At 39.5% G+C, this 72089-nt stretch overlaps 1 protein-coding gene across 1 annotated transcript; it reads left to right on the top strand.

Annotated features, from left to right (window-relative positions):
• Window positions 1-12799: 12799 nt before the first annotated feature.
• On the top strand, window positions 12800-66823 carry rlf (RLF zinc finger). The gene is made up of 8 exons (XM_052036433.1): window positions 12800-13004; window positions 46016-46170; window positions 46671-46752; window positions 52559-52694; window positions 54315-54517; window positions 55632-55768; window positions 56920-57061; window positions 57948-66823. Exons 1-8 carry the CDS (start codon window positions 12876-12878, stop codon window positions 63570-63572), a joined length of 6609 nt encoding a protein of 2202 aa, XP_051892393.1. The 5' UTR covers window positions 12800-12875; the 3' UTR covers window positions 63573-66823.
• The last annotated feature ends 5266 nt before the right edge of the window (window positions 66824-72089 follow it).

The raw sequence follows: 72089 nt of genomic DNA, 5'->3' as shown, positions 1-72089 counted from the left end.
TGGCAGATATGCTGGACCATTGGATGTTGTTTCCATTAATAACCCAACACTTTTAATTAACTTTTTTAAAATATGTTACACAATATTATAATAAACTTTCCAGTGAATGTGGTGAGTTTCAAGGGAGGGGCAGAAACCGGGGCCCTGGTGAGTTTCAAGGGAGCATAAGATGCATCACCTGATGAGCCAGTTGCTGAATAGTAGGATAGCAAATTATCAGAGTGTTACTGTATCCAACTAGCTTGTCTACATCCCCTGAAGCCCGTGCGCCTCCTCCTCACAATCCACACTTGTACCCAGTTTTATATCAATAACTTGGAGATATATTACACTTGGTCTCCTTGTCCAAATAACTGGTACAGATTGTGAGCAAATCTCTGTAACACTCGACTAGTCACAACCTCCCTATCCAAAAATGGCCTGTTTATTCCTCTTCCGTAACTTAACAAATCCTCAATGCACAGCAGTATGTTATCCCTAATTCTGTATAGGTTTGTCTAATAACTTCTTGTTGGACCTGTTCAATAATTTCTGATAGTCTGCTAGTTTCAAGCTCAAAATACTTGTCAAAAATAATTTTCAATTTTGAAAATGTATTGTGTTTCAGTCTCATTACTTTCTCCAGTATTTTTTTTATTGTTGATCTCTTTCAGCTCTTCATTCACTCTAGACCTGGTATCCTCTGCTACTTCCAGAAGGTTTTCTGCACCTTCTTCTTTAAAGACAGACACAAAACATTTGTTTAGTTTCTCTGCCATTTCATCATTCTTTTCTCAACAAGTCTTTTCCTTTTTTGCAAATCTGTGGAAGATTTTACAGTGTGTACTTGTTTCTCACTTGATTACTCTTGCATCCAAATCTTCTCTTTCTTCATCAGCTTCTTGGTCCTCCATTGCCGAAATCTGAAATGATCCCAATCCTCAGACTTATTTTAGAAATACTATAAGCCTTTTACTGTGACCTAATGTGATCTTTACTTGTTGGGCACAGTTGAACCACTTTTCCTGTTTTGTGCCTTAAAGGATATATATTTACTGTAAACAACATATTAACTCCTTAAATGTTAGCCACGGCTTGTTAACTGTCATGTTTTAAAGTGGTATCCCAATCTACCATAGCCAAGAAACACTGCACACCTTCATAGTTGCTTCATTTAGATTTGAGTCCCTGTGTTCAGTCTGAACTAAATCTCTTTATGTAAGAGTACCATTATGTTATCATCATTCTTCTCTAAGGACCCTTAATCTTATTAATCAACCCTTTCTCTTGTGTAATACTAAAACTAAAATAGTCTTTACTCTTGTTGGTTCTTCAACATACTGATATACAGAGATCTATCTCATATACATTGTGTGAGTTCATCATCCACACGATTACTGCTGATTAGGTTTGCTTTAATGGATGATTCACGGCTTGGTATGGCAACTGCTCTGCCTGTGACCGCAAGAAACTGTAGAGAGTGGTGGACGCAGCTCAGCACATCATGGAAACCAGACTCCCCTCTGTGGACTCTGTTTCTACTTCTTGCTTCCTTGGTAAAGCAGCCAGCATAATCAAAGTCCCCACCCACCCCGGACGTTCTCTCTTCTCTCCCCTCCCATCAGGCAAAAGATACAAAAGCCTGAAAGCATGTACCACCAGGCTCAAGGACAGCTTCTATTCCGCTGTTATAAGACATCAAGGGTACAATAAGGTGGACTCTTGACCTCACAATCTACCTCATTATGACCTTACACCTTATTGTCTACCTGCACTTTCTCTGTAGCTGTGACACTCTAATTGGCATTCTGTTATTGTTTCACCTCGTACTACCTCAGTGCACTGTGTAATGAATTGATCTGTATGAACAGTATGCAGGACAAGGTTTTTACTGTACCTCAGTACATGTGACAATAATAATTTACCAGTTCCAACAGTCCAATATCATCGCTATTCTTTTACTCTCACACACCCTGAATGAATCCTTCTTTCATGGTTCAATGATCAGTTTGCTCATTCTCTTCTGCTCTTGACAACAGGGGCTATAAGCATTGCAAACCTGTTGGACAAGTACAAAGACCGAGGCTCCTCCAGCGCTACCTTCTGGATCCTCATATTTGATTCACTTATATTTTCACTCTCCCGTCATTTTGGACCAACCAGTTCTGCAGTACTTTATGGAAGGCGTATGATTGCTTCCTGAAGCAAGGTGTCCAGGTAACTCTCCCCTTGCCCTGATGCACCACTTTAAAGTAGACTCCAGGTCATTGACTCTGAGCCAAAATTCTTTGATTTGCAAATACTTAGTGCAAGTTTGATTGCCATGGATCACATTGGGTTCCATCAGTTCCCACATACTGCAATTGTGACACTTCACCTGCCCCATCATAATTAGTTAATTTACCTAATGTATATAATTAACTCTTTTTAATATAAATCTGTGTCTTTAATCTTCCCTTCTGTTGTAGGGTATAAAATGATATTACTCACTATTGCTGCACCACGTCCTCTGCAAAATATAAAAAATGGTAAAGTGATGTGGAACCAAATCATGGGAGAAATAAAGGCATTCGTATAGAGCCATTCTCTTCCTTCAGGAGATGTACTAAAATATTTTTTTAAATATTCCAAAAGACGTACGGGTAGGTTAATTTGGGTTTAAAATGGGCGGCGTGGACTTGTTGGGCCGGAGGGGCCTGTTACGTCACTGTAAATAAAATTTTAAAAATTTAAAAATCCTTGCTATTTCCTTTATATTAATGAGTTATCCTTCCATTTTAACTGGTGCTCATCACTTCTTATTTCCCTTCCTATTTTCCACACATGGCTTGATTTTCCTTTGCATTAGCCCAGATTTGTCCTACAGTTCTTTCATTTTAGATTTTCATTCCACCCCAGTTTCTGCACTACCTTCACCTTAATCTGAGCTTTACTATCCCCCCTCTCCAGTCCCAGAAACACGCACATTACTTGCACCACCTCAGTAAAGCAACTGCCCTGGTTCACCCAAGATCTTGGAAACAAAACCAAGATATTTCTGATCTATAGGGTTGGTTGGTTGGTTGGTTGGTTGGTTGGTTGGTTGGTTGGTTGGTTGGTTGGTTGGTTGGTTGGTTGGTTGGTTGGTTGGTTGGTTGGTTGGTTGGTTGGTTGGTTGGTTGGTTGGTTGGTTGGTTGGTTGGTTGGTTGGTTGGTTGGTTGGTTGGTTGGTTGGTTGGTTGGTTGGTTGGTTGGTTGGTTGGTAGGTAGGTAGGTTGGTAGTTGTTTGTGTTAAGCACAAGTATTTTCAAATCAGCCACAGACAACAACTTCTCTTGTGCTCATCCCTCAAAGTCATTTTTATTTTGCAAGTGTTGTCCTCAAACAATGGGCAGGCCATGGATGTTGCACAGTCTACCTATTCAGTTGTAGGTCCCATATAGGAGTATTTTGTAATTTTGCTTAATGTATTGGTAACATTAAGTCATTTCAACTTATCCTATCACAGACATTCCCTTTGTTCTACACTTCCTTCCCCCACCTTCCCTTTTGCTGAAAAATAACTTGCATCTCTCTCTTTCCCAGTTCTGACACAGGGGTGCAGATTTGAAGCATTGATTCTTTCTCCTTCCACAGATGCTGCCTAACCTGATGACTTTTTCTAGTATTTTCTTTTCTTATTTCAGTTTTCCACCTATCTTGCAAGGGGCTACTCAGGTGCTTGTGTTGACCCCAGTATATACTATTTATTCTTGGAGGCTGTGCACTGGGGGTCAGCTGTGTATTGTATGTCAACAGCACACATTATAATCTTGTTCTTAATCAATTTACCATTTGCATGTTGTTAGAATGGTGTGTATCTGGTGTATCAGTAATTAAATGACAAAATTGCAATGTGGACATAAATCAAATTGCATTTTTTTAATCAGGTACATGGGGATGTAAAAATAACCATCGCACTGTTCCAGCTACATCCAAAGGTTCAGAATGGTCTCATTCACTGTTGCTGTACCACGTCAACTGCAAAGTATAAACAATTAAATGATAAAGTAATGTGGAGCCAATTCATGAGAAAGAAAGAAAATATTCAGTCATTCACTTTCCCTTCAGAACATCTCAAAGAACTTTACAGTCAATTAAATATCTTTGATGTATTCCCACTTTTGAAATGTAGCCTCTGCACCATTCGGGAAGCTCTCTCAAACTACCATGTGATAAAGAACAGATGATCCGTTTTAGTGACAGGGATTAAAAGCGGCCAAGGTTCCAGGAATAACTCTTCTGTTCTTCTCCAAGATAGTGCCATGGATCTTTTAGGTCCAACTGTGAGGGCAGATCCACACTTCAATATACAATTTCATCCACCTCTGATACACTGCACTAAGTTTTTATGCTAAGGTCTTTGGACTGGATTTGAACTGACAACCATGTTGAGTAGAAACAAATGCCATTAACTGAATTAGTGTTAACACAGCTTTTCATTTTCAGAAATGAATTCACAAATTCAGCAATGATTAAAAATGGAATAAATTATGGCAGAATTTTAATTAAAATAGTTGGATTAATACAATACATATATAGCATTATTATCTTTAAGTCAGTGTAAATAGACTGGCAATTTTCTGAAGGTGTTTTTTTTAAAGATGGTGGGGGGATGTTCTCCAATGATTAAATTAAACCAGGAAACATTTAATGTCATCCAACAATTCACCACTTAAATTATTCTATTGGGCATAAAAAATGCTCATTCAACAGTTCAAGCTGAAAATTTGATTCAGTACTGGAGGTAAAATAATAACACTGTTCACACAACAAATGCAATATGTAGTTTTTGCTCTTGAGGGAGTATTGTCAATTACTGAAATCTTCTGAGGCTGAGTGGAGGCTAAGTAGATCTCTTGCAGAAATTCTGATGAGAAAATGCTGTTTACCAAAATAAAAGATGCAGTCATGTAACCAAATACCAACTCGTTGAGATAGTTTGCAAAATACTGCAGATATGCTACTGAACCATGCAGATAAGAATGATTCCCAGGTTCAATTCTTGGCCTGTGCTGAGGCAGTTGTTTTGAGAGAGTAATTTTGTGTTATAATTGGCCCCACTCCCAATTGATGAAGGGGGAAAATATCTAACAGGATTACTGCTTTTATCATTAACTAATGATTGCTGTTAGAAAGTGGTTGCTGGGTGAGAGCAGAATTAAGTAAAATGGTGATTTCTGCCTCAGCCATAGCATAAGTAACAATTGTGACAGAACATTAGAGTGGTGAAATATAAATGAAGACTAAATACCACACCAGGATGCTAATTGCTGTTTGTTGGCCCTGAACTTTTCAAAGACCGTTTTCTCTGACCATAATGTTTCAGTATACATCTACTGTGAACAAGTTTAGTTAAATTCATCAAGGGTAAATGAGGTTGCATTTTATTATGGTCCTTTAGAAATTTATCTTTATTTTGTTATTTCATTTTGTTAATTACATTTCCTTTTTTACATTCTTGTTGTTACAGAAATAGTAGAATTATGCAGCACAGAAGGAGACCTTTCAGCCCATTTCGCTGCAATGAGTCTCTCATCTCTCCTCTTTCCCCACAGCTTACAACTGTATACATGGTTTTAATGTCCATGTGCATGAATATTACTTTTCCTTCCCATTCTCATTGTCTTGAGATGATAAAAAGAAATGCAAGACTTTAATTTAATTTGACATGCCTATCGTGAACTTATGATTTCTTAAAGTTATATTCAAAAATGTTTGTGCTTGCTTCTCTGTTGATGTTAACTCCTGCAGTGGAGTGATTGTGAATGATAAATTAGTGATAAATTTAACATTATTTACATTCTTTCCAAATCTTGCCCCTGTAATTTTCTAGAAGGGGTAGCAAACCCAATTATAAAGCACACATCAAATTATATTGTGCATGAACATTCTAAGGGTAGATACCCTAGTGAGAGTAGTTATGGATATTTATAATACTAATTCCAGAGGAGTTGTTAGGACTAAACAAAATGAGGTCAGTGACAAAATGGCATCATGAATTCAGTAACAATCTGTGGGAATTATGCAGCCTATTAGTAGGAATTAAACAGCCTATTGGATAGTCTGTCTACACGATGGGAGTGGTATGGGTAAACATGCTGTATATATTAGAGACGGGTAAGTCAAACGAATCTAACACCAGCATATTAAGAAGATGTAATTAACCCTATAATAGTACTATGCAAGGCATAACTCAGAGTCATTTACCTAAGCTAAAGTATGCCAAGTTTACACATAACTTCCCCGCAGCAAGCAGGCACCATTGTCTCTTAAGAACTTAGGCTGCCAATTTCACCACGGGAGGCCACTTAAGAGAGTTGCTTTGGAAATTGACAAGCAATCACTTCTATCGATACTTGTGCAATGATACTCTATTAAACAATGTAACTTCCACTGATACTTCAAGTCCATCGAAATCAGCCGTTGAGTGTGGGACAACTTGATTCTGTACCATTGTAACTGGACAAGGGAAGGCAATAAGTAAATGTTCATGTTAATTGGCCTTCATCAACACCATTCATTACAACACTGTGGAGGTGTGGTTACCGTATAGAGTGATTTTATGTATTTTCTGACATGGACAAAATCGATAAATTCACATTCTTAACCCAGGGATGGCCTGTATTATCTAGACATTTTGGTGTCATTTAAAAAAAACTTAAAAATAACTTGTATTACCTTTTCCTTGACATTGAAAATACTTCTTACTTGGCCTCAGAACTAAAATCCACTTGAACCAATTAACTTCTGCCAAATCTAAGGATTGGATTGGGGTGTCCAATGTATCTTAGTGATAATACTTTCCTATTATTCTGTCAGCATTTCATGAGTCTGGAAGTTTGGAAGGTGCTGTAATTGTGCTGCCGTGTCATTGATGAATAAATCCTAATTTGAGCACTAAGACACCTTTGCATCATCAACCTGAGATACATGAAAATAATGACAACAGATTTACACGTGGCCTAAGGCATCTGTGCAGCCAACAAAGGCAATAGCTAAGGTAGCTCTTGAATAGATGCTCTTACCTTAAAGAGGCAGATCAGGTTGCACAAAAGTAGTTTAGTATAACATGGATTTTGCTGACCAAGTGTCATTACAGTGTTGGCAATTACACATTTATGATAACTGGCTTACATGAGCATTAAAATATCTCTCATGAGAAAATTCAGGTTGCAGTATTTGGTGGTGGTCTTACATTTGTAAATCTGCATATCCTCCTATTTACCTTGAGCAATACCGTGGGAGATCTATTATTTGGCAATATCACCTGGAAATATGAAGCAATCAAGGATTCTATCAGAACAAATATACAATGTAATTTCCTTCATTCAAACTGCATGTAATAATGTTTTCCACTTCTGTAGTGACATGCTGAGAAGTCTGCAGTATGGAAGTTCCCAGAACCATCACTCAGTTGAAGAGAATGGACTACAGTCACTGAAGACTGCATCTCTCATCATGATTGTTAGCAGGGCTGACAATGTACACATTCCAGTTTGTTATAAACCCTCCTCTTTCATCTATTCTGGTATACTTTCTTAAAAAAAAGTACTGTTCAGATGAATGTAAAAGACTTTAACTATTTTAGGAAGAGAAAGGATTTGCTTGTTGTGTCGTGTTCAACGTTTCTGCCTCAACCCTACACCAACCAAACAGACAAGGTGGTTAATGATCTTATATTGTCAATTGGATTAAATCCATATCTTTTACATTTGTCCCTTAATCTTTATGTTTTGTAATATTTGGGTTACATTAGTTGCATTTTTATTGCAAAGGTTTTTAAAAAAACTAACAACTGAGATTAATATGCAGATTAATTAATATACAGATTAATTATTCAAGCTTGGAATGAGATACTGAATAGAAGTCCTGACTTTAAACACGTTTTCTTAAGCAAAATCATGTCAATACACCAAGCAGTTATCACAGACAAACTTAATAAAGAAGTGAAGTCCTAGGGAAAGCAAAACTTCCCCATACAACTAACTTTGTGTGTTTAATGGATAATGAAACCACATTTAGTTCACTAAGGACCAATCAAGTGACCACTGTTTCTGAGATGATTTCTTCCAAAATAATTTTCACATTCCTTTGGTAGAGGTCCAGCTTTCTCAGAGTGAAGGGTACACTCCATCTCCCGCAACGCTGTCATCAAAAGTAAAGCTGTGAGAGATGGCAAATTACTCTCAAATAGGATTATAGATCAGGACCACCAGTGGTCTTTGAGTGAGGTGGGCTGTGAGGATAAGGGATGATTGGAAAGGCAAGACAGTGTAATTGACTCCTTGACTTTAACCTCAAAATATACTTCTATTTTTTCTCACTATTTGTAGTTAAAAAGCAACAGTTACAGCAATTCAGAGAGCAGAAAGATCAAGTTGGTTGAAGCAAAGGACTTTCTGGTAATGACTAAGGAGCTGCAGTGCACAAATGATCGGCTGCCTGTCGTCATTGTCACTGGTAGAAGAGGTTTTTGGTATGCACTTTAATTTGGACCTGATGAAAAAAGTTGATGGGATTTGCAGGAAGGTAGAAATATGGATCACAAAAAGGGAGTTCTCCTTGGTTACCACAACCAGTGTTTACACACATCATTTGCGGCAGCAAAAGTGAGTAGGATTTTCGTCTCTGAGTCAAAATATGGTGGATACAAGCTTCACTTTAGAGACCTGAGTGCAAAATTCTTGGGTGACATCTTGATACACCAGTGCAGTAAAGAAAAAGAGCTACACTCTTAGCTGCTGTTTTTCAGATGTGATGTTAAACCATAACCTTGACTGCTCCTTCAGCAGGGGAATTATCATCGAAGTCCTCTGTGATACTTATCCTTCCATCCATGCAACTAAGAAAAAGATAATCTGGTCATTACCACCTTATTCATGGAGACTGGCTGAGTGGAAATTGCTATGCTTCCTATTTTCCAACTGTAGTTACAGTTCAAAAAATATTTGGGATGCTTTGGGATGTCCTGAGCATGAAATATGCCATATAAGTAAAAAAAATCTTCCTTAATTTATCTCTCACCTAAGACATACAGAGCTCAGGATATGAAAGGCATAGGTTGTGTCTTGTTATAGAGCATCAAGATTTAACTGTTTAATGATCTGTAAATTTTCCCTTTCTTGTTTGCAAAAGCCTCTTCAACTCTTTGCAATTCCTCTCAACTCAATCCCTGTTCCCATTTTTCCCTCTCTTGCTCTATGTCAAACTTCTATCTTCAATCATGCTCTGAGACTCTGAGGTAATTAATGTTCTTGAAAGGTAATTTTATGTTTTTCCCCAATATCTATTTTCCAACATCCAATTCTATATAAAATAGCTCTATATCATTTGCTTCAAACTGGATTAAAGAATATTTTTCAGACTATCAAATGCAGAAAGATTAAATGTTAACTTGCCTAAAGTAACCCCAGACCCACCATAAATGCAAATCAACTGCAGAGCATGGAAATCTGATAGAAAAGCTGTAAGTGCTAGGAACATTCAGCAGGCAGGCAGCATCCGTGGAAAAGAGAAACCGGAAGAAATATCAGAACTAGGAGAACAAAGTTCTTATGAAGAATGCTGTGTGACCTGCTGAATGTTTAAAGAACTGTAGTTAATTCATAACAGCTTCGTCAGTCAGGAGCAATTCGGGATGGACAATAAATTCTGGTGTTACCACTGATGTTCACGTTTCATGAATTAATACATGTAAAAAATAATCTTTGGCAATTCTTGTTCAGCTTTCTGTGTAAAACAAGAATGATAACTAGAAGAATCATTCTCCTGAGTGTAGCCAAGTGACAAAGGCTTCAAAGAGGACTTTCTGCACATGTGAGAGAAAATGAGTTGCAGGGTTACAAGGAAATAGGAGAAAGGGAATGGGACCTCTGGGAGTCACCATGGACCCATGGGCTGAATGGCCTCCTGTTATAAGATCCACTTCACTATTTATATGAAGAATGTCACATCATTGCACAGTGTCAGCTAGACGATTTTAAAAAAAGTGAAAGGTTTGATTTTTGCATTGTTTTCTCGTGACCTTAGGCCACTTAAAGTGCCTGAGAGTCAATGAAGCATTTCCAAATATAGGAAAAGCAGCACCTGCTTTAAACATAGCAAACTCTTACAGACGGCAGAATGATCACGTTTTGATGATTTTGTTTTAATGTTGGTTGAGGAATCGATGTTAATTAGGACACTAAAAACTCCATTGATCTTCAAAATAGTGTCACATGATCTATTATTTTCAACAGAGAGGGCAGTGAGGGTCTTAGGTTAACATATCCAATAATTGATATCTTTTATCAGTGCAGTACTTCCTCGGTAATGGAGCAGGATTTGAACTTGCAACCCTTTATGACCGAAATATTAGGCTGAAATGACTGTGGAGCAGAGGGAGTGAGAACAAGTAATGAAATTTCAGGGATTGGCACAGTGATGCAAAAATATGTGGTTGAAGGAGATTTTGTAAAGGAGGTCAACAAGCTGAAACACACTTACCCAATGCAAGAGCCATCGGAGCTTGTTCTGGATGTGGTTAAGAGTGAAGAAATTGGCAGCAAACGTACAGAGTGCAATATTTTAAAAGAACTGTTTATAGAAAATTTTAAAAGGCTATAGGTTAAAGGAGTAGAAAATAATTATTATCCATTAATTTAATTTTGTATTTATTTGTTTAACATGCAAAGGGAAATTTAATGAACTTTAGGAATGAGCAATATGATCTTGTAGTCATAACCTTTGATAGCATCTGAGGAAATACAAATCTGCTGGGAAAGGAGCATATAGCTGACGCTCAGCAATTAGCCTGTTTGAACGAAAGCTTTGATAGGAATTTGATAGGAATGAATGGCAATACTTTACATATTGCTACAAGAGTAAAACATGGGAAATATGAAATAAAACATTTTGAAGCACTGTGTGAGGCAGTATTATAAGAACTATCAAAATCAGAATTATTATCACTGACTTATATGACGTGAAATTGGTTGTTTTACGACAGCAGAATGGAGAAAGACATTAAAAATTACTACAAATTACAAAACAAATAAATAGTGCATAAAAGGAATATTGAGATAGTGTTCATGGGTTTATGGACTGCTCAGAAATCTGATGGCGGAGGGGAAGAAGCTGTTTCTGAAACATTGAGTGTGGGTCTTCAGGCTCCTGTACCTCCACCCTGATGGTAGTCACAAGAAGAGGGCAGTGGTAGCTGGGAGAAGATGGCATGTCCCAGATGCCGGGGATCTTTGATGATAGATGTTGCCTTCTTCAGGCAACACCTCCTGTAGATACTACCAGTGGTGGGGAGGGATGTGCCCGTGATGTATTGTGCGGAGTCCACTGCTCTCTGCAGCTTCTCATGTTCTTGTGCATTTGAATTGCCGTACCAGACTGTGATGCAATCAGTCAGAATACTTTCAACAGTACATCTTCAGAAGTTTTTTTAGAGTGTTCCATGACATGCTGAACCTCCTTAGCCTCCTAAGAAAGTAGAATCAGAATCAGGTTTATTTTGTGGCAGCAGTACAGTGCAAGACATAAAAATTACCATAAGTTACAAAAATAAATAAATTGTGCAAAAGAGGAATAACGAGGTAGTTCATGGGTTCTTGGAACGTTCAGAAATCTGACGGTGGAGGGGAAGAAGCTATTCCTAAAATGTTGAGTGTGGGTCTTCAGGCTCCTGTACCTCCTCCCCCATGGTAGTAATGTGAAGAGGGCATGTCCCGGGTAGGAGGAGGTGAGATGCTGGTGTGTCTTTCTTGTGATTGCATCGACGTGCTGGGCCCAGGACAGGTCATCCAAAGTGAAAAGCACGATGATTTTTTTAATCCAAAATAAACTTTATTCATAATAAAAGACAAATTATATACAATAATAAAACAGTGCAAGTCTTTACATTCTTGTACAGATCAATTATTAGTGTTACCTTTTTATGTTAAAAAAACACAACACCGATGCCACTCATGTGGCTCCCTGGGGTGATACCCCAATCCCATATGTACAAAATTTAAGGGGCTTTCTTGCCTGACCCCGCCCCTCCCTCTTCCGTGGCAGAAGAACGCTAAACTGTAGTCCTTCCCCACCGAGCTCTTGCGTTGGCTGCACCCAGCTTCAATGCGTCCCTCAGCACGTACTCCTGCAGCCTGGAATGTACCAGTCGGCAGCATTCCCCTACGGACATCTCACAGTGCCGGAAGACCAACAAATTTCGGGCAGACCAAAGGGCGTCTTTCACCGGATTGATGACCTTCCAGCAGCAGTTGATGTCCGTCTCGGTGTGTGTCCCTGGGAACAGCCCGTAGATCAGAGAATCCTCTGTTACACAGCTGCTGGGGATGAACCGTGACAAGGACCCTCGCATCTTTCCCCACACCCTCCTTGCAAACCCACAGCCCGCAAAGAGGTGGGCGACTGCCTCGTCCCCAGCGCAGTCCTCCTGGGGGCAGCATGCGCTGATGATGCTGGAGGAACTCAGCAGGCCATCCAATAACGTTAACACCCAGGAATTTAAAGCTGCTGACCCTCTCCGCCAATGCAGAACACAATACAACCACACTGGCTGTACAGTGGGACTCCCTGCGTCCGGTACAGGTGCTATATGAATGCAAGTCCTCCTCCACAGATCCTGCAGAGAATTAGCAGCACTTTAAGTTTTAATTGCAATGGTTGCAGCCCAAGATTGTGTCCTTGAAGCACATGCACCCAGTCTGACCCTGAGGGAATCAGCCAGGTTGCTGAGGGGTGTTGTGATGTCATAGGAAAGCGCGGGGGCGTGGTCAGACGTGCCCGCTGACGTCACACGAACGCAACCTTCCTCTCGGGGGGAGGCGGTAAGGCGGGCTGGTCACGTGAGCAGTGTCTACGCGCAACAGTGGAGAGCGAAGATGGCGGACGGAGGGAGCGAGCAGGCCCCCGAGCCTTTAACCGAGCGGCTGCGGCTCGTCCACGGCGAGCTGCGGAGGCGCGGTGTGTCCCAGGAGTCTTCTGCGCAGTACTGCCAGCGTTTCTGCGAGGTGAGGTGGCGGTTGCGGGGTGTGGGGGAGCGGGCGATCTGAGGTGTTTGTGCGGAGGCTCGGCTCCGAGGAGGTGGGGGGGGGCAGAAGGGGATGTGGTGGGGGCCTCTCTTTCCTCCTCCTCCTCGCCTCTCCTCCTCCTCCTCCTCGCCCTCTTACTGCCCGGATCCCGGCCCTCGGCCACCCGATCCCCAGCCGCCAATCCGCAGCAGCAACCCTCCCGCTTCGTCCCTCGCCATTTCCGATCCTGCCTTTTGCAAAGTATAATCTGCAAGAAAACATCGTGGTGCAAAAGTTAACCGTTAAGTGAGCGCTTGTTTGCTGTGCTTAGCGACGCACTCGAGTACTAAATAGTTAAACGTGTTTGATTTCACCAGCACCACCACCACAACCCCCCCCCCCCCCCCCCCTTGCCCAGTGTTGCCTCAATACTGAACAATAGCCTGAGCAATCAGGGGAAAGGAGGGTGGAAAATAAGCAGCTAGGTTTTTACAATGATCCTCTTTCGCCACAAGGACGAAACACTCGATTGTCTAAAATGTTTTCCTTACTATTAGTCAAGTGTAAAATTTTAAAAATGCAGGAATTACGATGAAAATACTTGTAGTTTTGCTGCAGTGACTGATCGAGGTTTACCCTTTTCTCTGACTGGTATCTGTTTAGGTCGGCACTTGGCGGTCAGTGTTTCGCTGTCTGCAAACACAACAGATCTGTTTTAATTCCTGTGGATTTTTGCTTCTGCATAATTGAACTTTCGATAAATTAATCTTCAATTTTTTTTAATGCTGTTTACATAAAGCTTTCCTGAAAATGGAGCAGCTGCACTAGTTTGTTGATATTTTGTGGGGATAATGGTTGTGTTTTTTTTGTATGTTGCTTGTTTAATCTGGAAGTGTTGTAGAACCTTGTTAAATCTATCAAAAATAAATTTAGGATTTCTAGTTAATCAAAGGAAAATACAATGCTGACATTTTATGCCATTTTGTAATTTTTTTAGATAATTAAATACCAATTTTTTTTGATCTTCATTTATATTGTTTACACTACCATTTTTCTTTGCTTTATAATTTCAGTGGATTGTCATGTTTCCTACTAATGGGAGTTTGAGTATGCCTTAGTTTGTATGTTAAGAATGGATCTGATATTGAATTCAGCTTGGTATAAAGCCACATCCTTCCTCGTAGAGCCTAATTGTTCTTTGGTAGAAATGTGAAGGTGGTTAGTAGAATTGCTGCTTAAGCTTACCTCATTTCATTCGGCAAGGATAAAGCAATGCACCAGTGCAGTAGGTATATGTGCGATGAATGAATGTAAGCCTAGTGTTACCTGAGTAATACAGCTTTTGAAATGTCATATAGGGCATAATGTATGTCTTATTTTGCAGTTTTTAAACCCTATTTAATACTATTCAACTCCAGGCTCCTCTGAATAGTTCAACTTTTTATGTAATCCATTTTGTTTTAAAAGTTTCACTGGGTCTGTGCACCCTCTACTTTGGATTTCAGGGAATAGGATTCGGTGAGATCACAGATGGGGGAGCTTGACTTAGGATCTGATTTTTGCCTGTGATAAAAATGTACAATGTGTTGTAGAATACATAGTATTTTGTGGCATTCAACAGTCCTTGATCATGTTGTAATGAATTACTTAATTCGCATTTTGTTTAATGCTTCAACTGTGTTTCACATACATTTTATCCATCACTGTTTCCTATTCTGTTATGTCACCGTTCTCAAAGAAATTTCGCATTGTTTATATTGTTTTCTGATAGAATAATTTGAACTCGAGGATTTGATTGTGTATACTGTGCCTTTACGGTATCTTTTAAATAGAACAAGCCAGATTGTTGTGCTATTGGGAATGCATTGATATCAGATAACAAAAATCAAATACAGTACAGCTCCTGAATAAACTTGCTCTGTATGCCATTTACATATAAAAGTTGGCATTTGAATGCTATAGGTGTATATGTTTGGTCCCAATCAGATAAAAGTTTTGGCTGAATAATTGATTCCATCACAAAGCATGGCTTACATCAGAATGATTTTCCATGTTCAAACTTCCAGTCCTCTAAAGATTGTTCCTGCTAAGGATAGTGCATTTCCCTGCTTAATTTATGCTGGTGTTTCCTTTGAGGTTGCTTGGAAATGTGACAAATTGTAATATTGTCATATTGGTTGTCATGGTTCCTTAGTGAATTGGAGTAGGAGTTGGGCAGAAAGGTGTTGAGTATTAGGTGTTCAAACAGTGCGATTTGTATGGGCATTCATTTGCCATGTTTGGTTGAAAACAAACACACCGGATTCACTGAGCACCTTGGTTTGTTATTGTTATCTTATTGTATTTCACAGGCAATATCCTAAATCATAATATCAGATGCACCTACTGCCAAACCTCACTGCCACCTTTTCTTGACTGCTCTTCTACGTCTTGATTTACCACCCAGCCTGACTGTCATACAATACAGTTTGGAAGATTGAAGCCATTGTCTTCAGTTTCCAACGTGAGCATGAGCTCTGTTCTTTGGCCAGCATCTTCTCATTGTAGTCCATTCTACATCTCAGACTAACCAAGACTTCACATCTGTAATGAACTTTTTGACTGCAAAGTGAACTTTCCTATTTCACAACCTGCCACCAAAACTTCCTCTTTTAACCTTCTTAATAGTGCCTTCTGAAACTCTCACCTGGACCTCTGCTTTATCTAGACTCCACTATTCTATTGCTTTCCTTGTTGACCTTCGCATTAGCCCACCCTGATATTTTGGTCCAGTGGTGCCTTACTTCCAAACCCCATTATAATTTTGTCCCTCCAACTCTTTGTTCTGTCCAACCACAGCCATCCAAGATCATTACTAATTCTCTTCTAACCTGTTTTGCTTCCTTAGTTTTATTTGCTTCACAACTGGCTGTAGTGTTTTCGGTTGCCTTAATTGTAACCTTTGGAATTTGCTGCCAAAATTCCTCTGCCTCTTATTCTTTTATGATTCTTTTGAAAGCTTTCCTCATTGACTGAGCTTTTGATCATTGTCCTCATTTTCTTGTGTCCACTTATCTATTGTTTGATAGCATCATTGATGCTTTGTTCTATGTTAGAGGCACCACATAAATGCAGTTTGCTATTGCAGTGCCATGGGAGTGGTGCTAACCCATAACAAAACTTAAAGATGTCTGATGCACCGTGGTATATCTGTCCAGATTTAACTGGCTGTTTTTCATTTATTCTATGTCAAAATGTTATTAAAAGCATTAGGTTATTTATTTTGCTTTGAAATTTAAAAATATTGATAGAAATTACAAATCTATGCTTTGATTAGAACAAAATGTAATATGGATGCCAGAAAAGGAGGATATAATCAGGGTAACTGTTCTGGAAAGTTGCACTCGTATCAAGGAAGATTGGCATCAAAGCCTTTTCTAATAACACAGAAAAAGATGTACATATAAAGCCCAAATTACATTTTGCACTTGAGATTGCATTTTCAAGTAGTACTCATTGGACTGCCTTGAATATAAATAGCTTTCCCAAGAGAAGGCAATTTTTACTGTACTACACTTTGGATAGGAGTTCACTGAACGTGTGTATGGGGGTCTCATGGCAAGTCATGTTTGTCGTTTAATTGTCAGAAGGTAATTGGTGTAGTTAAGTGAAGAGGATTAGTTACATGATGTAAAATAGGGAAATTAAAATACTGAATGGGTTCTTTATGACATAACTAGTTTATCCAATGTGCAGCTGAGTGGTGCATCGGCATTCTGCTCCCTTAGCAGCCAGCATCCAAAAAGGCAACATCTTCTACAAGTGTACTGATGACACCCATCTCTCTACTATTTCTTTCCTCAGACTAAATTGTCAGATTACTTTTCAAATATCCAGTATATATCTTCCTTTCAAAAAGTCTTTATCCAAGCTACTGGCTCCATCCTACTCCCTGACAACTGTTTGAGGCTGAACCAAACTGTTCACGAGGTGGTGTCAAGTTTGACCTTGATTTGAACTGAGACCATACTGTCATGCCAGCACAAAAACAGTTTATTTCTATCCCTCCAATATTGTTTGTCTTCAGCTAGTGAGTGTTGCCAGAGGTGAAACCCTCATTTATCTTTGTACACTCCCAAGCTTCACAATTCTTGTACATTCTTACCCGACCACTTTCACTCTACCTCTAAACTAATCCTCACTTGTTACCCCTGCACTCACTTTTGCTTGTGGTTAAACTATACCTTCATTTCAAATTAACCTTACTTTCAAATGTGGCTGTGGCCTTGCCCTTTACAATCTCTAGCCCTGTGGTGATTTGTTTCTCCAGTTCTGGCCATTTGACATCTTCCTGATTTTTAAAAAATTCTCCATAAATGATGGCCATGCCTTAGCTGCCAAGTCCTGTGGACTTCCTTCCCTAAGTCCCTTAGCCTGTTTCCTTTACGATGTTGATTAGAATGTCACATTCCTTTGAATGTCAAATATTGTTTGATAATATTCCTGTGAAGTATGTTAGTAAATTAAAGTTGCTATACAAGTGCAAACTGTTGAAGGTTTCAAGCAGGTGCTAGGTTCCACTTTCTTAGTTTGATGTGAAATTGGCCTTGATTCCTGTTAGAAGAGCAAAAAATTGGACTTGACTATCCATCTGTGCAAGGATATTAAAACTGGTCATTTGCTCTTCTACACTTTAGATAGCTGGGGTAGGAAATAATTCACTCTGACAACCTGCCAATATTTTTTTCCATGTGGTCATTCTCTAAGGTTGAACTGAAAATGTAGATTTTCATGTGGACATTAAAATACAGTAAGAATCAATATTCATTATAATCTGTTGATGTAGTTCTCAGGCAGGGGCATAGGAGAAAGACACATCAACTCATCATCCAGGACAATAATAGTGTTTTTTCCCCTCTAACAAAAGATTAAATAATTTCATGTTTTTCTGTGTCCTTGCCCAGAAGTTCACTTTGCATACAAACTGCTCGGCGGCAGCTCTTTTTGAATTCATTTTACTCACTGTCTCTGTAAACTACAGTCAGGCTTTTGTTAGGGAACATTGCTCCAAATGTTCTTTTTAAATCATGTTAATCTCGAACACTTTTGCTTCTTATCGCATCTTTTCAAGGCTGTGAAGAATAAGCATGCTCTGTTTCTTCTCATAGCCAAGTCACCTGACACTGAAGTTCAGTCATTGCTGCTCTTTTCAGTGCTTCCAGAATTCAAATTCTGCTTATTATCTTGATGACAGGAGCTGGAACATTCAAATAGAGACTTCATTCAACTAGAACTGTTGAAGCAGAATTTGTGTTTTAACTATATAATTTTTAAACTTATCTCCTTTCATTTGGTTTGAAGAAGCTAGACATGTTGAGCTCATGTTATCTTCATTTCATCCTTTGCTATTTTGATGCTATTCATGGAGTATTTATGTTGGCTTCCTCTGTGAAGAACACATCCAGATTGAATTTCACTGTCAAGCTTCTGTCACCTAAATGTTGTATCAAAGTCATCTTGTAGGTCCTGTGTACCTATCTTCATTGAAATATATTTGGAAATGGCTATTAGCTATTGTACACTGGGTTTCTCAGAATTAGCAATATTGATTATTAACAGTGGCAGTCCCACCTTCAATTTTTGGAGATCTCCACTGTGCATTCCTTTCCCTTTTCTACCTTGTTAATCTCTTCAAGCTTTCTTCCAATTTCATATCTGTATCCCTGATGCTACCTTGAATTCCCCAATAATTTATTCTTTAGAAGCCCATTCTGGGGATTATTGCTATTTTAAAAAATCATGCCAGCCTGGTAGTAGAACTCTGGCTGATCCATTCCTCAGTCTGGAGATCATGTATCTGTTGCTCCAACACCGGCTTAATTTTGTTTAGACTGCTTTGGTTCATTGAAGGATGCTGTTATTCTTTAAGCTTTCATATGATTTCCAGATTACTATGCTGGAACTGTGCATATAGAATAATTAGAGAAAAAGATAAGGAAATAGATTATAGACCATGGATAGAGAGACAATGGAGGACAACTGGAAAACCTTTTGATGTTTTAAGAATGAAGAGGCGTAGTTCCAAAGAGAAAGTCCAAAGTTGCTGAACACTCTGTTCACCAGAACTCAGGTGAAAGGAATGTTGTCCAAAAGGCAGTAGTAAAAGGGTTCTGGAGGAGCTCGTCCTGCTAGATTCTGAAATGTCAACAATTCCTTTCCTCCAACAGATACTGATTGACCTGCTGAGTTTTCCAGCAGACTGTTTGTTGCTCCAGAATCCAGCATCTGCAGTCTCTTATGCCTCCTGTGCTGGAGGAGATGTTTGTTGTGAAGGTAGGGTGAGGCTTTGGAGCTGATAATTTTAAAATTAATATTTTGGGGTGAGGAGGGGCAGGAATCTTTTTGCAAAAGCAAGGGAATAGGATTAATTTCCCCATAGTGCTTGCTGCAGTGCCAAATATAAATGGGAGGTCAACAAGGAGGGCTTGGTGAAATTGACTCTGTCCTTCACTATTTTTCTGATTTCTATTCTTGTGCAGGAGTCTCACATTTGGAGATAAGTGACTTTGAATTGGTTCACTACTTCATTAGAAATGTCTTCAGACCACTTGGGATAAAGCTGCACTGTTTTATACTTGTTCAAATTAGGCAATGCAATATATATCCATGCTTTACACTAAAAAAAAGTGATTGGCTTAAATATTTGAAAGATTTTTTTAAATGTTACTACTAATTGGGTCTGGAGTTTGATTCCGAGTTTTAATTCCTATCTGATGATATTTCATATCAAAAGCCCATGTTGTGTCACGATTTTGCTAAAACATAAAATTTAAATGTGTACAGTTGAACTCTGGAAAATCAGGATTACTACAGTAGGTATATCTTTCTAAATTTAATTTATCTGATAATTTGAAATATCGCACTAGTGAAGTATTTTAGATTTATTAGTTGTCGTGATTTCAGGTAATGTATGCCATGGCATCAAAGTGTATTTCTTCAATCCATTCTTTATTTATCTGATGTATTAACACATTGCAGGTACAAGTAAGTTAATTGTTGACAGAAAGTGTAATTTCCTTAGTTTGTAATCTTCTGTGGATCATAATGAAGGATGTCTATCATGTACCATCTTCTGTAATAAAAGAAAGGATCTTGTATGGGCTTTGTTTTGCATGCTATGACTTATAGAAACTGTATTCTTGGTTATGATGACTCTATTAAATGGCAGGTGAGACAAATTGAATGTTCCTTCATTGGACGATTGCTTCCTAAGCTTTACATACTTTTCCTTTTTCTTCTTGACTAAATTCACCACTTCTCTCGACATCCAAGGTTCCCTTACCTTGCCATCCTTGTCCTTCTTACCGGAACATACTGTCCTGCACTCTGTGCAGCTGGTCTTTAAATACCCTCCATATGTCAGATGTGGACTTGCCCAAAAACAGTTGTTCCCAATTAACTCTCCCTAGTTTCTTCCTAATGCTCTCATAATTTGCCCTGATCTAATTTAATACTGTCCCTCAAGGTCCATACTTATCCATATCCTTATCTATGACTGTCTTAAAACTTAAGGAGTTGTGGTCACTGTTCCCTAACTGTTCTCCCACTGAAAAGTCAGTCACTTGGCCAGGCTCGTTACTCAATATGAGGTCCAGTACGGCCCCTCCTCTTGTTGGACTATATTCTGCCCCATCTGAACCTCTTGCACTAAGGAGATCCCACTTTATATTTGGGAAGTTGAAGTCCCCCACAACAACAACCCTATTGCTTTACACCTTTCCCTAATCTGCCTGCATATCTGTTTCTCAGTGTCCCGATGGATGGGGGGGGGGGGGGGGGTGTCTGTAGTATACTCCCATCAGAGTGATTGCACCTTTCTTATTTTTGAGTTTTACCCATATAGACTCAGTGGACGAGCCCATTATGCCCCCTTTGAGTGCAGCTGTGATATACCTCCCTCTGTATCTTTTCTAAAACATCAAAACCCTGGAACGTTAAGCACCCATTCCTGTCCCTCTCAACCATGTCTCTAATGGCCACAACATCATAGTTCTATGTACTGATCCATACTCTAAGTTCATCACCCTTACCCATAAATACTCCTAGCATTTTAAAAAAAACACAATTCAAACCGCCTGTCCCATTGTGTCTATTACTTTGCTCCTGTCTGTTTTGACTGGCTCTGACATCTACCTTCCTCAATCTTTGCACTTTGTGACCCAATGCTCTGGTTCCCACCCCCCTGCCAAACTAGTTTAAACCCTCCCAAGTAGCACTAGCGAACCTTCCGGCCAGGATATTGGTTCCCCTCCAGTTGAGGTTCAACACGTCCCTCTCGTACAGATCATCCCTGCCCCAGAAGAGGTTCCAATGATCCAAGAACTTGAAACCCTGCCCCCTGTACCAGTTCCACTCATTCATCTGTTCTATTCCTGCCCTGACTAGCACGTGGCACTGGGAGTAATCCAGAGATTACTACCTTGGATGTCCTGCTCTTCAGCCCCTTTCCTTACTCCCTATTCTCAATGCGTAGGACCTCTTTCCCCCTTTCTACCTATGTCATTGGTGCCAACGTGCACCACGACCTCTGGCTGCTCACCCTCCCTCTTGAGAATATTCTGCATCCGCTGAGACATCCTCGACTCTAGCGCTTGGGAGGCAACACACCATCCTGGTGTCTCTTTTGCGGCCACAGAATCTCCTGTCTATCCCCCTAACTATTGAGTCTACTGTCATTATTGCTCTGCCTGACTTTACCCTTTCCTGCTGAGCTGCAGAGCTGGCCACAATGCTGCTGACCTGACTGCTGCTGCTGTGCCCTGATAGGTCATTTCCTTCCTCACCACACCCCCCCCGCAATATCCAAAGGGGTATACTTGTTGCTGAGGGGTTTGGCCACAGGAGAACCATGCATTGACTGCTTACCCCTCTCTTGCTTCTCCTGGTGGTCACCCATCTATCTGAATCCTGTACACCACCTCGATAAAAGTTTCCTCCTGAGGTTTTCAGCTTCCCAGATGGTCCTGAGCACATCCAGCTCCAGTTCCTTGACCTGTTCTGTCAAGAGCTGCAGCTGGGTGCACTTCCTGCAGATGTAGTCATCAGGGAGACTGAGGTTCCCTGACATCCTGCATTTTACAGGAGGAGCATTCCACTGCCCTAACTGCCATCCTGCCTGCACCGAATCGAGGACAAAGGATTTACAGACAACAAAATAAAGACCTTACCTGTTCTTACCTATGCCGCCTTACCGAAATTTTTTTTAAAGAGCTGCTCGCACTCCCCTCACCTATGTCACTTACTCAGCCTCTTCTTGCCAAAGCCTCAGTCCCCCACTCTAGCACTGGTCCACTCCAACAATGGGCGCTCCACTTTACCCTACCTTCTTTTTATTGGCTGCTCTTTTCAAAGCTCCCACTCCAAATCTCGCTCCAATCTCGACTCTGCAAGGTGAAATTCCTTGTAATCCTTGGCATCCTTGTAATGCCAATTGATTTCAGTCCATGAAAGACATTGAACAAGATGGGTTTTTATGACAATCCAGTAGCTTCATGAGTTGAATTACTGTATATAATTTAATTATAAGTTTCTCATCTGTCATAATGGGATTGAAACTTGCTTCCCAAGGTTCTATAACTTAACCATACTGCAATGCCAGCGGTTTTTAGCTCATTCAAATTGTGACTGTGGACGCATATGTAGTACAAGCAGTGAATTAAAACTATTTTGACAAACTTGTGCATTTTTAGAAAATTCTTATCTAATGGAGGTGTCTGCATGCTGATTGCTTCGTGGTTACCCTAAATAAGGGAAATTCAAGCATTTTCTTGGTATGTTGCTTTCTGTGGTGTTGGAACACTTTTTACTGGGATGCAGGATCATAGAGATTTGGAGATGAATGTACATGAGACTTGGAAAACAAGTTGCAAAACTGCAACACTTTTTAGGCCACAGTTCAACTATTATGGCTCATTCTTAGTACTACCCTTCGGGAAGAATATCAAGTCCTCTGAGAAGGTAAAGTATGCTCAGTCGAATAGTACAAGGGTGGAATACTTCACTTATACAAGGATGGTTCTCCATAAAGAAGATTCATTGTTAGATTTAATAAAGGAAATCGTAGAATAAATTAGGTGAACTTGTTTCCAATAGCAAAAGGGTTAATAATTGAGGGGCATGCACTTAAAGTAATTGACCAGAGTTGAGGAGAAGTGTTTTGCACAGCTGGTTATACAGTAATCTAGAACGCACTGCCTGAAAGGATGGTTGAAGCAGGTTCAGTGGTAACTTTCAGTGAGAATTTAATAAATACTTGAAGGTGAAATGTTTGGAGAGCTACAGAGAGTGGGCAGAGGAAAGGATTAATTGTTGAACTCATTCAAGACCCAGCACAGGCACTGTGGGCTTAGTGACCATCTTTGTAACATTCAATGATTCTACAAATTGCTGTTGTTCAATGTTTTGCAGTGTCATGCTAGTAATAATGCTACACTAGGTTCTCTCCACAAGGACATCTGTGGACTGTGTTCCTGGTCTTGCTCCAATGTGCACAGTAGTTTTGTCACACTGCTCATAGAAAAGTTCCTCTTTGACTTGGTGGAGATGTTTTTTGGAATTCTTGGAATAGGATCTGGAATACAGTCTGTTGCTTTATCTGCAGTGGCCATTCTGTGTGTTTTCACTGCTTCACTATGTTTTACTGAAGATTGAGTGTGTTGAGATCTTCTGTTGCCGCTGATACTATTTTCAAGATCAGTGAATGTGATGGATCTTTTTCAGATGAAATCCCCTTGACATCTGTCTTTATCAACATTAAACAATTTCTGGCTGCTGAGATTGTACAGAGTTCAGGGAAAAAAAGAGCTTATTGCTGCTAATTGTGATTTCTCACCAGTGTCCATGAGCTGATAAGATTGCCCTGTAACCTCTTGAAATGTCTGGAGGATTTTATTGGAGAACCACCTGCTGTCTTAAAAGGTTTATTAAATAATAAAATTTGGTTTAGGGGAAAGTGATATATTGTAATATGTGGCTTCTTGTGAACTCTTTATTACATTTGCACATAAATTTGTGAACTTCAAACTTTGACTGACCCAATCTTATCTCCTTTGGAACATGACTGAAGACGCTTGAGCATGAAGAAGCCTCCATTTTAGTTTTATTTATCTTGGAAGTTGAGGTACCAGTTTTTTTAATATTCCCTTTTGTTATTTTCTATCGATGGAAGTAACATTATGCAGTGCTTTAGATTTCCACAGCTTTTTTTCCAAGTTTCATCTTTACCTTCTGACTAGCTACGGGAACATTGTGGATAGATACTAAGAAACCTTGACATGTAAACTTGGTAGCTGTCTGTTGCAAATAGTGATTTCACCAGTTATTGTTTTAGCCTTTAACTGATAATTCATTTAGCCCTTTGTGCACAAGTTTGCAATCTGTTTGGATAGGCCCTTAAATTGCCACCACCTTTGTTATTTTGTTGTAACCATCAGCTGTAAGAGATGATTAATTAAGTGAAGAATTGTGTTAAAAAGTATACTATTAATAGTAGAAAACTCTTGATTTCTTCTTTGTCACTTATGTTTACAGTTCTGTCAGCATTTAAATGCATATTCACTTTTAATTTTGTCCCTCAAGTTTCAGGTGCTTCACTCTGATATCCCGTCAATACAGTGGTTGTTACCATGCAAGGTGAATAATATTAGATATTTGATCGGGGATTTGGGGATGGAGGAAAATACGCAGCCACATCCAATCTTAGGAACATTTGCCATGTACATGCTTGTTCCTTTTGAGATTGTTTGGTAGGAAGAATAGAAAGCAGAATAGTTTTGTAAAAGGCAAGAAATTTGCAAATGTTGGTATACAGGGGATTTGGGTGCATTTTTATACAAATCACAATGTTAATGTGGAGCTTCAACTTGCAGTTACTTTGGAAGAAATGTGCTTGCCTTTGTTACATATGGGGGGAGGTGGGGGAACAAGTGGAGTGTTTGTATAGTGCCATGGGTGGATATTAGAGTGCAAGGGTACATTTTGGGAGGGGGAGTCCTTGTACAATTTTATGAGACTTTGACAAGTGGGTGTATTTATCCTAGAGAGGCTATAATAAAAGATGGGATGGATTGATTCCTATGATGTGTTGTTCATTCTTTTGAGAGAATTTATAGTGTAGGCCTGTCTTTTCCAGAGTTTCATAGAATGAGACAATCTTTTTAATATATACAGCATGCTGAGAGGTTGTCAAGAAGTTTTTGTTTCCGACTGCAGAATCCAGAAGTTGGTGGGAATAACAGGAGGTGGGGGTCACAGTCTAAGGGTACGAGGTGTGCTATTTAGGACTAATGAGACGCTTCATTCTTTAACAGTGCAGTGGGTACTCAGCTGTAGAGCAGATTTAAAATTCACATGAAATTAAGGACTAGAGTGGGACTGTGGAGTCAGTAAAGATAAGTTGCAATTTTACTGGATGGTGCTATCTTAAGAGTCAGGGTGTTTTCTTATTTCTTCCTTGGTCTTAAGTAGGCAAGTGGTGTGTAGGAAGTTTTGTTTTGCTTTCTCTATTTGAAGCTAGGGCATCACTGTGACAATATATAATGTTCATGTTATTGTGGTGTCTGAGTATTTAATTTGGTGAAAACTGGTATAAACAAGCTTCCTGGTTTCTGTGGCTCTCTTTGCGAGGAAAAACAAGTTATAGAGCAGCTTGAAATTTCATCGGTTGGATATGTCGGAAGGGTGAATGTGTATTTGATTTGTTTTGAATGTATAAGATATGCCAGTATGTTCTGCTTCATAATTTGTGTTAATGACATTATCACTCCTACTCTGGTTTCTGGTATGAAAATTATGCTTAGAGTTAGGTGGGTGAATTGAGTTTTCCCAGCTTGGTATATTTCAAGTGGAGGTCATTGTTACTGACCATAACTATTTTGTATCTTGGCCTAATTGGTTATCTTTTTCACTGTCTTGTATTGGAAGCAAGTTGATTGACTTTCCATGTGTATCTCTTTGGCCAATATGCTAGTCATATATAAAGAGAGAATTACTTGCTCTGATCCTGGTGTATAACCAACTAAATTATTTCCAAATGATTTGATTTTTAAACAAAACCATGCAGATCAAAGCTTGAATTTTAATTTTGCCATCAGCATGAAAATGTGGAAGAGGACACCAGTTACCTATCGTGTGTTGAAATTGTTGTATCCCAGCTTTAGTTTGTAAGGCTTTTCATTTTGATAGATAGCTCTAACATCCTTGGGAAATCTGTATGGGGTTCAAATGCAGGTGTATCTGAATCTATAATGATGCTTGCATTGAAATTTTTATTGGTAGCAATAATAACTTCAAGTTGAAGATCTTTTAGTTGGTTATAAATGGACATGTTCGAGTTATAAAGCTGGAATCTTACCAATAGAAGTCTGTTTGGGTGTGCAGTTAAAACCTGACCAATCTGAACCCAGCTCAAGCCCATGGACAAATCCTTTTGGAAACTGATCGAACTCTGGCTCATAGTCTTGGATCAGATCTAAAGTGAAGCCATACATGCAGAAACTAGAACTGTTTTCTGTGCTACCTGCCCTCTCCTGGGTATTTACAACCAATCACCCCTTGCACAACCACCAGAACATAGGAATATAACCACAGGAGTTCACCATCTACCCCACGAAGCCTGGTTCTAAATTCCCTCAAGTCTTGATGCTTGCTACACCAGACCAACAGAGAGGTGTTTTCAACTTTACCAGTTTTCCCTCACTGAAACCCTTATTCCAGCCACACCACTACTGTTTAAAATATAACCCTAGTTGGTGTAATATCCTTGTAGTTTAGCTCTTGTGGTCTGAGTCATTCTGGTAAATGTCCTCCAAGGTCATTAAATCCTCGTTCAGGTACAGAACTGTGTACACTCTTCTGGGGCTTTGTGTAACTAGCAACTTCTGCTTGCATTCTGTTCCTCTATATCCAAATGCCTACATTCTATCAGCATTTTTGATTATTTTCTATGTGCACTGATTTCCAAGTACGTTTGGACTACAATTGTTTCCAGCTTTTCATCATTTAAGAAGTTAAATTTTAAATGAAATCCATTCTTATGTGATGTAATTAAAAGCTTCCATCCTTGCTGCTTATTGTGCTATCTTTGTTTCCTTGGCAAACTTGTATGTCTGTCTTTGATTTTTTTTCTTGCTACTGTCTTCCTTTCCTTTACATCTAACATAATCCTATCTCTTCAGAAAGCTAACCCTCTGACCTTGCAAACTACTGTCTAGCCATAGAAATCATGAATATGCATTCTGCAGTAACTGGCCATTCAGCCCATCATGTTCATGCTGGCCAAAAATGGACTTCAATTCCCTTACCAGCTTTGATCCATAGGTTTGTAGCTGTAGCTCTTTTTAAGAGGTACTATTTAAATGTGGTCAGGGTTTATCCTCCCATAAATAGTGGACACCCACTATTACTCTTAAATATTCTTCAGCTCCCCTCTAGTCCTTCAGCTAATAACTTTTATTCTATGGCCTCTCACTATTACATTGTCCTCTCTGCTAAGGGAAATGCTGCATTTCTGTTTATCCCTGTTAGACCTCTCATAATCTCCTGGCTTCCTTTTAAGTCCCTGAAGGTTTTGGTCTCCCAAATCTTGTCCACCTTTGCCAAGACTCCTTGTTTGAACCTCTTCAGTCACATGTCCTTCCTGCCAAAGTACCAGAGCCTCTTTTACCAAAGTCATTAATAACATTCCCTTCAATTTGGCTTCCGTCTTTGACGTGGTTGAGTGCATCATTCTCCTGCAAAGTCTCTTCACCATCTTAAGACTAAAGAAATAGTTCCTGAATTAGATGAACCAGAAAATTAAGATATATCAAATATAGCTGAAGAATTTAGCATTAAGACTCTTTTGAAAAGTATCCTTAACTACTGCATGGGTAAGTGTGACTGCTTTGTCATCATGACTGCATGTAGTCTGTTTGCAAAAGCATAAAATCATGCTCCTGATTCAAAATTTATTTTGAGATTTCGTCAAAATAAAAACTGGTGTTGAAATAACTTGATTGTTATTGTTTAATGTGCTTTGGAAAGTGACAAGACTTTGAAATCCTGTAATGACAAACATTAGATCAAATATGCAAAAGCATTCAAACATTGATCTTGAGCAATTTTGCATTAAAGCAACAGGTAATCTGCCAGAGGAGCTCAGTGGGTTGAGCAGCATCGGGGAGGGGGGGAAGAGAAATTGTCAACATTTCAGGTCTAAACCCTGCATCAGAACTGAGTGGAGAGGGGAGTTAGCCAGTATAAGGAGTGGGGAGACAGAGGCCAGAGGTGGACTGTGAGGGGGTGAGGCGTTGATGGGCAGATCAAGTCAGGTAGGAGAGGGGGAGGGGTGGAGTTGGGAGACATGGTATACGGAGGTGGGGAAAAAAGTCTAACGTGTGAAAATTATGGCATGTTTGTTTTAACTGACCTATTCTTAAATGCTCTATTTTTAAAAGCTGCTTTTATTGTGAATTAGAAATACATGGGTAGGCTATTAAATGTGCAAAAGCCTCTTCCAATTTTCAGCTTGCTTTGAAGAGACCAAAAATCCAAGCAATATATTTATCAAGTTACAAAAGTATGTTAGTAACTAACATTTGCAACACAAATAACGTAAAAAGCATGTTTTTTTGTCTAGTGTCATGTTTGCTATTACATAGTCCCGCATAAAAATAGCAGGTCACTTTACAAATGGTTGATACAGTGGCAGCTGCCACATGTTAAATGTAGATTTAGCTCCTTGTACAAGTATTTAAAAGGTGATATTGCTTAGCTATTGACAGAATCATATGCACATTTTATTACGAGATGTCTTTTTTTATATAAATAATTACAACAGTCCTTATTAGATTGCTTTTGTGGGTGGGCTAAACAGATTGCATCTGCAAGTTCCCATCCACTTCCCATCTGAATCTGTTTCACAGGATTCCCTTGAGACAGTGTGTATTGTTAGCTCATAACATCTGCAATTCTAACTAAACCTATGTTAGAACTTGATGTGAATGAACCACCCCCAATATTGTACCCCATTAATGTTCACTCAGAACTAGACTTGCTCCAAAATCAGGTAATCCCTACAGCTAATTCAATTTATGAAGAATCGAGGGTATGTTGAGGTAAATTCTGGAGGCAACAAGCTGATATATTACAAAGGTTTTTTTTAAACAAAAAGGCATGTGGGACTCTAGACTTCATAAATAAAGGCAAAGAATATAGAAGACAAAATTCTGTAGATGCTGGAATCTGGAGCAATGCACAAAGTGCTGGAGGAACTCAGCAGGTCAGGCAGCATCTATGGAGGGAAATAAGCAGTCAATGTTTGGGGCTGAAACCCTTCATCAGGACTGAAAAGGAAGAGGGCAGAAGCCAGAATAAGAAGGTGGGAGGAGGGAGAGGAGTACACACAGGCAGGGGATAGGTGAGATCAGGTGATAGGCGAGTCCAGATGAGGGGGGAAGGTAGGGGGAGAAGATGTAATAAGCTGATAGGTAGAAGAGGCAAAGGGCTGAAGAAGGAGGAATCCAGTAGGAGAGGGCTGTGGATCATGGAATAAAGGATGGGGGAGGAGATGGGCAGGTCATCAAGGCAGGGAAGGGAACCATAGGAATAAGGGAAGACACAGGAGAGGGGGTGAAAGAAAAAGAAGGGGTTGAATTACCGGAAGTTAGAGAAATCGATTTTGAGGCCATCAGGCTGGAGACTCCTAAGGCAGAATATGAAGTGTTGTTCCTCTAACCTGCGCCTGGCCTCCGTGGCAGTAGAGGAGACCATAGGTAGGTATGTCAGTATGGGAATGGGTTGTGGAATTGGTGGGTGGCCACCAGGAGATCCTGGCTGTTGTGGACGGAGCGAAGGTGCTGATGAAGTGGTCACCCAGTCAGTGTTGGGTTTCACCAATGTACAGGAGGCTGCACCAGATGCAATAAATGACACCCTTGGATTCAGGTTCTCACCTGGAAGGATTGTCTGGGACCCTGAATGGTGGTGAGGGAGGAGGTGTAGGAACAGGTGTGTAGCACTTAGTGCGGTTGCAGGCATAAATGCCAGGGGGGTTATTGGTGGGGAAGGACAAGTGGACAAGGGAGTTGCAGAGAGAGACAAGACATGATATCTTGATTAGTCACATGTACATCAAAACACAGTGAAATGCATCTTTTGCATAGTGTTCTGGGGGCAGCCCACAAGTGTCGCCACTCTTCCGGTGCCAACATGGCATGCCCACAACTTCCTAACCCGTATTGGAACCACAGCTCCCATTGGAGGTGGCGGAAGTTGTGAAAAATGTGTTGGATACTGACACTCATGGGGTAGTAGGTGAGGACAAGGGGAGCCCTGTCCCTGTTATGTTGGCAGGGGGAGGGGATGAGGGCAGACGTGCAGGAAGTGGAGGAGATACAGGTAAGGGCAGCATTGATGGTGATGGAAGGGAAACCCCAGTTACTGTAAAAGGAGGACACCTCTGATGTCCTAGAATGGAAAACCTCATCATGGGAACAGATGTGGTGGAGGAACTGGGAGAAGAGGCTGGTGTCCTTTCAAGTAACGGTGGGAGGAGGTGTAGTCAAGGTAACTGTGGGCATCAGTGGGTTTGTGGAAGATGTCTGTGGCTAATCTGTCTCCAGAGATGGAGACAGATTCAGAAAAGGGGAGAGAGGTGTCGGAGATGGACCAAGTGTAGCTGAGGGCAGGGTGGAAGTTGGAGGCAAAGTTGATGAAATTGATGAGCTCAGCACGGGTGCCGGAAGCAGCCTCAATGCAGTCATCAGTGTAGCGGAGAAAGAGTTGAGGGGGGGCATTACCAGTGTAGGCTTGGAACATGGACTGTTCCACACAACCAACAAAGAGGCAGGCATAGCTGGGGCCATGCGAGTGCCCATGGCTACACCTTTTGAACATTTACACCACAGCACAGGCCCTTCAGCCCACAATGTTGTGCTGACATTTTATCCTGCTCTAAGATCTATCTAACTCTTCCCTCCCACATTGCCCTCCATTTCTCTATCATTCATGTAGCTGTCTAAGAGTCTCTTAAATGTCCCTAATGTATCTGCCTCCACAACCTCTGCCGGCAGTGAGTTCCCTGCACCCACCACTCTGTAAAAACAACAACAACTTAACTCTGACATCCCCCTTATCTTCCTCCAATTACCTCAAAAATTATGCCCCCTCATGTTAGCCATTGTTGCCATAGGAAAAAAATCTGACTGTCCACTCGATCTATGCCTCTTATCATCTTGTACAAGTCACCTCTCATCCTCCTTCTCTCCAAAGAGAAAAGCCCTAGCTCACTTAACCTATTCACATAAGACATGCTCTCCAATCCAGGCAACATCCTGGTAAATCTCCCCTGCACACTCTCCAAAGCTTCCACATCCTTCCTATAATGAGATGACCAGAACTGAATACAATACTCCAAGTGTGGTCTAACCAGAGTTCTATAGAGCTGCAACATTACCTTGCGGCTCTTGAACTCAATACCCCGATTAATGAAGGCCAACACACTATGTGCTGTCTTAACAACCCTATGGATCTGAGTGGCAACCTTGAGGGATCTATGGATGTGGACCCCAAGATCCCTCTGTTCCTCCACACTGCTAAGAGTCCTGCCATTAACCTTGTATTCTGCCTTCAAATTCGATCTCCCGAAGTGTATCACTTCACACTTTTCTGGGTTGAACTCTGTCTGCCACTTCTCAGCCCAGGTCTGCATTCTATCAATATCCTGTTGTAATCTACAGCAACCTTCGACACTATCTGCATCACCAACCTTTGTATCATCAGCAGACTTACTAACCCACCCTTCCACATCCTCATCCAAGTCATTTATAAAAATCACAGAGAGCAGGGGTCCCAGAACAGATTCCTGCGGAACACCACTGGTTACCAACCTCTAGGCAGAAAATGATCCATTTACCACCACCTATGAGCGAGCCAATTATGAATCCACGTAGCCAAGTGTCCCTGCATCCCATGCCTCCTGACTTTCTGAATAAGCCTTCCATGAGGAACCTTATCAAATGCATTACTAAAATCCATGTACACCACATCCACTGCTCTACCTTCATCAATGTGCTTTGTCACATCTTCAAAGAATTCAATCAGGCTCGTGAGGCATGACCTGCCCCTCACAAAGCCATGCTGACTGTCCCTAATCTGCCTATGCTTCTCCAAATGCCCATAAATCTTGTCTCTAAGAATCTTCTCCAGTAATTTGCCCACCACTGAAGTAAGACTCGCTGGTCTGTAATTCCCAGGGTTATCCCTACTCCCTTTCTTAAAGGAACAATATTTGCCACCCTGCAATCATCTGGCACTACTCCTGTGGCCAGTGAGGACGCAAAGATCATTGCTAAAGGCGCAGCAATCTCTTCCCTCACTTCCCGTAATAACCATGGATATATCCCGTCCGGCCCCGGTGACTTATCTATCCTAATGTTTTTCAATAGTTCCAGCACATCCTCTTTCCTCACAGCGACATGCCCTAGCGTATCAGTCTATCGTACGCCATCCTCTCAAACGTCAAGGTCTCTCTCTCACTGGTGAGTACTGAAGCAAAGTATTCATTAAGGCCCTTCCCTCCCTTTTCCAACTTCAGGCACGTGTTTCCTCTTTCATCCCTGATCGGTCCTTCCCTCACTCTAGTCATCCCCCTATTCTTCACATACATGTAGAACGCCTTGGGGTTTTCCTTGAACCTACTCGCCAAGGACCTCTCGCCCCTTTCTAGCTCTTAGTTTGGAGAAAGTGGGAGGAGCTGAAAGAAATATAGGATATAGAATATAGGAGCAAGGAAGTCGTGATGAACCTTTATGAAGCCTCATCTGGAGAATTGTATTCGGTTGTTGGATCCATACTTGGAGAGGGAGTCGAAGACTTGTCAAAATGATTCCCGGATGAGGCATTTTGGTTATGTGGATAGACGGTGACACTGGCATTGTTCTTGGGATAGAAGGGATTGCGTAGTTAGCTGATGGGGACCTTTAAATCCTGAAGGTTGTAGATAGTGAAAAATTGTTTCATTGGAAGAGAAATCAAGACCTGTTTTTTTTGGGGGGGGCAGGGGGGTGGCATGGTAGCGTAGTGGTTAGCGCGACGCTATTACAGCGCCAGCGATTGGGGTTCGATTCCCGTTGCTGTCTTTAAGGAGTTTGTACGTTCTCCTGTGTCTGTGTGGGTTTCCTCCGGGTGCTCCGGTTTCCTCCCACATTGCAAAGACGTATAGGTAGGTTAATTTGGGTTTAAAATGGGCGGCGTGGACTCGTTGGGCCGGAAGGGCCTGTTACCACGCTGTAAATAAATAAAAAAAGAATGTAGGCAATTGATAGAGAAACTAAGGGGAACATGAATTTTTACACAATGTAAGGGTGGCAGTGGATGCAGCTTCAATGATAGTAATCAAAAGGATGCTGGATAAGAATTTGCAAGGCTATGGAGGAAGGGGTGAGGGAGTGAGACCAGCTGGATTGTTCTTGGACCCTATGGGGCCAAATGGCTTTCTTCATCATTCTGTGATTCTGTGTTGTTACATTTTTAACAGACTTCACTTTTAATTTTAAAGAATCCTTTATTAATTTTGGAACTCGTATTTTAAGAGTTCCTTGGTGCAACTTTAAGCTGAAGTTAGTGGGAATAAAGGACAAGATTCATAATCATACAGCATGGAAGTAGGCCATGTGGCCCGCTGTCTACACTGACCATGGGGCACCCATTCGTATTAGTCTCATCTTTCTTCACCAGCCCATAGCCTTCTAGGCCAAAGTGATTGAAGTACTCATCTAGGCACTTATTAAATGCTGTCAGCAACTTGCTTCCACCAGTCTCAGGCAGTGTATTCTATGTACTCACTACTCTAGGTAAAAAACAGGGCTCCCTGAGATTCCCCTTTAAGTGCCCCTTACCCTTAATCTATGACCTCTAGTTTTATCCTATGGGGAAAAGTCCTGCTGTCTACCCTATCTATACCCCTCATAATTTTATATACCTCAGCCATTTCCCCCCTTAACATCCTCTGCTCCAGGGAAAACACCCAGCTTCTCCAGTCTCTCCTTCCCAGGCAACATCCTGGTGAACCTATGCACTCTTTCCAGCAATTCAATGTGCTGTTAACACATGTTAATGTTAGCAAGAGCAATTAGAGTTAAATAGTAGTTTTCATGACCTCAGGATGTCCTAAAACACTTTAACAGTAATACAGTGCCTCTGATCTGTCGTAGATCTGTGCTTAACTACTTCACTTCAACAGCAGTTTGGCAATAAATAATCTGTTCTTAGTGGTGTTGATTAAGGGAGGGCCAGGCCGCCATTCTCTCCTGCCCCTCTTCAAAATATAGTGATGCTTTTTGGGCTTGCTGGGAAAGGCCATTTAACATCTCAGCTGAAAGTTGCACTCCACTAATACTGTAATACAAGATTGGTCTAAATTTTTGTGCCAAAATCTGTAATGTGGGCCGAACCTTTTGAAAAGATGCCAACTGTGTCACCATGAATATTAATAGATTACATTGCCAGAAAGCAGAAATGTTAGCTTGTGTAAAACAAGAAAAATGCAGAGCGCAGGGGAATGAACTCCAGTTAGTATTTCTAAAAGTTGAAGAACACAGTCAATGATAAAGCGACAAGATATCACATCCATTGGGATGTTAGAGCAGCAGAGAAACCCGTGCAGCAACTCTAGAAGGTGAAGACCATGCCATTGTGTAAATTTCCAGAAATTTGATAATGCTGTCTTAATTAGGTACTAAAGAAGTCTGATCTTTTTTGAGCTTCCATATTAGCAAAAAATGTGATAAATTGAACAAGAAAATGTTGAAATTAATAATTTAGTAAAATGGTGGAAATTTTAAATGTACTATTTCTCCTCAATGCCTGAAGCAGACATAGAACTTGAGGAAACCTTGGCAAGTTACTTACCAAGAACTAGTCAATAAAATCTGCATTTGCATAGTCCCTATAATTAAAAATCCCAAAGACTCTTTCTCGAGTAATTGGATTAAAACCTGGAGGATACCTGGAAATTTTGGCCATTTTAAAACTGTTCAAGGACAAGATTTCTTGATCAGAAATCTAAGATCCTAACACATTTCAGAACATTGAGAAGACCATTATTAGTACGGCAGCGTCCTGCAATCGTGTTCATTCCAAGCCAGCCAGGTAGAGTTAACTAATGTGCATCTTAAATGTGGCAAGTCAAGTTGTGACACAGAAGGAAACCATGGGTGACCGGGGACTTTCAGTAGTTATGCAATTGTGTTAATATAGAGTAGTACTTATAGTAATCCAGACATGGAGCCAGCTATCAATTGGGAAGACCAAACATGGCCACAAAACATGAAGTAACAAACCCTTAAGGCATCTTAAAGCTGCTGTGAAGACACCTTTTGTTGGATGATTAATAGTTAATTGGTAGGATAAATGAAGTGTTGTCTTAGTGAGTTGGATAATGGATCAGTTGTTGATAACTTGAATACCACTTGTGCTTAATTCTACTATTCAGCTTTGTTGAAAATTATTTGAAAAATCACTTAGCGAAGGGGAAGCTCAGGTTAAAATTGAATTGTGGTCAAAGATTACTAATCTAACATTTTGCAAAATGCTTATAAACACTAGAAAACACTTAACATCAATTAAATTGACTCTAATTAAAATCTATTAAATTAACTAATTAAAAAAATATGATTTACTGTAGCCATTGAAGTTGCTGGCAATTTTTTAATTTAGTCATTCGTGGCATGTGAATGCCCTTGGCAGTCCCAAGAATCTCCATCCCAAATGCTCTGAACTGAGGAAGCAGTTACTAGTTAATTACATTGGTAGGTGTGGAGTCATATATAGGTCAGACTAGGTAAGGATTTGCAGATTTCCTTCCTTGAAGAGTGCAAGTAACTTAGTGATATTCAAGCTTGCAGATACGCAGAGAAAGGAGAGGAACAGAGACCCAGAAATTCCATGGTTATATGTGAATGATTTCTGAGCTAATTGGGTCAGGTTTATACATGTTAACAATTATTACTGTTAAATGATTCTGCTGAAGTTGTCTGAGTGTTGCTCATCTATTGATGTTAAAGAGTCAGACTTCTGCACTAATTTATTGCAGGTTCTCCAGTGAAGGCAGAAGCTGGTATTCCAATTTGACTGTCGGCAAAGTTATTAATTTCACCATTTCGTATAAATTTCTGAAATCAATTCAAGATAAAATTACTGGAAATCTGGTAGAAGTTACAGTGAGAAGCTGTCTTTTGACTGAATGTAAACTGTAAATGTAATGAAACGTGAAAAGCAATATCTCTTAAAACTTTCAATCAGCAAAACAATCTTCAGTGGAACATGACGATTCAATGAATGTGGAGTATTGAGTAAGTCCAGTATTTGAGTTTGCCTAAAAAAATAATTGTGAATTGGATTCAATTCATTGCATTACGTTCCAGGTACCACAGTGTTTCTTATGGATTGTAAAGCTATATTATTGACTTTGTTGTAGATTTTGAGGAAGTTTCAATGACATATTAACTTGCCTCACTCTGTAAGTAACCACAGAACTACCATGTGAAAACAAATCCTGTCCTGTTTTAGTTCCTATTGAACACAAGATTTGGGAAGATAAGAGAAGTTTTTAAAAATCTTTCTCTAAATCCTATTGGTGCCTGCCTTCAGTGACAATCCAGGACTTGTAATAAAGGCCAGTAGCATTTTGGATCTGTGCTTGTGTGATAGCAAATGTAACTTGTATATTTTCATTGTGCAGGCCAGATGAGCTGAAGGTGCAATACAATAACTTTTGGGGGAAAAAAATTAGTATAATAAAAAATACATTTCCTGTACATCAATTTCCAGACTATCTTTGTTAATAATTTATTTTTGGTCTGACTAATATTCAATTTAAAAGAATGGATCTAAAAAGTAATGAAAGATGCAAATAAAATACACAACAGTTGATACTCCCAGCAGCAGATTGGAGAACTTTTGAGATCACAGTTCAAAGTCTTGGGTGCAATGCCTGTATGATGAGTGTTCTAAAAAGTCTTAATTATGACACCTCTTCTATAACTATTACTTTGTAAACATATCATCTTGTTGGAACTGAAAATATTTTGGCAGCATTGCTTTAATTTGGTAGAATGACAAACAATTAATTGTAAAGGGAATTCACAACTAAGAATCGTGCAGCAAAACAAAAATCGTACTTTTTATAAAGTCCTACAAGCACATTCCATAGAAGTACATTTACTGTAAAAAGAAAATCTTGACTTTTCAGGAATGTGATTCTTTTGGACTCAGCTCCATTAATGTTTTGTAATATTGGCTGCTATTAAATGATATGCTAAAATTTTATTTGCACTTAGCTTGGTTGCTGTATCCACACTTGGAATGGAAATTGCCTATGTATACTTGCAGTAACACCCTTGTCACTTGGCTGCATGAAATATTCTGGGTAATGTTTAATTTTGATGAAATGTTTTGGGGGCGTACATTAAAATTAAGTTTCCATGAAAATCTGTGATACAGATCTTTCCTAATTCTTGGTATTTAAGTTTTTTTTTAAACTGTATTTAGCACCCAGTGAATGAGTTGGAAGTGGAGAGCATTTGTTAGTAAGAAAAACACATGAAATTCCATCTGAATGCATGGCCAAAAGTATGAAGATAAGTCGGAAGGAAGTTCAGATCTTGGCTCTGGAAAGAAGTTTGTGCTCTGCAAGTATGAACATCTTGCTAAACTGCAGCAGGACAGTTATTTGGACAAGTATTAAATCAGTGATCACTAACATTGATTTTAATGTGTTTTTACCAAGATGCACTTGATTGGAAATTCTTAACTTTTTTGAAATTTTAAGTCCGTAGATAATACGACTTGAAAATTCACCTTTTGGAATTCTAATCCCTCAAACTAATCTGAAAACTTGATTGTATTATTTCAATAGGACAATAGTGAAATATTTCTCTGGTTTTGGTGTTAACATAAATGCTATGTTGCAGTTCCAAGTACTTTCCCAGTTGCCTGATTGTTTTTCCATCATTCCATTATTTTTCCATCCTTACATAAAAAGATGTTCCTATAATACTCAATTGAAGTTGATTGCCATCTGCAGCTTACTTGATGGGAATTGCTGCAGGATAACTTCACCACATGGTATATGTCCCAAGGTTTTAGTCTGCAGGATATCTTTGTGTATAATTGTTACTTCTGACTCTGGCATGTGTACTGAGGATCCTCAGTTAATCTGCATGCAACCCAGCCAAAATTTGCCCATTTGTCACGTTGGTGTATGATACAATTTCCTTCAAAATGATCTAGTCCCTTTAAGCTTTTATTCAGTGTGAATGGTAAAGAATCCTTTTAAACTTACACAGCCTCCTTTGGACAGTGGTGATGAACAGCAGGGGGAGTTGGTAGAGGACCTGTGTTTTGTGGATGTTGAGTGTAAAGTTCATTCTCTTGTATGTCTCAGTGAATGAGTCAATGATGACTTGGAGTTTGGCCTTTGAATGCAGGGATATGCAACCATTGTCTTGTATTCCATTTTGGTTCTGAGCTGTAGTCAGTGTAGGTGGAAAGGTTTCCTATTAGCCCTCTAGATTAGTTATTTGGACAAATATTAAATGGGCATTTGCCTTTTATTTTAATATCATTATACCAAGATACACTTGATAATTTTCAATTAAAATTTTATGATTTGAAAATTCATTTGGCATTCCAATCCCTTGAGTTAATCTAAGAAATTAATTGTAGTATTTTAGTAGAACAACCAGGCACCTTGTTGAAGTTGAGCATAGCACTGTGCTTAAAGACTAGAGAGAAATAGTACCAAGAAATGATTCTGTCTCCACAGAGACTGAGCCTGTTCTGGCCCCCTTGGTTAAAACTACAGCTTGCATGCCAAGACGTGGAGGCTCACAATGCAGATTGACAGAGTGAATGGCTTTAGTGGGGTTGAAAAAAGCTATGCATAGTGGTTGCATGCTGCAATTTGGGGTGCAGCTCTTCAGATTTATTTTATTAAATTTAGGACTTTGTTCAGTTTTTTTCCTGGCCAAGTTAACTGGGTGATGAAATACTCCTAATTACAGAAATTCTGACTCTACTGCTCAAAATCTTGCAAGCAGGTGGTCAGTCCAGTAAATCTCAATTTTTTAAAAAATTCTAATTGAAATTGGAATTGTTGCCTCTGGCTGCAAGGAGAAAATGTATATTAAATTGTTGTTAAACATCTGATTAGAAACTTGGTGGTCTTCAGGTGGTTTTTTGACAGATGGCTGGTGGAAGACTGAATTACAATAAGTAGTTGCTGTTGTAACTAATGGAAAATCTCTCACTTAAATCATGCATATTAATCTCCTTTGCCATAGATGTTCTTGAAAGAAATGAAGTTAAAATATTTTGCTTGACATTAATCAAGCCCTGTACACTGATCATTGATTCATCATTGTCATGTATTGTAATGGGAATCGACTTGTAACTACTTGTTGTAACTGTTGGCGAGCACTGTTTTTACTCTTATTATCTGTAGTCTTCTCTGGATGCAATCTTGGTGGCATGTGGTGCTTAAATAAAATCAACTCAAAATTGCTCAGTTCTTGTGATTTGTTAATAATCTACGTAAAGGATCAAGAGTTATGATTTTATTCTTTTCAAACGATTGATGTGTATCATCGTTATCATTCTTTCTATTTTTAATCCTTAAATTTGAGTCCAATCTTCCTTGCTACTTGGATAAAGAGCTGTTGATTGTTTCCTGAATTTTGTTTTTTGATTTGGTACTCCAGGAGTTGTCAGGTTAACTTGAAAATGAACATGCATTCTATGTCTATGCTAGTAAGATTCTAGTAGAACTGAGCCGTATTGAATTTTGGAACTGGAAAACCAGGTACTGCTTAAACCCCCGGTGCTCCTATCAGTGTCCTAGCTGAAATCTACTAATAATGTGAAAATCAATCCGTGCTGTAATAAAGTAGACAATAGCAGAACCAAGGAGCATACAATAAGTGCTTTTTTTAACGCTAGCGGGAGTGAGGGATAGAGAAAGAGTAAACAGTGTAACCCGAGCTCTGTACTGATTTCCCCTTAGAGATTTACATGTTTGTGTCCCTCCTTTATACTTAATCTAAAGATACCTACATGCGGAGTTGCACATACTTGGGCAGTTGCTTACGGCAAACTTTAGCAAAACAAGATATGCCTTAAGCACTTCTTTGTTTCACTCAAGTATTTGCACATCTTGCAGTCACAACTATAGTCACACCATGGTTGAAGCTATAACAGCTGTACATTATTAACCCTTACATTTCCAGTTACTTTTACAATAATATTGAAGACATTTAGTACATGTGATCTAAACCCCATTAATTTAGCCTTCTGATTTTGTGCATGTGCTTTATCCTGAGATTTTGTCCAAGCATTTTCTGTAGATGAGGGCTTGTTTGAAAATAAAACTATATTTTACTGTGTACGTTGTGCAGTTAAATGGAATCTTTTGATACTGTGGAGGTGAATAGGTGGTTCCAAGCTTGATCAATCAGAAACCAAATGCTGTATTCTTTATACAAACATACAAAACAATGTTCTCAATTTTTAAATCAAGTCATTATGATTTTAAGAAAAACCTAGAGCTTGCTTTTATTGACTTGTATGGGTGGTCTTGTAAGGAAAATGGCAATAGTTATAAAGGCTCCTTTCTGTTTTTTTTAATTCAGAGTTAAGCAAAGACCTGGTAAAACTGAATCTTGGCAAGCTGGTGTTTTTTCTACAATATTCTGATTTCATTGAAACACTATCATTAAAGAGCAGTGTTACTGTCTCCTAGCTTACAAATGCACCTCCTACATTTTGAAGAAAAAGTCATGGGGTGAAGTGCATCTGGAATAAAGTGCATCAAGCATCATAAACTAATTAGAATAACTGCTGTTGGTGCCAGTTTTTTATATATATGTTAATATGATCTGTATAAGCAGCCCTTAAAGGTAGTTGTGTTGAGTTTATCGTGCACTTACCGAAGCATTTCGCTTTAAAACATGTTAGATACTTTCTGTGTAAGGGTCATGGAGTTGATGGTGAAAATCAAATATAAAAACTGGAAATATGAAATAAAATACTGGAATCACTCAGGCCAGGCAGCATCTGTGGAAAGAGAATCACTTAAAAGTTTCAGATCTGAGACCTTGTGTCAGTTGTGAACGTTTGTCATAACTTCACATATTTATGCCTCCAGAGGGATACTAAACCAAATCACATGATTGCCTGCTTTGATGGCTTGGTTATCTCACTGCAGATTACTTCTTGATTGCTTCTCATTTCCCCTGGAAATTACTGAGGAACTGAATAGTTTATTTGCATTTCAGATCACTTCAGAGTCCAGTTTTTTAACCTCTGTGCTCAGCAGCTTCCTCCTTGCATTGGAAGGAACTATGCCAGTGCAGTCTTGAGCTGTATTTTAGCATGCTTCTAAATATTTATAGACACATTATAATGGAGTTGGGAAATGTACGATGCTAGTGGAAAAGAGGCTACTATAGTCATACAAGGAAAATAGTGAATCAGTTCTCCAGTGCCTTACAATAATAGCTTTTTTTTTAAAAAAATGAACTTGGGTAAATATGCCTGTCTCTGCTAAGAGTAGAGTCAATATCCAAATGCTTATTTCAATCCTACTGCAGTTTAGCAAATATCATGATTGCAGTTGTAGAAATCTACATGTATACTTGCTATTAATTCTCAGTCTTTTGCTATTTATCTGAAAGATGCTGAGTGACTTTTACGAGTAAGTGCTCATTGCTATGTTGCATCTTCAGTTTGGAAAACCATTAGAAATAATCATCAGTCTTTGTAAAATCGGTGCTCGCTAGTTCATCTTAGAAATAGCTCTGAATTTGGAAGGGAGGAAAGAATTCAAGAAAATTACAATCAACAGGGAAGTGGTGCTGAGAATTTTTGGAGCAGTGTACTGGCAAGTCTGTGGATCCTCGTGTTCATCCTGGGGTCTTAAAAGAAGTGGTTAGTGAGATAATTGACATATTGGTTTTAATTTTCCACAATTCTGTAGCTTTGTGGAAGGTCTCATTTGATTGGCAAATAGGAAATGTAATGCCTTTATTTAAAAAAGGGAACAAAGCAGAAAACAAACAACAAGCTAGATAGCATCATAACTGTCATAGGGAAAATCTTACAGGCTATTATTAAAGATTTTATAACAGGGCACTTAAATTTCAAGGCAATCTGGCAAAGTCATCTTGGTTTTGTGAAAGGGGAAATTGTGTTTGACCAATTTATTGGAGTTCAAAGAAGAAGTTGTGTTATAAGGTGGATATACTATACTTGGATTCCCGGAAGTCTTTTGATAAAGCACATCAACAAAGATTATTGCAGATGATAAAAGCTCGTGATTTAAGGGTAACATATTGGCTTGGTTAAAAGGTTGGCTGGCTAACAGGAAACCAAGAATATGCATTAATTATTTTTTTCTGGTTGGCAAAATGTAATGAACTGGTGCCACAGGAATCAGTGCTAGGGTCTCGACTTCCAAAATTTTATATAAATGATTTGGATGAAGATGCGGAAACTATTATTGCTAAACTTACTGATGACACAAGTAGGTAGGAAAGTAACTTTGAGAAGGACATAAGGAAGGTATGTTAACATGGACAGAGATCTAGCAAGTGGAGTATATTGTGGGGAAAATGTGAACTTGTCCATTTTGGTAGGAAAATAAAACAGTGAGATTGCAAAGCCCTGAGATGCAGAGGGATCTGGGGTCCTGGTGCGTGATACACAAAAGGTGGTATGTAAGTCGAGCAACTAATTAAAAATAGTATATCAGTATGATATAGTTTATTACTGGGGGAATTGAACACAAAAGTTGGGAGAGTATGCTTCCATTATATATGTCATCGATGGGACTTCATCTGGAGTGCAGCATTGGTTTCCTTGTTTAAAGAAGGATGTTAAGATGTTGGAAGTAGTTCGAGGGATGTTTGCTGGTCCAATACCTGGAATGTATGGGTTGTTCTAGGAATGATTGGGCAGGCTTGGCTTGTTTCCACTTGAATTTAGAAGGGGGCAAAAGTGGCAGAGTGCATCACATCTCCAGTGACCTGCTGTGGTCTGTGTGGGGTTTGCATGGTTTTTTCATGATATTCCTGATTTCTTCTACATTACAAAGACATGCTGTTAGTAGGTTAGGGTCACTGCAAATTGACCCGAATACATAGGTAGAATGGTAGAATCTTAGGGAGGAGCGGTGAAGGTGAATTGATGTGAATGTGGGGGAGTAAAATTGGAGTTAATGTAAATGGATTCTGGGCCAAATGGCCTGTTTTCAAGCTGTATGACTCATGACACTCGTGGAAGAATTTAACATTTAGATCATAAAAGTAGTGGATGGCCCATTTTAAAATGTGAGATGGAGACACAAGAGACTGTAGAGGCTGGAGTCTGGAAGAAAAAAATGAGGAACTCAGTGGGTCAGGCAACATCTGCAGAGGGAAATGGACACGACAATTTGGGTTGTGACCCTTCATCTAGACCGAGGTGAATTTTTATCTGGGGGCTATGAGTCTTCGGAATGCATTTCCTCAAAGGATGGTGAAACCTCTCTGAATATTTTTAAGGCAGAGGTGGATTCTTGATAAGCAAGGGGCAGGTTATGATAGGTCGATAAGAATGCAGACTTGAGATTAGGTCAGCCTTAGTAGTTTTAAGTGACAGAGCAGGCTGCAGGGACTTGGGTCTATTCCTCTGAGTACACGCATATGGTCATATGTATGTATTTGTGTTCCTGATCATTTATGGATCCCAATGGTCTTGGGATGTGGTTTGGTGTGTGGCTGAAGCCTGGGACCAGAGATTGTTTAAGATCGTACCTGAAAAGAGAAGGTAATTATTTGACGGACCAACAGTAAACTACTGATACGGGACTGTTTCAAAAAAAGACAGTCCCATATTTTGCTATACACTCTGATGTGATGTAAGCATTATTTCAGATTCAGGAATATAGTGCAATAAATTATAGGAGGATCATATGGAAAATTTATTTGAAAGGAGGAAACAGTATTTTATGCAGATTTCTTACCCTATTGAAAGGGAAACTTCATTGTGAGTTTCTGCTTTGATTTTGTTGGGCCTATAGTTGCTAGCCATTGTTCTGAATTGTTATGCATTGAATTGGAGAATGTCTAGCTCAAGTCTGTTATGCTGCCCTTTGTAAAGCGGAAATTGGTTCAGTTCTGATCTGTTTGCAGCTCAAGTACATTTTTAAGTAGCTTGACGAATTGCTGACTCTACTCAAAATATAATAATGGAAGTATCCTTTAGTCAAAACTTGCAGCCCTGTGATTATAATATTCATTGTTCTTGTAGGGTGTGAAAATTGCAGTCAACAAAGTATGCATTTATACTGCACCTTGTATCCAATAGTTGAAAGGTGGCATAAAGCTAATATCATCCCCAGCTTTCCTTGGGAGTTTTTTTATGTGCTGGAAGGCATTTCAGAAGTTACTGTGGGAGAGATTAGACACAGTGGTTGTTCTGATTTTTTTTGTCCTTCAAATTTCCTTCTAGGAGTTCTTGTATGGAGTAGGCTTGAAAATCAAAGTTTTCTCTTTCATCACTGGTGATGTATGATTCCATTTCATGTTATGATCCAGATGTTCAGAAAAACAGTCTGCACCTTATCAGGGTGATTGTCCTGTCAATGGGCCAGGGATCCACCAAATAAATCTGTGTTTGCCAGTATTGATAAATATATGATAACTAAACCTGTAGATCAGCATTCAACATTTCATTAAAGTAAAACAAAAACCTTTGTGCTAAAGTTGTGGTGCTATTTTGGATGGGACAGGGCATTCACCATTCCCAAATGGCAGTGGTTTTGTTTTCAAGCAAAAACAGAAATGCAGGAAGAACTCAGCCAGTCAAGCAGGATCTGTAGAAAGAGAAACCAGTTAACATTTCAGGTCAATGACTCTTTGTCAGAACTGAGAAAGAGAGAAAGCAAGTTGGTCTAAGTAGCAAAGAAGGTAGGGGAGGGCAATGTATGAAACAAAGGGAATGTCTTTGATATGTTGAAATGAAGTAGCCATTGAATGGAGAATTAAGCTCCTTTGTCTGTTTAGTGTGTTGCTTATGTCATGAAGTTTGGGTGATGTTGTAGAGCCTGGCCTACAGGGATGTGCTGAGCAAGCCAGAATATACAAATGAATAAAGGGGAAAAAATAGGGGAGAGAGGAATAGATAGTACACATGGCCATCCCTCATACAAACAGAAAGAAAGAGCAAGTTATCTGAAGTTGGAGAATTCAGTATTGAGACTGTATTATGTGCAGATGAAAAGTATGTTGAGCTTGTGTTGTGTCTCATAGTGCAGGAGTCCACAGTGGTCAGTGGGAATGGAGTGGTGAATTAAAATGGCAGGCAACCTGAAGGTCAGGGCCACTCATGCAGACTGAGCTTGGGTGCTCTGCAAATCGATCACCCGGTCAATGACTGGTTTCTCCAATATAGAGGCGGCCACATTGTGAACACTAAATGCAGTACATTGGATTGAAAGATATGCAAGTGAATCACTCCTTTACCTGAAAAGAATTGATTTTGTTCTCTGACAGAATTGAGAACCTTGTTGAAAGTGTACTTATGCAAAGCTGGTATCTTGCCTAATTAAAGAATAGCTCCAGTCCATTACAGAAAAAAAAATCAGTCCTTAAACTTAGATAATGTTTCAGTCGGTAAGACAAAGAGGATTGAATGTTATTTGGAAACTGGCAGTACCAACTGCCTTCCCACTAAATTAACTGCTGCATGGATGTGCTCAAATATCGTCTCCTATTTTCCTACAACTGCAGTTCTTCCTGCAAGTGTTGCTCTGAATCTGAAGTCCCAGCAAATGGCAACTAAAAGTCCTTAAAAAATTTACTGAGTGAAGCACATATTAAATTGCTTGTATATCTGTGATTGTAGGATTTTAATTTGCTTTGGAGTCTTTAATAACCACTTCTTTTCCCCCACTGCAGATCTTGATACAATATGGTGAAAAATACAAAGCTACTGAAGAACTCCTACCTTTATTGGAAGTCTATCGGATTTCTATCCAGAGCTACACAAGTGCAAGGCCTTACCTAACTACAGAGTGTGCTCACATTAATTTTGTACTTGGTCAGTTAGCAGTGTAAGTGTCTCTTCAATTGATAGCTTTACTTAAGAAACTGGAGCTGTAAGAATCTTTTAACTGTGTGGAATCTGGATTACTTATGATTAACTATTTCCATGGCCTGTAATGGCATACGACTTGTAAAATGTTTGCTGCAGATGGATTTGATCAGTACCCCTTGTGCCTTCAGTGACATTAAAGACATCAAGTTATCTTTAAATCTGGATCTAACCACATTAAGGGAGTTAATTAATCATGTGAAATATATAAAACCACAAAATTGAATTTCATGAAAACACTAAGACTGGTGTTTTGACAGCAAAGCTGCTTATAGTTATGAAGTTCTGTGGCTTGTTCGCACAATTTTTAGAAGCTTTGCAAAAATTTTTGACCAGTTTTGTTGGCAAGTGCCATCATTTGTCATTTAATTGGAAACTGTGATAGTGTAATATATTCAGTAAAACTGTTCTGGAGCTTTAAAAATAAGCCAGATTACTGATGTTCTTTAACAATTTTAGGAGCTGTTTTGAACTACTACTTTCACTTCCTGACAACGAGGTTCCACAAGACGTGTGGCAGCAGCTGCAGCAGACATTGCAGGTGAGGGAACTGGTTCAGAAACTTGATATTTCAAACAAAAATTTCCATTTGGGATAAGAGCTGGTTTTGAGTTAACTTCATAGGATGTAAGTCTAATTTGTCAGTGTTCTAAAAAGTGATCTCCATATTTTGAGTGTTTGAATGTACATATGTACAAATATTGTACACTTAATTTTTAGAGAAAACATTGCCATTTCTAGGCCTTTAAGTCTTATTAGTGTCTTATGGTTTCAATTTAAATGATTAAAAGTCCAGCCTGTATTGGAATGAACTTGTATTTTTATCACTGTGTAGCACACCATTTAGTTCAGTGAACTAATTTTGCATTGGCCTGTGGGGAAATATAGTAATGTCCAAGCTCAACTGACCTCTAGTGTATTTTAGTTATGATTAAAGGAAATATTTTATGATAAATTTTGGGGTGTGGGCTTTGCTTGCAAGGCCAGTGTTTATTGACTGAGAAGGTAGTACTTAGTTGCCTTGGACTGCATTCGTTCTGGCAAAGGTGCTCCCTCAATCAGTTCAGTAAGGAGTTCAGAATGGTAGTTACTTACTCTGCAATCAGATTGCTGTGCAACTTTGATGTGGTGGGGAGAGTCTGCATGTGGTGGTGTTCTCTTGCTGTTCTTGTGCTAGGTGGCAAAGGTTGAGAATTTGAACATGGCTGTAGCAACTAATCATATTTTGTAGATGTGTGTTGCACCCATGTCCAGTCAATGGTTGGGGGGGTTAGGGGGAGGATGTCCAATCAAGTGGACTGCTTTGTCTTGGATCCTATTGAACTTAAGCATGTTGAGGCTGCATTCATCTGAGCAAATGGAAGATATCCCAACATATTCTTGATGTGCCTTGGAGAAAATGATGAGCCACAGGTGAGGTCCCAGAGGACTGAGAATAGCCAATGTCATTCATCTTTAAGAAAAGCAATGGGCAAACAAGGAAATTAGACTGGTGATCCTTGTGTTAGTGGTAGGGAAGATATTGGGAATAGGATCTTCTTGTATCTGGAAAAGCATAGACTTATTAGAGAGAGTCAGCATGGCTTTGTGCAGGGGGTTCATGTCTTAGAAACTTGATTGAGTTTTTTTTGAGGTGAGGAAGATGATTGAGGGTAGAGCAATGGATGTTGCATACTTGGACATTAAAACTTCAACAAGGTCCCTCATGGTAGGCTGATCCAGAAGATGAAGGCACATGGGATCCATGGAGACTTGGTTGATTGGATTCAAAATTGGCATGACCATGGAAGTCAGGATAGTGGTAGAAGGGTAGAAGGTTGCCAAAGGATTCAACAAGATATCAGGTTGGAAATGTAGGCAGAGAAGTGGCAGATGGAGCTTAATCCAGACAAGTGTGAGGTGTTGCACTTTGGGAGGTCAAATGTCAAAGGAAACTATACAGTAAATGGCAGGACCCTTAGGATCATTGATGTATAGAGGGATCTTAGGGTCCAAGTCCGTAGCTCCCTAGAAGTTGCACCACAAGTAGATAGGGTGGTTTAAAAAAAAGCATACAGAATGCTTGCCTCCTTGGTTGGGACATTGAGTGTAAAAGTTGGCAAGTCATGTCATGGCGGTATAAAACTTTGGTTTGGCTACATTTGGAGTATTGTGTGCAGTTCTGGTCACTGCATTTCAGGAAGGATGTGAAGGCTTTGGAGAGGGTGCAAAAGAGGTCCACCAAGATATTGCCTGGATTAGATAGTATTAGCGAGAGATTAGAGCGTTTGGACAAACTTGTGGTAGACAGGTTGAACAAGATATGATAGCATTGTTTAAGAGGCATTTAGACACATGAACAGAGGTTAAGGAGGGATATGGATCATGTGTAAGCAAATGTGCAGTTTAAATTAGCATCATGGTTGGCACAAATATTGTGGGCTGAAGAGCCTGTTCATGGGTTCCACTGCTGTATAGTCACAAGGTGAAATACTGAGAGCAGAATTACCAGCCTCGAACTTGCTCTCATGACTACAGTGTTCGTGGCTGGAGTTTCTGGGTGGCACCAGGTGGCAACTGACAGGAAACTTGATCAAAAAATAACTTGCAGCACAGAAGGCCAATGGGCCCACTTAAAAAAAGAACTGCCCACATTTCTTCATTAGGTTTGTAGCCCTGGAGGTCATGGCTCTTCAAGTACATATCCAAGTACTTCTTAAACGTAATATGGCTTTCTGCTTCAAGCACCCCTTCAGACATCTAGACCCCTACCACCCTATCCTCATTTCCCCTTTAATTCTTCCAATAGTAACTTAAATCTATAACCCCAGGGTTTCACACTACTAATGGAAAAGAATCCTTCCTGTTAACAATATCAAGAGTCATAATCTTTTACTCTCCCTTCAGCAGCTGCACGGTTCCAAAGAAAATAACCTTAGCTGAAACAATCTTTCCTCAACTACATTTCTCCAGCCTGGCCACATCTTTGTTAATCTCTTTTACACATTCTCCAGCACAATCACAACATTCCAGTAATGTGATGACCAGAATTGTATGCATTAACCCAGCTGATATCGTATACAGTTTAGCATAACTTTTACTCTTGCATTCTATGATTGACTAATAAAGGAAAGCTTCCTGTATGCCTTTTGAAACCACCTTGACCAGTTCTGCTATATAAAAGTTACAGTCTAAGTTTCCTTTGTTCCTCTATAGTACTCAATATCCACCTATTTGTTATATATTCTCTTGCTGCACCCTGGACCACCAACTTGTGCACTTCCCTGGATTGAATTCCATTTGCCACTTTTTTTTGCCCAGCTGACAGGACTATATGGCTTCCAGCAGTCTATAACTTTCCTATTCATTGTTAATCATGTGCGCAGTTTTTGTGCCCAAACAATCATACGGCTTCTATATTTAAATCAAAATCATCAATATAATAAAAAGCAAGGGACTGAGTCCTGTGGAACCCCACTAGTTATGACCTCAAGTCACAAACATCCATCAGCCATTACCTTTTGCTTCCTGCCACAGACCATTTTAGATCTAATTTTTCCCTCTCCCATGGATTCCATGGGCTCTTGCTTTTTTTTTGACCAGCCTGCCCTGTGGAGATTTGTCATAATCCTGTTTAATTTAGTGAAGTTATCACTACAGTAGGCGAGGAGTTTCTCTATTAGAGTTAACTATTGCCCTGCACTTGTGTAGCATGAATGTTACTTGCCTTCTGTCATCCTTTACATGAATTTTGTCTGTATCCTCGAATACAGGGGATACTGACAACTTTATTTTCTGAAGACTTCCACTGGAAAATTGAATGTACTGTTAACAATGAATATCCCTATTTTTAATCTACTGATGGTGGATGGTTTCTGAAGAAGCTAAAAGTAGTTGGGCTTGGGGCACTTCCCTTGGGAACTTCTGCACCAGTGTCCCTGGTCTAACCATAGATGTCTTGCCTTGTCCAAGATGTGATACTGTTAATGGAGAATTTTCCCCTTATTTCCCACTGACTTCAATTTTATTATGGCTCTGATAGTTGAATGCTGCCTTAAAATCAAGGACAATTTCACCCACCTTGCCTCCTAGAATTAGGTGTTCTTCATCCATATTTGGACCAAAAGTGTGTATAACAAGGGCTGGAACTGAATGGTCCTGGTGCAATCCATGTTGATCAGTGTGACCTGTTCATCATTTTGCTGATTAAGATGGATTGGCAGGCAACTAATTAGTAACAATGGATTTGTCCTACTTTTTGTGTACAGTGTGCCTGGGTAATTTTCCAGGTTAAGTAGATGTAAGTGCTGGAACAGATTGGTTAGAGGCATGATGATTCTTTAAGTCTTCTGCACTACAATTGGAATGTTACCTAGGCATGTAGCCTTTGCTATATCTAGTGCCCTCAGCCATTTCTTGACATCACATGGAGTGAATTGAATTGGCAGATTAGCTTCTGTGACAGTGGGGATCACTAGAGCAAGTCAGGGTGGATCATCCATTTGGTGTTTCTAACTGAAGGAGGTTTTGAATGTTTCAGCATTGTCTTTTGACACTCATGTTAGGCTCTGACATATTTGAGGACTGTGAAATACTTGGAGCCACTTCCGGATTCAGGCAGCATGCTCTCTACTGTTTGAATAGATCCCCTTCTACAATCTGCTTAGGAAACATCAGGGAAGCTACAACAGGATGTCCTGTAAGGTTTCTACTCTTGATCCCATGATGTAATAGCCTAATAGAGTTTTGCTGTTCAATATTGCACTCACATGATGAGTGATTGGCAAAGGCTAATCAATACCCCTTAGATTATGTCCTACCATCTTCAGGAGTGGATAGGAAATTGCTGCCAGAAATTGGCAGGATAAAAATGGGAAAATACTTCCCCCAGATACAAATTATAGTACAGAATGTAAGGACTGAACAGTTGACTTTGATTGCATGCATTTTGTTTTAAGAATGCCAGCTTTAATGAAACATTATCATTCTCATAAAGTAGAGTGCTTTTCAGGTGTTCTCCTACCCAGTGATCATTTTTCTTCTTGGGTGTAATAAATGGAGAAATTCATTTAGTCAGCGTTTTTGGTGTGAGTGAAAGTGTTCTAGAGCTGTAATGGTGATGAAATATCCTGAAAGTAAAATACTTTTCCCAGTCATAGAAAACTATCAGGTCAGATTAATGTTCTACTCCTGACTTGTTGCTGTGTGTTTTATTTTTATCTTGGCAGTACAGCTTACTATGAAATGCTTGATCTAAAGTAGTCTGCATGGAATGAATTGTTATTTTGATTTAAGATCTTTACTTTTGTTAAGCTCATTTTGTTTCACTTAAATTTGTAATCAAATTATACAACTTGGCTGCTTCAGATCTGTGAACGTCTGCATGAAAATTCAATATGCTATTGCAGAAAATAGTGCCTTTATAAAATTTTTTGTCTAATAAAGGCAATATGGGTGGAACTGAGGAATAAGAAAGGGATGACCACATTAATGGGACTATATTATTAAATGAGTGGATCACACAGTGGACTACACAGTGAATGGTAGGGCTCTGAGGTGTGAGGTAGAACAAAGGGACCTGGGAATACAGATCCGTAGTTCCTTGAAAGTGGCGTCACGGGTAGACAGGGTTGTAAAGAGAGCTTTTGGCAATTTGGCCTTCATAAATCAGGGCATTGAGTACAGGAGTTCGGATGTTATGGAGTTGTACAAGACATTGGTGAGGCTGAATTTGGAGTATTGTGTGCAATTCTGGTCACCTACCTACAGGAAAGATATCAATAAGCTTGAAAGAGTGCAGAGAAAATTTGCAAGGATGTTGCCAGGACTTGAGGGCCTTAGATATAGGGAAAGGTTGAATAGGTTAGGACTTCATTCCCTGGAATACAGGGGAATGAGGGGAGATCTTATGGAGGTATACAAAATTATGAAGGGTATAGATGGGGTGAATGCATACAGGTTTTTTCCCCCAAGGTTGGGTGAGACTGGAACTAGAGGACGTGGGTTTAGGGTGAAAGATGAAATATTTAAGGAGAATCTGAGGGGGAACTTCTTCACTCAGAGGGTGGTGCGAGTATGGAACAAGCTGCCAGCGGAAGTGCTAGATGCAGGTTTAATTGTAACATCTAAGGGAGGTTTGGATAGGTACATGGATGGGAGGGGTTTGGAGGGATATGGTCCAGGTGCAGGTAGTCAGAAGACCGGCTCGGCATGGACTAGATGGGCTGAAGGGCCTGTTTCTGTGCTGTAGTACTCTATGACTAAAGTTTATTGGGACAATATTTGTTTAATTCTGAACTCTGGTTGTAATTCACTGAATAATTTTGAAGTGTCTGTACTCTTAAATTGTCATTGTTTTATTTTTATAGGATTCTCACATTGCATTACTGGAATTTGGAAACAATGAATTGCAGGCACTACTTGCAATTTCTATAGAGTGTGGAGCTTGGAAAAATCCAGTTCTACAGTGTATTCTTTCCAAGCAGACAGCACCCACTGAAGAGGGTAAGCATCATATATCCTCTGATTTTTCTTTACATGGCTGTTTTCTTTTTCTCTCCCCATCCTTATACAAGCAGATCACCCAAGATGTAAGTTTATTTTGTATAATGTATGTACACAGTAAAACATTATGGGGACAAGGAATAAACCCAGTGACTGGGTTTATGACATGTTAGCTCATTCAAAGCTAACATGCAGGTTAGGAAGGCAAATGCTATATTTGCTTTCACAGCAGGAGGGTCTAGGTACATGAATAAATTTCTTGCTATGATTATATAAAGCCTCAGTGAGACCATGCATGGAGTATTGATTGTGGTTTTGGTCTCTTCATCTAAAACAAAAGATATACTTTCCATAGAGGGAGTACAGCAAAAATTCACCAAACTGATTCCTGGGGTGGTGATCCTTTCATATAAAAGGAGACTGAGTAGTGTATCTTTGTTCTCAGGAGTTTGAAAAAGGTTGGTGATCTCACTGAGACATACAAATTATTATTGGCCTTAATCGATTAGATACAGGGAGAATGTTTCCTCTACCTAAGGAGTCCAGAGTTAGGGATCACAGTCTCAAAATAAGGCATTGGCCATTTAGGACTGAAATCAGGAATTTCTTCATGTAAGGAGTGGTGAATATTAGAAATTGTTTACCCCAGAGGGCTGTGGAGGTTCAGTCATTGGTTGCATTCAAAACAGCTTGCTTGATTTCTGGAAATTAAAGGAAACAAGGGATACAAAGATAGGGAAAGAAAATGGTATTTGAGGTAGTACATGATAAGAACGTGGGCTTGTTGAATAATGGAGCACGCTCAAGGGCCCAAAAGGCCTGCTCCTTTTCTTGCGTTCCTTCAGATGTGTCCTTCCAGTTTTGTACCTTGAAGTCATGAAGTTTTTTCTCCCCTGGACTCCCAGAGTGCATTTTCTTCTGGTCTAGAAACAACTGGAACAATATCCAGTAATGTTTTAAACAGATAATTGCAACCTTGGAGGACTGTGATGTTGATATTCTCAACTTGGCTTCAGGAATAATTTGTCTCAAAATTGAATGATTTTGTCATAATTACCTTTTATTGCATAAATTTAGGAATGTTTTTTTCAATACTAACCAAAAAATGCAGGGGAAGGTGACTTTTTTCTTGATTATAAACCTTACTGCTTCTAGTTTGTGTCAACGATTTTGGACTCCCAACAGAAATTTTGCATCTAGAATCTTTATACATTTGAAGTTAGTGTTAAAAATAAATTGTTGAAGAACATTATCTTCCCATGACATTTTGATATTTCTTAATTATTGTTGCACAAATTCCTAGCTGCTGTAATGTGCAATTCTGCATTTCAAGCTGCAACCTCTGGAATTGTACTTTGCTTAATCTCACTAATATGTTCATAGGAATGCAAGTTAATTCAAGTCAGAAAAGATAGTTTTGGTTATGTTTTGTGGTGACATATGATCAGGATTTTGAAGGTTGTAGAATATTAACTACTGCATTTTCTTCCTTGAATCTTAGGAAGCAAGTAAATTAATTGGTGTATATATTTTCAATGCAGACTAATGCCAATATGCAGCAAAGTTGCATGCAAGCTATACATGTACAATGTAATCTAACAACCTTTTCTGTTCGTACAGTGAACAATTATTTGATCCAGGAGGGACCTACATTTCTTGAGATTCGCATTAAACATCTGATGAAGATGGATCGCAAGTTTGATGCAGCACTGCTTGCAAAGTGTTGTGCAGAAAATGCAGAAATTAACAGCAAAGGTGCTTTTCGACAAATCTACCTCACTTGTCTCTGCACTATGGGACCCAATGAGGAGGCAGCAAAAGAGGTTAATGACTTTATGTAATCGTGTTTACCAGCAAAGTAGCTCTGTGGAATGATTAACTCTCCAACCAGAAATGCCAGTGTCCTGTCTGTGTAATTCAGTGCTACACTAGTAGAAGCAGATCCCTCCATAATCAGCTTTATTTAATGTTCACAGAAAGTAATAGATCCTTCATTTAGATAACAGGTTAAAATACATCCACACTGATGTAGATGTCTTCAAACCCTGATGGCAGTTCATGGGAAGCTATGTGACTATTCTCTGGTCTGAATACTTACCAGGAAATGAAAGAACTTGAACTTTTCCTGATCCTTATCCTGACCCAGATGTAACCGTATATAAAAAGGCACGTTGGGAGCTAAACTAACTTGTGATGATAACGCTGCAGACAGGTTCAAATCAGTGAAAGGCAACCTTGGAATTAATGTCTGGATCGTAAGAAAAGTCAGCATGTGGAAAAGGCAGGTTATATTGGAGGCAAAAAAAACATAGAAATGTTTAGAAATCATTTTATTCTCTGCAATTAAGGTCTTTCAGGAAGAATGAAATGAAGCATTTTTCTGGAAGACTGCTTGCATTAACTTTTTTCCCATATATCTTGTGATAGACATTAGAATCAGGAAGTATATTCCAGGTGGTTGGGGAATCAAGGACCAGGGATCATTAGTCCATGGGATAAGCCATTATTAAAGACTCAGAAGAAATTTCTTCTCCCAGAGAATGGTGAGCCTGTGGAGTTCTTCACCACAGAAGGCAGTTGAAGCCAAATCATTGAATATATTCAAGGAGTCAAATGTTCTTGGGGCTAACAGGAGCAAGGGAAATAAGGAGCTAGCTGGAACAGGCCACTGAATTTGGATGATCAGCCATGATCCTATAGAATGGCAGAGTAGGCTTGGCAGATCAAATGGCCTACTGCTCTGATTTTCAATATTGTTACGTGATTCTTTAGTGGAATAGAATGTAGTTGGAGAATTGGCTCGTTTTGGCAAAATTGGGAGGAGCAGTATGTTTTTTTAATCTGTTGGGAATATATGATGACTTTTTCAGAGCATGTACAAATTGGAATTATTAAAAATAGTCCTTTCTAAAATTTGAAACATTGTTTTCTTTGTAGATTGCGCATGTTGACTGCAAGGAAGTATTGGATATTATTTGTAACTTGGAGTCTGATGGCCAGGACAGTGCTGCCCTTGTCCTGTGTACAACATTCCTCACCCATCAACTGCAACAGGAGAGTGTCTATTGTTCTTGGTAAGTTAGTGCATTGATGTTTTATATTGCCAAGCAGCAGATTGTATTGCATATATTGTTCACACTTGTTACTAGTGTGGGTGGCTTATCTGGCATGTGAAGTACTTGTTTCCATTAAAAATTTTCTGTTTTTTTTTGCAGTCCCTTGGGTGAGGGGGTAGGGTGGGGAAGAGAATGATAGCTAGCATATATCTGGATTGATTAAACCTAAGTTTTGTGTCATCAACTTTGAGGGAGGAGTGGTAGGTGATTGCCTCCAACATTCTCCTGCTCTCCTGAAGCTGCAAATTATTTTTTTGGCTGTGTTAGTATTCTTTAGTTCTTTACTAATATCTTACTCAGTGTTTCTCAGTGTATTTTTTCTCATTGTAAAGCCAATTCTAAATTGCCCTGAAGATGGTGAGCTGCTTTTAGAAATGGCTACAGTCCTTTAGGTGGAGGTATTTCCACAGTGGTGTTGCATGGAGAGTTTCAGGATTTAGGCTGAATAACAATGAAGAAACAGTGACATATTTCCAAGTCAGGATGGTGCTTGACCTTTCTTTAAAAAAAAAGGGATGCATGTGGTGGTGTTCCCATGAGAGGCAATCTTGGCACAGAGTCAGAATATTAACCATACTTTGAAGCAGAGCTAAATTCTGATGCTGTCCTCACTGATGTCTCTCTGGATGGTTAACAGCAATAAGAAGTCTGGTTGACTTTTCCCCTCCCTAATCCAAGGAATTCAAATTCTGATGACTTCCTAGTTCCCATAACTTGGGTTAGATTGTTCAATGTAGAGCAGAAATCTTATCCGATGCCTATTGATGATAATTGTTTAAGCTTCTTGCTGGTTTTGTCTTAGATAATCACGGGGACTCAATGTTTTGACATTTTACATTTAATGTTTGTGTTAGGTTGATTCCTGTTCAAAGTATGTAGCTTTCTTGGAGATCAAGATGAGTTGTATCCCCCTATAAGAACAACTGGCCCCTATAGCCACTTGTGAATTTGCTCTTGTACAGTGCTGTTTGTTGGAAGCCTAAAATCTATAGATTCACTTGGTTAAGCTGGGAGAAATGAATCGGGTGCACCATCACATTATGAAGTCATAGTTTAAAAATCTGTAAAGATGTACATGAACAGAAAATGCTTTTCCCTTTTCCCCAAAGGGAGCTCACTCTATTTTGGAGCAAGTTGCAGCGGAGAATGGATCCATCTTTGGATTCCTTCCTAGAGCGCTGTCGCCAGCTTGGTATTATTGCAAGAACAGTGTACCACATATTCTTCCTTATAAAAGTTATCCAATCTGAAGTAAGTAACCAGATGATTTCTTGGAGTTGTAAACTTTATATGTAACTATTTACAATGTTTTCCTTAAATAATTTTTAACTATAATCTTGAAAATTAACTCGATCAATGCTTGCAATTTCTGTTACTCAGTTTTAAAAAAAAGTATATTATGTTGTCCTAGTGTCGCATTTTTTTTAAACCAGTGCTGCTCTATTTTGATTATAAATATGAAATTGGATGTAATTTCTTTTGATTTTTCTAGCCTCAAAGCCTTTCAACTTGTGCTTATTACTATACCACCTTGGATTGGATGTGAGTGCAATAATAAGCAAGTCTAATGATGAATCATGCTCATAAAATTGGAAAAGTCTCCCAGCCTGTAACATTACATAATTATTTGAAGTTAAATAAGCTTGCAATGGCTGGTTAAGTTTTGAAGAAATTCTGTGGTACTCTGAGTACCACAAAATGTCTCTTTCCAGCTAATGGCTATTTGTCACATTTCAGAGTATGCCTGTGTGCTCTGTGAATAAGTTTCAACAACTATCAGATTTATCTTCTGTGGGGGAAATACTTTAAACTTTCTCTCATGTTGTAAATTCTGCCCCCTGAAGTTTTATCGTGATACTTGCATATCCATCAATCAGTAGATGCTTGTAGGACATTGCAATCACCTTCTGTGGCCGGATGCAGCAGATGAGCTGCTATTAATGTTGTCTATGCAAATAGTTTGTTCTCCACCTCCAAGTGAAACACTTTCCTCTTGATGCCAGGTACTTTTGTGGCTCTTGCACAGTAATGTCACATAACTTAGTTTTTATTCGAGTATCACCAGGAGATCCTAAAGTGGTATACATTTCATCTGCTAAGGAAAGAGTTTTGACCTTTTCTTTCATTTGCTTCACAGGCAGAAGGAGCTGGTCTCCCAATTTCAATCGAGCTATGTGTAGGAGCCCTTCGTATTCAGTCTAATGAAAATGCAGAGATGAAGATTTCTATTTGTAAAACCATCGCCTGCTTGATGCCAGATGATCTAGAAGTGAGACGTGCTTGTCAGCTCACACAGTTCCTGCTGGAACCCACAGTGGATGCATACCGTGAAGTGGAAAGGCTGTACAAGCAACCTGATCAAAAATATGATGAGGAAAACGGCCCTATTCCCAATTCGTTACACTGTGAACTCTTATTGGTCTTAAAAGCCCACTGGCCTTTTGATCCTGAGTTTTGGGATTGGAAAACTTTAAAGCGTCACTGTCGGGGGCATTTGGGAGACAAGGCTGTTGCCATTTCAGAAGATGAACTCAGTGAAGATGAGTTGGATGGAAATGAGCTCTTTGATCAAATGAGTAAAATACCAGAGGTGGTAAATGATGGAAAGGAGAAGGATGGAGAAGTTGTCAAAAAGAAAGAGAAGGTGATGTCTGAACGATATTATAGATGGCTTCAAAATATGTTCTTCTGTGTGCTGTGCAAGAAAGATTATGTTGTAGCTAGAATGGTACACCATGCCAAGACGCATGTTAGAGATGGGATATTTTCTTGCCCTGTTTGTGCAAAAAAGTTTAAGAGAAAGGAACAGTTTACACCACACGTAAAGGAACATATAAAAAAACCCAAGAGAGAGAAAAAACAGAAGAAGAAATCAGAAGTAGCTGAAAAACCTCTGCTTCCTGCAGTAACCGTGAATGCTTCCGCTAAGCAGCAACCTGCGTTAGATGATGCAAAGAGTTCTGTTAAAAAAGAGATAGAGGAAAATGACTACATAATCTTCAGCGGAGCAGACTCTGTGGACGAAGAACGAGGTGATGTGCCCAAGCCAGAAGTGGGTGAAACTGTCGTAACACAGTGGACAGAAAGTTATCCGTGCCCAGGCACGGCTTGCTCAAGATCTTTTAAATATTATAAGAATCTCACTGCCCATTTGAAGAATGATCACTTGGACAATGATGAAAATGTAAAGCACTTCCTTGAAATGAATAACAGGAAGGCTCTATGTAAATACTGTCGACGCCATTTTGTCAGTGATTACCATCTGAAAGCCCATTTAAAGGTACATTCTGGATTGCAGCCCTATATTTGCATTCAAATGGACTGTAATGCAAGCTTTCAGGCTTTCGCTGATCTAGTGAAGCACAGAAAACAACACAAGGAATTCCGATCCAAATGTACTTTTAAAGGTTGCAACAAAGTTTTCAGTGGATCTTGCTTACTGTATCACCATGAAGCTCAGCATTACAGGGAAGCAGCCTATTCCTGCAATTTATCAGGCTGCAAGAAATTCTATTTTTCCAAAAGTGAATTCCAAAATCATCTGCAAACACATGGCTTAACAAGTCTGGAAGAATTTGAGGCCAGACTTCTGAAAAAAGGAAGTGACTCCACAGAGGATGTGGTGGATGATGGCTCTAAGCTTGTGACTGCAGAGGAGAAACAATGCCTTGTGGTTGGCAATGTTGCAGAAAATGCAATTGAAAAACTGAATGAAAGTGCAGAAAAGCCTTTACAAAGTTGCAGCTATTCAATGCCACAAGAAGTGATAAAAAGGGAAAAAGAAGAGTATAGTCCAGGTGGTTCTTACTGCCCTGCGAGACTGGGTGCTGACAGGACAGATTCAGACAACAAGGGGAAACCTGGATATCCTAATCTCCAGGGTGTTTATTCTGAAAATTTGCTTGTGCCATTAGAAAAGTTGGCATCATTTAAAGAGCTGAGTGACATTGAGGACATGATGAAGGCAGCCACACTTCATCCTGAAATTAACAGGAGCTTAGCTAAGCACAAAATCACCACTAATGTTGCAGATAGCTTGCCAGCTTTAAATAAGCATACTTGTGGTATAGATGGCTGTATCATGATGTATGCCTTGACAAAGGACCTGAAGAAACACATTAAGGCAGCTCATCCAAATTACTATAAAGCTAAGAAAAGGATTGACAAACACAGCAGAAGTGTTATGAAAGTTTCTGCTACAAATCAAGACAAGATTAAAGCTGAGATGGGACAGCAGCCTTTGACGACACAACTGTTATCATCGCAGGGTCAGGAAGGCCAATCGGTTGCATCTGTTGATGAACTTTGTGAAAATAAAAATGTGTTGCACAAAGCTCAGAGAATCAAGAAGCCCAAGAATAACAGGAATGCCAAATGGCCTGCTATTTTTAAGGATGATAAGTTTGTATGCTCTCGATGCTTCAAGGAGTTTTCAAATCCCAAATCACTTGGTGGCCACCTTGCTCGCAAAATAAAATGCCCGTTACTGACCGAGAATAGTGCAGGGACTAATCCGATAAAGAAGCGTTACGAGGGCCGTCCTCCAAGTCAGTCTGATCGTGTTCCTGAAGTACCAACCCTAGAGGAACTTGTAAAGGCTCTGCAAAAGCTGCAGTTGAATAAATCCGAAGCAGTTCCTAATGAAGTGATGGTGTGTGCCTCTACTCTATCTTCACCTTTGATAGAGCCACCACCACCTCCTATCTCTGCCAGTGATGCTTCCATATCCACACCTTTAGGTAATGCTTCCCAATCACAGCCACGTTCACGTGACCTATTCCAAACTGATCCATCTAAAGAGGACTCGGGGGTCATTAAGCCATTTGTTTGTGATTATGAAGGATGTGCCTTTAAGGCAATGACCAAAGATGGCCTCATTAACCATTATGTTAAAACTCACAAGTACTCCAAGGACAAGGTTCTTCAGTTAAGCAGGTTTCAACTCAGGTTTGCACCATTCAAATGCCACATTTGCCTACGAACATTTACAAGAAAAACGAATCTCAGAACTCATTATAAACAAATGCATAGGTTCAGTAAAGAGGACATGCAGAAAGGAAAGTTCTCCTACATAAACTGTGTTTCTGTTCCTAGCAATACAAATCCACAGCTGATTGTGCCAAATATATTAATTAAAACTGAGAATGACAGTCCCCGCGGAACTGAAGAGAAATTGTGCAGTACTCAGAATGGCACTGAAAGGCTGAGTCTGTCTGAGGATACTGGGCCAATTAAGACAGAAAAGGGGTCCCTTTACCCAGTTACTGTTCCTTACCAGACTAAAGACTATAATTTATTTGGGGATGATGAGCATGCACGGCTTGGCACAGTGAGTGGAAGCTGGCGCCAGACTGGGAGTGATTCAGAAAACACAATGAATGAGTCCTTCACGACAGAAATTGAATGTTCTGAATCTGCAGAATCTTTAAAATCTGAGGAGATGCATTTGAATGGCAGTGTGGAGTCTGGTTGTATGATGCCAGATAGTGCAGATGATTCTGAATCCAAGGAAGAAGGTAGAGGAAGCCGGAGAATTGGTGCTAAAAGTAATTTGTGTTACATGTTGAATAAATACCACAAACCTTATCACTGCATTCACAAGGGCTGCTCTGCAGCTTTCACTGGCCAGCCAAATTTGATACGCCACTACCAGACAGTTCATCAGTACAACAGAGAACAAATGTGTTTGGAAGAAGATCAAGGAAATGCCAAGAAGGACAATACCAAAGTGAAGAAAATCTTCAAGTGCAAGTTTGAAGGTTGTACCAAACGTTTCCAATATCCTAGAGTGCTGTTGAGACACTACAGTGAAATTCACAAGCTTGCAGGTGGTGAAACAGGAAAGTACACTTGTAATCAACCAGAGTGTATGTCCTCTTATAATGCGTATAGCAACCTTAGACGCCAGCCTGCTGATCTAGAATTTAAGTGCAGCATAGACGGTTGCAGCCGTACTTACACTATCCGTTCCAGTTACCTGCGCCATGTCCAAAGACAGCATAAAGCCCATTATAAGTCAATATTACTGAGGCCACGCAAAAACTGTAAGTATGACCGTAAGCCTAATTTGGAAAGGTGCAATCAGGACTGTATTATTGATGGCAATGCTGATGGCTCAGCTTCAGCTGTTAAATCTGATTTGAAGCTGTTTGAGCAGGGACATCTCACTGATGAAGATAGCTGTGGCTCTGCATTACCACGTGCACCTAACTTGGGCAGAATCAGTGGAGAGCATCTTTCTGATGAAGGAAGCTGTGATTCTGAATCTGAAGTTGAACCTAATTTTGAAAATTACAAGAAGAATCTTGACTCGTATGGTTCAGCACTGAAAGCTGAGTCGAACTTCGAAAGTCACAACAGTGGAGATCTTAAAAACGAGACTTGCAACAGAAAAGCAAAATTAGAACCTGATATAAAAAGGAGTCTAGCAGACAATCATTCTGATGACTCAAGTGACTCATCACCACAGGATGAAGACTGTGAGAGAAATGCATCCTCCATAGCTTACAGTGGTTCCTCGGTGGATGATTATGATAAAGAAGCAAGAAAATCAGGCCGGTATCGTGATTATTTGTTGAAGAGTACAGACCATGGATTTGCAATGTGTAAGAATGAGGTTTTGAGGGATCAGTTTCCGTGTATGGTTGATGACTGCCAGACAGTTGTCCTGAGCCGGCGCAGTGTGTTGAGACACTATAAGATACTTCACAAAATGACTGCTAAATATATTGAGCAGAATTTTAATACGCTTCTAGTCTGCAAGAAATATTCTGATCCAGCGCGTGAAAAAATGGGATCTGATTCCCCAGCACTTCCCAAAAAAGTGCCCTCTGAGCAAATGGAGGATGCTCCAGGTTGCAGTGTTCTCCGACAGCAAAATGGCGAAATGCCGTTGAAAACTGAGTTCAAAGTTGAACCTGAGCAAGTTGGATCAGGACAGCAGAACTGTAGTGTGGCAAACGGAAACAATGCTTTTCCTGGAGGTGGAAATGTTCTTTTTCCTGGGAAGTCGGTAAACAGCAGTCTCACCATGGGGATGGCAAACAGAGGTCCAAGCTTCAAGGAAAATGATGCAAATCGGGCTTTTCTACCTAAGAATGGAGGAGTAATTGCAAATATAGTGAAACAAAGTGGGACTCAAAATGGGTCACTGTTCCCTAAGCTGAAGCAGCCTTTGAAAAGAAAATCTGAAATGGAAGGACAGTCGCAGAGAACGGACTCCATGTATTTGCCACAGGGCTCACTTTTTGGCAGCAAGGAGAGCCAACAGAGCCAAAATGCTCAACAGAAACCATTTGACTTAACCACATATAAACCTATAGGCTTTGAAGCCTCATTTTTGAAGTTTATTCAAGAAAGTGAAGACACTGAGAATGATGTCGATGAGTCATGGCATTGGGAACCCCCTAAACGATGTAAAAAATTTGGTTCACACCGGCGGGAGTCTGCCGTTAACACTGGATCAAAGGAATCGACAGTGGAAAACTGTAAAGGGTGCAGTGCAGACTGTGACAAAAATGACTCTGCTGTGCATAACAGTTTTGCAGCAATCGAGCCCCTAATTTCACAAGGGTCGACTCCATCTTTGGAGAACTTACGAACGATATTGGATAAGGCGTTGACAGACTGTGGAGATCTTGCCTTAAAGCAGCTTCATTTTCTTCGACCTGTAGTCGTCCTGGAAAGGTCTGAATTTTCCACTCCCCTGCTAGAACTGTTTCCAACAAAAAAGAGTGATGAACTCTGTGTGGGAAGTTCATAGGACTATTTGTATCTATTTTGCAAACTTAAATCACCATACTGTAACCTATGTAGAGTGATAAAAGCAATGCTGCAGAGAATAAAAAGCGAATACACCTGGGGTTTCCATACGGGAAACGAAACCTTGGTTTGTTCTGGTTTTGTGCATGATTGTGTGTGTGTGTGTGTGTATACGAACAAGTATTAGGGTACTTATCGGGGATTAGTAGTTCTCACTAAGAACTTGAATGTGCACATACTGGTGCTTTTCTGTAATATATTGTACACTACATCTCCTTTATGTATGGGTTTTGAGATAGTACACTGTCAATTAAATGGCAATTTTTCACAAAAAACATTGTACTGATGGATTTGTACTATAAATCAAATTGTATTGATGCTTTTGAAAAACATTAGTCACCTGATTGATTTATGGGGATCAAAATAGTCTTGACAGTTATCAATAAAAAAATACTACTTTTACTGCAGCAGGGCTTTGGCTAACCCATTATGGTTTTCTCTGAAATATTCTTGTAATCATGTAAGAAATCTACAAATTGGAACAAATACTATGGCTGATTTAATTTTTGATGAACTCCACTTTTACATGATCTTCTACACAAGTTGACTGAAATGTGATCTTATATGGGCTCAAGTTCTTTTTTTTGCTGTGAATGGAATTCTCCCTTTTAGCTTACTACTGTATAGCATTTCTTCTGGTCTGGATTCAGCTTCTGTTTAAAACAAAAAGGACCAAATTGATCACTGCAGTATTTTCCTGTGTACATTTAATTACTTCCTATATCCTAATAATATAGATTTTAACATGCAGGATAGTAATATCTTGAAGAAAATGAGTTGGTGTATGTATTTGGAGGTGGTGAAATAGCAAGAGATAACATTGTTTTAGATATTTTGAAATAGTGCATTACTGATTTAACATGAAGTTTTTGCTAAGAAATTTGAAATGTTTGTTTCAGTCTGAATAAACCTAGAACATTTTGGCCAGTATGCTATAATTACCTTTCTAGTGAGGTTTGTCAGTGACACTTGACTGACATTGAATGAATAATCATAGTAAAACAGACTTGAATGGTTCCTGGGAAACACCAAAGAGGGCTTGGTAACCTGAAATTACTAAGTATGTAATCAAGTTTTGATATTTTCTGCAATATTTTAGAATAGTCCATGTTACTCCATAGATTTTACGATGGAACTTTTAGAAAAAAATTACATTACTATTTTAATATACTAAGGTAGGTTAATCTTGTGGACCCTTGAATCACAATGCCATCGGAATAGAAATTTGTTGCTTTTAGAATCACATTGCACTGTCTGTGTTTTGTGACTTCAAAAGATTGAAATCTACATTTAAACCAGCTTGTACTGCCTGTAGGCATAGGCATTTTCTGTGAGTATGCAAGAATTTTCAGTGAACTACAGTGGGGATGATGGAGGAGAGACCCTTTGGGAGTACCTTGGTTTCTTTTTTAAAAGCATGACGTCTTCTGAGCTGTATTGCTAGAAATCCCAAGTGGCTCTTAGTCCAAGATTTATAGCCCATGATTACTCAAAAAAATTAAGGCTAAAAGCAAATGCATAACTGACTTCAAAGGGATAAAGTAAACTGAAGACTTTAGTTACAGCCTTTTTTTTGTTTTTTGGTTATAATGTGGTCTTCACTTTGCAATTGTACAATTTCACTTTTAATACAAATTTGAGTGTGGAATTCCATTTTATCCTGATTTGTAATAACTGGTTCACCTGAGCTGTTAATTTTCTGTTCAGTCGATAAGACTATAGTTGCATTGACTTATGGTTTAAAATCCATTCTAATGCAATGCAGCTCAATATATACACACACTTAACTTTTGATGAGCATAACTAATAGACCTGATTAGTATTTGTCCTAACATGCTTGTTCTGTTCACAGTTGTATAGCCTGCCTGTAATGAATTGTAGCCAGTTTTAAGTGAATGTATTCATGTTTGTTGCAAAGTTTCATCCAAAATGTAAGTGGAAAGTTAAACCTCGCAGTGACGAGTAAAGCAGTTAACGAGATTTTGCATTCAATGTAAAAACTGAGCCAAGCTCTTTATTTTGCAACTCTTTAAATAACATTGTGACTTACTTTAGGCTGACCTTTTTGCTCTATTCAACTTACCCATCAAATTACCGATTTGCTGTAAGATGCTAGGAACTTGTCATCTCAATTTTAGTGATTTTTCTGCTAATAAACATGCAAAGTTCACCAAATCTATTGTATAAAATATAGCACTGCAGCAGCTGGATTTTCTGACTATTACCCATTTGGGTTAATTCAACCAGAGGTGCTTTGCTTTAAACAACTGGATCTTGTTGGGAAGAAGCATGAGGGGAATTGAGGCTGAAACTTTTCCTTGTTAATCTTGACAATAACAATGAGCATTAACCATGAGAGAAAACATGATCCAAGTGCTAAATTTGTGTGTCTCTCCCTCTTCCCCCCCCCACCCCCCCAAAAAAAAGTTTTCCAAAGGATTCGAGTAATAGAACTGTGTTGCTAACTTACATAACAAATCTGTGGAATTCGTTGCCATAGAAGACTATGGAGGCCAAGCTAAGGGTTACAGGGAGAAGGTGGGAGAATGAGGTTGGAGAAAACAGTATCAGCCAAGGTTGAATGGTGGAGCAGACTCAGTGGGCCGAATGGCCTAATTTTGCTCCTATATCTTATGTTATTAATACACAATCAGAAACGTGTATTAAGTTATCATGTAAGAATAACTAAACTAAATGGGTCATTTTTTTGATATGCATGATGTTGGTGTGATTCTGTGTGTGTCTCCCTGTTCTCACTTTTGTTTTGCTTCTTCATCTTTTCTCTCGATTTTGTGATGGGTGGAATGATGGTGGAAGGAATGGCCATTGACTATAAATTAAGAGCAAATATAGGGCATAAATGTATGGCATAATGGGGCCCAGTGACGACTCCTTCCATCCCTCCTGTTTCCAGTGTTTCACTTTCTGACGAGGGATGGAATCACTTTTCCTCTTGCACCAGTCTTTGCATGCATGTCTCATTCTGATTCCAGTCTTACATTTTGTAAAGGTTGTACAGCACAAGACCAAACCTACAAAAATGTTTCTTTTCCTCACCATCCTCTACAATAAATCATAGGATTAGCTGTACCATGCATTTTTTTAAGCAGTAATTTTCCGTGTGTTGTGGAAGGCAAAATATGCCAATTTAAAATGTTTTTGCTAGAGGTATTTATTTTTGAGAGAAACCTACAGATAATAGTACCCAACTATTCCCACATACCTGGCTATAATGCAATAATTAACAAATAAAACTTACTGGCATTCCTTCTGGGTTTGGGGACTTTATAAATTTTATTTTGCATTCACTGTTTTAAAAACTGAGTGATAGCTAATGCTTTGAGATACCAGCTTGGTAAATTGGTAAAGTAGCTTATTATTGTCACATGTACTGAGGTACAGTGAAAAACTTTGTTTTGCATGCCATCCATAGAGATCATTTCATTACATCAGTACATTGAGGTAGTACAAAGGGAAAAGCAATACCAAAATGCAGAACATAGTATTACAGTTAGAGAAAGTGCAGGTAGTGTACAAAGCCATGATGAGTTAGACTATGAATAGATCTGAATAAATCTTGCACGGATTTACACTGTAGGTTGAAAATGCAATGTTGCCATCAGCTTAGTATTTTTCCAAGGATATGGTGAAAGGAATGTTCAAGTAGCTGAAATGCAATTATAGGCATCAACTGGTTTTCAATTATTGGCTGATCTATTTATGGGCTTGGAATCATATGGACTTTGAAAGAGCTTAAAGGATTCAAACTTCAGCTCAGTAGGGATTCAAACTTGCTTCCAGCTCTGGTTTCTAAAGAACTAGGGAATATAAACCTAATTTATGCAGTTAATTCTCGTTTAACCATTTTAGCATTGTGACCTTAGGGGGTGAATTTACACTGCATCACTTTCCTGATGCATAGAACTAAATGCAGTGGTCCAGCATTTCCTCATCAGTTTTGAAAGAGTATATGCAGATACTTGAGATTGCAGGAGCTGGAACCTGGAGCAACAAACAATCTGCTGGAGGAGTACAGCGGGTTGAACAGCATTTGCGGGAGAGGAAGGAATTGTCAATGTTTCTGTTGAAACCCAGTCCTGATGCAGGGTTTCTACCTGAAACATTTGACAACTCCTCCAGAGAGAGAGAGAGAGACACGCTCTCTCTCTCTTGCTCTAACCCCCCCCCCCCCCCACCGAATTCATCCAGCAGATTGTTTGTTGAAAGAATGTATACTGGGACTACTTATGTCCTTGACTTCAAGTAACCAAGTAAATAAACTTCAGTGATGAAGGTGGAAATGCATCTTGGCAGAATTAAGTGTGTACAGTGTTGGCAGGTAACCAAAGGTTCCTGAGGAACATTTATAAAGAGAAAAAACTGCCACTTTGTGTACAGGGATGAGTAGTGTCACCATTGAGATGAAAGGCATCCAATTCCTCCTGACTGCTGTGATTACCCAGGATTATTCTGATACGTACCCAGGCAACCCTGAAGTTTTGACATTAGACTCCCATAGTTTGAGAAAGCAAATCCAGTCACCATATGCTGGCACATAGTAAAGAATGGCTAAATTATTGAATTGCTACTAACCTGGAAACCCTGGCCTGTACAGTAAACTTAAAAGAAAAAAAATTGGATGTACTAACTGTCAAAGCATAACCTGAGTGTTTGCCTTGCAGATTCTGGGAAATCTACATGTGTATTTGATCCCCATGGACCCTACAGTGTGCTCACGTAGTGTCTTGGAGCATTCCAGCTGCTCCATGTGCTTATTTCACTTTAACGTGCTCAGTCAAAGACTGGCTATAAACTTCCAACATAATTCTTATGACTGGATTAAAAAGCAACGGGAGGTAAACCTTACTGACTTTTTAATGCTACAAAGTGGTTAACACTACTGAGCACTTGGAAGCCTAGTCCCTGATAACAGTCATCCATTTCATCTATTAATATAGTTCAAAATATTTATTGGAACAGCTTTGCTTTGAATTCTGGATGTGTGATCAACCATCCCAATATCATCTTTATTTATGAAGTTGTATGTTTTTCTGTCATTTACTTTGCCTATTTGGCGCTGTTGTCTCTATATTCTGCAGTGTGCAATTGTTAGAGTTTACCTACATCTTTATATTAAGTAAGCAGAGGGTCCGTGTGATGAGGCAGACAGTTGATTGTTACTTTGTTTTGCCTCACACTTTATCTGCTTTCTTGGATTTTCAAAGGTTCCTCAAAGCCACAGTTAAGTATCTGAGCAGAAAAATTGCAAAAGCTGGCTAATTTTTTTTTTGTCCTGAAATAACATGTTAATTTTTTAATTTCAGAAACTGAGATCATTGCAAACATAAAAAGCAGAAGTTGGCCATTTGGTCCCTTGATTGTGCTCTGTCATTCAATAAAATCGTGGCTGATCCAATCTTAGCCTCAACACTGCTTTATTGCTCTCTCCACACATCCCTCGACTCCTTCCTTGTTTAAATGTCTGTCAATCTCAGCCTTGAATGTAACTCTCTGGCGTGGAGAATTCCAAAAGGACATGACCCTCAGAAGAAGTTCCTTATCTCCATCTTAAGTGGGCAACCCTCTTATTCTCAAACCGAGTCCTCTAATTATGTCAACTATGGGAAACAACCCCTGTGTCCAGCTTGTCAATATCTCGAGAATCTTATAATTTTCAACAAGATCACCTCATTCTTCTTAAACTTCAAAGACTAAAGGCTCAACCTTTTCATGTATCAGCCCCTTTATCCCAGTGAACAACCACGTGGTCTTTGGCACAGTCTTCAATGTGAGTGTATATCCTTAAATGTGAAGACTAAATTGTAGGTAGTACTCCAGTTGCAGTCTCACCAGTAGCCTATAAAGTTATGTGAAATTATCCCTTTTATACTCTATAAACCTATCCAATATTTGTAATTATGTGCTGTATCTGTATACCATTCTTTTGAAGCCAGCTCTTTGAACTTGCTGGAAAAACAAAGGAGAATGCCAGGAGAGACTGGTATATGGTGCTCACCTGTTTTCTGCAGTATTAGGTTAGCTTTTAGTTTTGGGAAGGCCCTTGTTGAAAGCTATAAGATTGCCCTCAGATAAAATTTTATTTTTAGACTTTTGAGGTTTCCAGGTGTTACTGTTAGATCATTTATCATTTGAGGTAACCATATGCAATAGGTCTAGATTTGTATATAGCCCAGACTGGATAAGGATGTCAGACCTCCACCCCAAGGGACATTTGTGAACAAGATGGGTCTTTATGACCATTGGGAAGTCATATAGTCATTGTTACTTATGACTTTTTATTCCTAAAAATCCAGATTTTTAACTTGTGTGGGATTTGAATTTGTCCCTGTATTTAGTTCAAGCCTCCAGATTACTAGTCTGGTAATTTAACAGCTGCACTACCACCATGTCACAGAACCAAGAATTTCCACTGATCTCCGGATTCTTACTAGTCTCCCTAAGCAGGCCTAAATTTACCTTATACTAATTTAATTTCAATCTCCAGATTTGCCTATTCCATTGTCTTCTGGAATAAAGTAATTTGGTTGTCTCATTTGGTTGTTCCCTTCTAACACATATCTTGCACGTTATGAATCAGGCCAGAGGCTATTTTGAAGAAAATACTTGTCCCTTCAATTGCGTATACATGATGAATTGACTTGGCTTTATGGGTGGTACTAAATATCCCTCTGCAAGTGTTTTATCTCATTGTACTGAAAGAATCCTAGTAGGACATGAAGTCTGCTCTAATAGGAGCCTTCGTCATTTCCTGAGATTTTCACTGACAACATTGGATTCATCCTGTGTCCATTGCCTTGTAGAATATGTCAAGTGTCAGCCAGGTATCTTTTAAATATGGTGAGGATTTCTAAACCTATCACACTTTCAGATAATGGAAATTGAAGTTCCAGCACCTCACTAAGTGAAACAATGTTTGCTCAACCCACCTTTAATTTGTTATTTCTTGCTGCCAAGGGAATTGAGGTTTGTTCACCCTGTTCAGTCCTTTCCTATGCCTCATTAAATCTCCCCTCTGCCTTTTAAAAGGAACAACAATGTAGCTTGCAGATTTGATTTTGATGAGGATGCACTTAGAACCAATAATTGTAGAACGGCAGCCAACAATCTCTGCCCTTGATCACTGTAAATTGCACCAAGACCATAATTTCTATTGTTAATGATGAATCACAAATGTTACATATTTGTGAAGGATCCTGAGATTAGCTGGCCAAATGTAAAGGAGCCCATCAGACCAACCTGAGCTAGGGGGCCTGACGGGGTTCAAGTCGTTGGTCGCGCGAGAATAGTAATCCTCATTGGAACCTTGAAGGCCAGGAACGTTGATAAGGATGGGTCGATAGCTAAATAAGCTGAGAATGGCCATGAACAAGTGAATTGTACATTAGGTAGCATCGGTACATTAAAGCATAGGAAGGGCCCTCTGTTTCAATCTATCCACAAGTCAATGGGATTTCTAGATGGTAACCCGTTCACTAACCAGACATAACTATCACTTGTCATCCTTGTATACGTTATATAAAACACCTTGTATTCTGCTTCTCAAGATTCTCATCTGAATATCATGCTTGTATCAATTGAATGAAGGCTTGTTTCATCTACAGCTCTAAATGGCTTTAATCCCTCCCAGAGTAAACCACCCCAGTCTCACCAGTCTTGCCTCTACTATAATTTTCCAGCCCTGGCAACATCCACAAGTTACTGGACCCTCTCTTGCACTGTCACATCGTCCTGTAGTGTGGTGACAGAACTGTACACAGTACTCTAGCTGTGGCTGTGGCCTGATTAATGTATTGCACAGTTCTAGCAGATCCTCCTTGCTCTTGTGTTCTGAGCCTTGGTCAATAAAGGCACTTATCCCTCTGCCTCTTTTTTCTGCTGCCAGTCGACTGCTGTTGATCAGTCACGAAATCAATAATGCCCAAACTCCAAAATGCTGTCAACTCATGGACATTACAGATCAGCTTTAGTGCTTCCTGCCTTTCATTTGTATCTGTGACCATGCTGGAGTTACTGGATAGTGATTAAAGCAGTAACATAACCAGGGGGAGGAGACTTGCTGCCTGCTGCAACCTTCAGTGAGGTCATGGCTGTTGTGATCTTGGCTGCAATGCTATTCTTCTGGCTAATCTTCAAACCTTAGATGATGTCAGGCCTGAATATACATAATGCTTCACAGATTTCTGGGTGGAGAATTTGAAAGACTTCCAACTTCAAGATAGGAAATTGCTCGGTGTCTAGTTCTAGATGGGTCACCCTTTTATCCAGACACTGCTCTCATTACACACACTCCCACCAGGAGAAACATGTTTGCATTATGTATCCTGTCAAGCCCCTTAGAATATTGTACACTTCAAAGAAATCCACAGGAAAATTCTTGTCTTACCCATTTCCTCCTCCACCACCCCCCCCCCCCCCCCCACAACTTTGTGTTATCTGT

Source organism: Pristis pectinata, chromosome 22 (genome assembly GCF_009764475.1).
Source record: "Pristis pectinata isolate sPriPec2 chromosome 22, sPriPec2.1.pri, whole genome shotgun sequence".
Classification (NCBI taxonomy): domain Eukaryota; kingdom Metazoa; phylum Chordata; class Chondrichthyes; order Rhinopristiformes; family Pristidae; genus Pristis; species Pristis pectinata.
This window is presented reverse-complemented; position numbering and strand designations above follow the sequence as displayed.

Coding starts and splice junctions, on each gene's coding strand:
- rlf (XM_052036433.1), top strand. CDS start 12,876: ATGGCGGACGGAGGGAGCGAGCAGGCCCCCGAGCCTTTAACCGAGCGG. Junction 54,518..55,631: donor ATGAGGAGGCAGCAAAAGAG/GTTAATGACTTT, acceptor TTTTCTTTGTAG/ATTGCGCATGTTGACTGCAA. Junction 55,769..56,919: donor GAGAGTGTCTATTGTTCTTG/GTAAGTTAGTGC, acceptor TTTTCCCCAAAG/GGAGCTCACTCTATTTTGGA.